This window comes from Panthera uncia, chromosome D2 (assembly GCF_023721935.1).
Source record: "Panthera uncia isolate 11264 chromosome D2, Puncia_PCG_1.0, whole genome shotgun sequence".
Lineage (NCBI taxonomy): Eukaryota > Metazoa > Chordata > Mammalia > Carnivora > Felidae > Panthera > Panthera uncia.
Genome location: NC_064818.1, coordinates 76,541,737 through 76,613,825, shown reverse-complemented (window position 1 = coordinate 76,613,825; position 72,089 = coordinate 76,541,737). Strand labels below are relative to the sequence as shown.

General features: G+C 45.5%; 2 long non-coding RNA genes across 3 annotated transcripts in view; one reads left to right on the top strand and one right to left on the bottom strand.

Annotated features, from left to right (window-relative positions):
* LOC125933482 (uncharacterized) overlaps nt 1-11,858 on the bottom strand; it is a 14,921-nt gene extending 3,063 nt beyond the window's left edge. The window contains exons 1-2 of one of the 2 annotated variants that reach the window (XR_007460969.1): nt 11,549-11,858; nt 4,550-4,704 (exon numbers count right to left, since the gene is read on the bottom strand). This is a non-coding gene — a long non-coding RNA (uncharacterized LOC125933482). The remainder of the gene's footprint in view (nt 1-4,549; nt 4,705-11,548) is intronic. The other variant, XR_007460970.1, reaches the window with a different exon arrangement.
* A 38,445-nt stretch (nt 11,859-50,303) lies between these two features.
* On the top strand, nt 50,304-54,245 carry LOC125933483 (uncharacterized). The gene is made up of 2 exons (XR_007460971.1): nt 50,304-50,390; nt 53,952-54,245. It is a non-coding gene; the product is annotated as an uncharacterized LOC125933483 (long non-coding RNA).
* Nucleotides 54,246-72,089: the final 17,844 nt, after the last annotated feature.

Sequence of the window (72,089 nt, the reverse complement as noted above, 5' to 3'; positions counted from 1 at the left end):
GGAGGCGGGCACCAGGGTCAGCCTCCCTCCACAGAGGAGGCTGTTGAAGGTGAAGGTGAGCGAGTCCCCCAGGTGCCATGGTCGGTAAGTGGCTGAGCTGAACGCAGGCGGGCGAGTGGGCCCAGACCCGACTCTCAATCTAGCTCCTCGGTGTCCACACGACAGCCTCTCCCCCCAGCCGTGTGGCTCTGGCTTTCAGCCGGTTGGTGTAGGAACCGGCTGACACCTTGATGGGAAATGTGAAAGGTCAAAGGGCCTTAAGGCGGGGGCCCCACACTGTCGGAAATGCCCGCGGCGTCGCCTGCCCTTTGCCCCTGTGCTCCCCTCTGTGTTGTTTCCTTTGTTTTTCCTAAGAGACCGTAGGCACGGATGCCCGGCTCTGGAAAGGCAGCAGAGCTCGGCGATTAAGCCCAGCCTTTGGATCCAGTCCACAGCCTGGATTCTAATCTCAATCCTACAGCTTCACAGGATGGCAGGCAAGTGACTTCACCCTGGTGTCCCAGGGGTTCCTCAGCGGTAAGGCGGAGACAGCAGTACTCAGTTTCCCTGGCCGTCTGTGGAATTCAGTGAGGGGGATGCGTGGGCAGGGCTCGCGATGGGGCCGCTGAGACTCAGACCCCTGTCTTTCTTAGCATGGGGTGCCCCGGGTTGCACCAACAGTGCCTGGCAGAGGGCTCCCACGGGCGACAAAAGAAACATCGCGCTCCCAATCAGGGGTGGCACGAGTGTCACAGCCCTGCCACTCCACGACCTGGGCTAGCCCCTTCCTCCCTGGGCCATCTGGACGTCAGCTTCCCATCTTTAAAACACGGAGGCAGAGCTGATCAATGCCACGGTCTCTCCCACATCGCGACTCACTCAGGGGATGGGAGAATCACAGGCCACACGAACCCACGGCGAGGAAGGGTCCCCTCCGTGTTGGGCTGCTTGTCGCCTTGTTCACACCCTGCCCCTAAAGCACTGATGGACCCACCTCGGAGGGCTGCCTGGTGGCCTTTCCAGCCAGAGGTGGAGGGTCTTTGAGAGGAGACTCATCTTGGCGTAAGCGAAATGCAGCCGCCACCATTAACTGGGACAAACACCCCCGTGCGTGGCTCGGCCGAGGCGCACATTCACAGGGCTGGTAATTAGAGGGGAAATATCCTTCAGGCAGCTTAGCTGCAGAAAACCATTTTCATTGAAAATATACATTTTGTAATTGTAAATGGAAAGATTACCTGTAATAGCGGTAACAGACCCATTTCCTAATAAGATGAACACCATAGCTGATGAGTGAAGCATCTGTATATAGCTACATACACCATTTCTGTGCTGCAGGCTGCCAATTTGTTTCAGCAGCGAAAAGCGTGATTTAGTGTTTGTAGCATTACCATCTGTTGTCGTTATTACAGAAATTATATATAAACCAGTTAGTAAACACTTTGCCGAGTTGTCTGTTGTTTTGATAATCACCCATAATAACATCTAGCATCAATATGGTCTTTAAACCCGATTTGGGAGTTAATGGAATAAGAGGAGGCAGTCTGTATATGCACCGGGGTAATGTCATTAGGAATGTTTGTGAAGAACAAATTAAATCAGTTGTAAATTGTGCTCTCAAGTCAGCCAGAAAACCAGTCTTGTTCAGGAGAAGGGATTTATATTTTAACCTCGTGCAGAAAATGCACTTACGCAGATTAAAATAAAATAGGGACTTTGCCGATGGATGGAAATAGTAATTGCCAGCGCCTTAATGGCTTCCTGTTGGCTGTGTCATGCAGTGGGCACAGCTATTTTAAAAGTTAACCGGCACTCGGGGTCATACTTTGACTGATTCAGTCATTAAACGAGGCTAGGCATGTCACTAAATGGCTGATTATTCAAATGATGAGCCTGCTCCATGGGTCCCCGGTGTCGTCTTTCGAACATGGGGATTTTCAGGGAAAGTTCTCATAAAATCAACACGAGATAGACTCAAGTACAAGTCAATGGTAGCTAGGCTGGGGCCTGGCCCGGGTGGGGCGGCAGAGGGCCGCCGCCTGCTTTCTCAGGCAGGTGGGGGCGGGCGGACAGCCACAGCGGCTCAACTTGGTTGCTTGGACGCTCCCGGGTTCCTGGGGAAGACTCTTAGTGATGGATGTGTCCAAAGGAGGGCCATATGTAGACAAAGAAATGCCGGGGGGTCTGTGACTCCACGGGCAGACCATTATCAGTGTTCTAGCTCGCCAGCTTACACACCAGGAGGCAGTGGGAGGGGTGGGAGTGGGGCGGGATCGCAAGTCAGCCCCCAGAGCCTCTGCTCTTTCTGGATCCACAGTACTTCTTACTGAGCACGTTCAAGACCTTTCTCTTGTACATCCTCATAATATCCCCGAAAAACATTTTACTAATACCCCCATCTTATAGGTAAGAAGATTGAGGCTTAGCGGGAGTCAGGCTTTCCAAGTGAGATCACATAGCTGGCAAGAGGCCCATTTGGGTCAGAACACAGGTGTCAGTGAGGCTGGAATTATTTCCATGGCACTGAGCTGTTGAGCTGGTGGGACCCAAAGTGGACATTTTCCTAGGCACTTAGAAGTCCAGAACATCCCCGTATGGGGTTGGGGGCAGTGGTGGCAGGAAAGATGGCAAGACCAGCCCTAGAGTCCAGTCTGGTGACTGGGGAGCTAGTCTGACTGGCAGCTGCAGAATATGGCTTCGTGGCCAGCTGGGGAAGTGACAGGAGGAAGTCCTCTGTCGAGTGCTAGCCCCAGCACGGAGACGGACAGGAGTTGGAGATGTTAGTCCAGGCCATAGGAAGGGCTGAGCCATCCAAAGGACTGGCCAGATGCCAAGGCTCTGGCCACATCTGGCTAGGAGCACAGAGCGTAATGCAATGTTTTTTGAAGAGCAGACACCCTTGGGGCGCCTGGTGGCTCAGTTGGTGAAGCGTCCGACTTTGGCTCAGGTCATGAACTTGAGGTTCCCGAGTTCAAGCCCCACGTCAGGCTCTGCACTGACACCTCGGAGCCTGCTTGGCATTCTCTCCCTCCCTCTCTCTCTGGCCCTCTCTCTCACTGCCTCTCTCTCTCTCTCTCCCTCAAAAATAGACATTTAAAAACAGAGCAGACACCCTTAAGATAACCAACCATCCTTAAGATGATTTTCAGCGGTCCACATTAGAAACTCATTTTTACTCTGTAAAAAATGTTTATTAGCTAAAATACAAACAGCACATCCGTACTACAGAATAAATTTGGTTCTAAAGAAAATTTCTTAAAAAGGAACCTAAGCACAAACACCGAGACTATTTTAAAAATATTACGTAGGCAGTCGTACAGATGATATATAGACATGGCAACAGCCATAAGGAGAATGATTCAGCTTTGGCCTCTGGAGTCAGGAAGACCTGGATTCAAAGTCCCGAGTGGTCTGGGGTCAGTGTTAGCCCCTCCCAGTTTATTTCATGGTGTATAACACAGGGCCGATGGGGACAGTAACAGCCATCAGAATAGCCATCACACAAACAAAAGGGCCCAGTCCTTTCTTCCAAGGAGTGCCCCAGAGACGTCAGCTCCCCACTCAGTGTCCTGTGTTAGGGGACATTTGCTCAACAGTTGCTGAATCCGAACACACCGAGAGGCAAAGTCCACGGGGCCACCCTCCTGTTGCCAATAAGAGAAGTGCTCACCCCAAGGGGATCAGACACAGCCCCTGGATGCTCTGGCCCAAGCCTGGGTGTTTTAGGTTTTTGTTTGTCGTAATAAATGCGATAAATAAATCACAACCAGACTCCGAGGGGAGACTCCGTCACTGCCATCTTCAAGTTCTAGACAAAGAAGCTGGGGCTACCCGCTGGCCCACAGTCGCACAGACAGCTAAGACCTTTCCAGAGCCGGAAACAGCCAAGCGGTCTGACCCCAGATGAAGCACCACTATGGAGAGGCAAACTATGACCTGAGGGCCAGATCCCGCCGGCTGGCTATTTTGTAATGGCTGATTGGGTACGAATAGTTTTGACATATGTAAATAAATAGTTGGGGAAGAATTCAAAGGAGGATATTTTGTGACATGTAAAAATGATACGAAATTCAAATTTCCATGTCCATAAGTAAAGTTTTATTGGCACCCAGCCACGCTCCCTCACTTAGGTATGGTCTCTGTCTGCTTTTGGGCTAAAACGGCAGAGCAGAGTGGCGACGGAGGCCACACGACTCGCAAAGCTTGAAATATCTCCCACCTGGCCCTTTACAGAGAAAGTGCGCCGACACCACCCTCCAGCCCCCGCCTCCCCACTGCACTCTACCCCCTTAGCAGTTCTGTAAACTAAGGTAAAAGGAAGAAGAAGTTCTCAGCCTCAGAAATAAATCTCACTCCCCCGCAGCTGGGCTCAGGGCGATAATGACCAGGGTGGAAATCCACACCCAAGGGACCCCAGGAAGGAGAATCGCTGAGACCAGGGCACCATAGAAATACGCTAGGTGCTTGAATATTTTTCATAAATTCGTGTAATTATTTTAATTAAAAATCTTTAAAATATTAATGGGGGAGGGGGATCCAAAGCAGAGTTAATTAGAGCAGCTCCACTCACCGCATGTACTTAAGACTCCGTCAGCTTTTCCATTAGGAACTGCTGCTTTTCAGGGGGGTTATAATTCAACCGAAGAAATTGGCCACAGGCTGAAGCTTGACGTGCAAGTTTGCAGGGTGGGAATTAATTGTTTAATTGATTTGAATATTCAAGGCCTGTACGTGGAGAGGGGAAAAAAAATCCTATGTTGTCATCCCGGCGAGGGTCAGCCTGCAGACAGCTGCCTTTTTTGTAGCTCGCCGGTTATCACTGCCCCTATTAAAACCCCACCAGCCATCGTTACAGTTCAAAAATCTATACCTAGGTGCGCTTTGCACCGAAAGGCTCTAAGTACCTTACTTAGCTCTTAAATTCATACCTAAGTTTCCCCTCGAATGAGCTTCATTAATCTGGAAAGGAGAGGCTTTTGCCTGTTCAGGTGAATGTGTTTTAAAATAAGCCTTTTCATTTTTGGTAGCTTCAATATACAACCAGCGGCAATCGCAGGCTTCCCTTCCCTTGGCTGAAATCCGATCATTAAACCAACTTCACTATTAGGGGGAATATCTGGCTGGAAAATGCATTTTATCCCTGAAGAATATGCCATATTAGTGAGAAAATTACTCTAAATGGGAACAAAGCTGACAACTGCTGCTTGCAGACTAATGGCCTAGTGTATATATTGTACCCAAAAAGTATGTCATCACCCAGCTGTTGAGCAAATCACCGGTGTGAGATTCTGGTTGGCAGAAATGGGACATTAGAGATGTCGGAAAGGTTTTAGGGATTTTGCTGGGTGTCTCCCTCCTCCTTCTACTTAAAACCAACAGACTTGGTACCACCAGCCTAACCCTAAATCCAGGGGAACCCGATGCCGAGAGGCCGTCGCCGTGACCGCCAGCAGGTAGCCACGGCATCCTATTCTTCCTTCTGCTGGGATTATTCAGCAGCCATTTAACGCAGAACCGCATCCTGTGAACAGCAGAGCGTTGTTCGCCTCAGCCTATTTAGGGACTTGGAGGAAGCCTTGGAGCCCCACAGACAACCCGGGACGGGGCCCCGGCCCTTGTTTAAGACAGAAAAACTGTATCACGGCAGTGCACCGTAAATGCAATGAATGGCGAGGAGGAAGGACGGAGGACCAGGACCCTAAGAAGTCTTCAAGATCAAAATATGAACGCTGTCGTCAGAAAAAAAAAAAAAAAAAAAAAGAATGTTTGTTTCATTTTCAATCCTGATACTATCTTCCCCAGGAGAACAGATTCGAATTTAGGGCCATTTTGCTGTTCCTATTAAAGAGGAAAGTGGTATCACTTTTAATAAAGTCCAGGAACACTCATTAGGGGAATGCATTTTCCATCCGCCTACAGACAAAGTGGAAGTCATGTTGGTGACTCAGAACATTCACACAGAGGCGCCCGGGGCTCCGCGTCTCTTGAGGGAGGGTCTGCAAAGGGTGAGGATTTCAGTCATCTGTGGCATTCAAGAAACAAAACAAATGGACAAAGGAAAAAGAGAGACAAACCAAAAAAACCCGACTCTTAACTACAGAGAACCGATGGTTACCATAGGGAAGGTGGCGGGGGGGGGGGGGTGTGTGAAATAGATAAAGGAGATTAAAAGCACACTTACCACCATGAGCACCGAGGAATGTATAGAATTGTTGGATCGCTACACTGTATACCTGAAACTAATATAACAATGTGTGCCAACTATACTGGAATTAAGATTATAAAAAAGCCAAAAAGAACATTCATGGCCCAGAATTGGGATTGCTCATGCCCATGAACCACAGGATAGTTTTTTTCTTAGTGTTTATTTATTTTTGAGACAGAGACAGAGTGCAAGTGGGGGAGGGGCCGAGAGAGAGGGAGACACAGAATCCGAAGCCGGCTCCAGGCTCCGAGCTGTCCGCACAGAGCCCGACGCGGGGCTCGAACCCACGAACTGCGAGATCATGACCTGAGCCGAAGTCGGACGCTTAACCTACTGAGCACCCAGGCGCCCCCTAGGATAGTTTCTTATAGCCTGAAATACCACGCTTTAACCAAAAATGCAGACAAGTGAACTGGGACCAAAGCCTGGGCGCCAAGAATTGCCACCCTGCATAGTACAGAGGAGTATCAGCTACGACCCAAAGTACTCATTGTGGCCCCTCAAACAGGAACAACTGGAACCTCCAAGAAAGTACCATTTCTGTTCTTCCTTCTACCCATATGCAGCCCTGGGTACCAGAAACAAGCATTCTGCCTAAATCTGCCCTGAAAATATAGTTATGTATCAGACTCTTCAAAGCCTCACACCCTTTTCAGTCACGTAAAGGACATATCCATCCTGTTGGAAGAGCTGAACTCTCACATGTCTTAAGAAACCCTTAGATCGGGGCGCCTGGGTGGTTCAGTCAGTTGAGCGTCCGACTTCAGCTCAGGTCACGATCTCGCGGTCCGTGAGTTCGAGCCCCGCGTCGGGCTCTGGGCTGATGGCTCAGAGCCTGGAGCCTGCTTCCGATTCTGTGTCTCCCTCTCTCTCTGCCCCTCCCCCGTTCATGCTGTGTCTCTCTCTGTCTCAAAAATAAATAAATGTTAAAAAAAAAAAAAATTAAAAAAAAAAAAAGAAACCCTTAGATAAGAACCATATTTGTGATCACGTGGTACTCAAGCAAACAGCAAATTTGTGGTAATTACTCAACTCCTACTTACTGAGCTACAACTATGAGCAAGACACTGTTCTAGGCATAGCAAAGGCTCAAAAAGCATTTAGAAGAAGAATATCCTACCGGAGAAGATAAATAGTAATGCAAAGTAATATTTCATATGATGTTCAAGCTGGAAGAAAGCATGGCAGTCATGTGGCCCAATGTGCCCATTTTACAGATGAGGAATTTGATATAAACTGAAACAGCTCGCCTGGCTTGTGGCTGAATCAGAGTCTCAACTGTTTCATCCCTCATATATTTATTATATAAAACGAATATAATTATTACTGTGGGTCATGCATTGCATTCGGTTTCCATATAGTCTTTGAAACAACCCTACAAGGTAGGGGGTATTCTTCTCCCAATATACAGGTGAAGAAACAGGCTCAGACGGTTGTCATTTGCCCAAGAGCACAGAGCCCCGCGGATTCCAACTCAGCCCCGTCTGTTTCCAGAGCTGCATTTCTCATCCATTAGGCTCTGCAGAATAAAAGCATGAAGTGTGTTCCATGCCCCCTATCTGCTTGGGAAATGCCAGTCCATCCTTCAAGACCACTGAACCCAGGTGCCTGGGTGACTCAGTCGGTTAAGCGTCCAACTTCGACTCGGGTCATGATCTCACAGTTCGTAGGTTCGTGGCCACGGTCGGTACACACATCTACCATACAACCAGACTTTAACACTGTCGGGATGGCTCTTCCCTAGCTCATCGCTTGAGCACCTGATGCGTCTGGCTCTGACCTTGAGTGGCATTTCCAAGTGCCCCTTTGTTATCCTGACTCCAGTGAGTTCCCAGGAGGTGTAGGGGAGGGAGGGGGGAGCGCTTCACAAGCAGGAAATAGGATCCTTCCACTTAATGAAACCCAACCTGTAACAAAAGCAATTTAACGCCATAACTTTGATCTGTTGAATGATTAAAAAGACAGAATTTTAGAAAAACAAATGATTCTTGATTTTTGAGAAAACTAAATGCTATTGTTCTCAGTAGCGATAAATCGTCTCCCAAAAATTCCAGCAGATTTTGAGTAAATACTGACATGCGTACTTTCATCAATGATGGGAACATCGAAAGCTCCTCAGAATATAAAATCCTAATACTGTCTCACCAGTTTGTTCAAATATTGAAATGCAATAAAGATTTGTATAAACTACCAGAAGTATAACTGATTCCTTTTTTTTTTTTTTTTTTTGATAATTCAGAGCACGGTTCCAAACTTATTCCTCCAGTTCACCACTGCTAACCCCGCAAAATCCTAGATCTGGAATTTTTGTTAAAGCTCTTGTTCACTGAGTGCCTACTCATGCCAGCCTTGGTTTTCTTCATTTAATGAACACTGACGTGATCACCCAAAGGCCCGAGAAGAAAGGATCCACAACGGATGCAGAGCCTGGGTTCAAGCCAAACAACCTGTCCAGGTATACACAGCCTGACGGTGGTGGTCTCAGGATCCTAATCCAGGTCTCTCTATACACCTTCAAATCCAGCTCTGTCTCCTTAGAATATGCTAGACTTTGGGGTGAACCCTTACGTATCCTGACATATCCTGGGATACTAATTTTTTTCTATGGGGGGGGTGTTGTTTTGTTTTCATAAATTTTCATCAGCTTGCTTGCCTGTCTCTTTTGCTCGTCACTTCTTGTTCTCGCTTCTCCCGTCTTTCTTCGGGTACCAAAGAATTTTCTGGCTTTTGAGACGCTGCGTGAACAGACTGAGGCCACAGCCGAGACGTGAAATGTGGTAAAACCAATGGCAGCTTCGTGTGCTCATGGTGAACTTCCTAAGATTTCACTTTTCTACCAAATAACTGAGACAAACCCACCCCTCCTGACCTGGCAAGCCCACCGAGGACCCACAGTGTTGGCGTGACAAGAAACGAACTGCACACACATGAGGGAAAAGGGTCCGCCACAGCAGGAATTTTTAAAAAAATGCAAATTGGAAAAACTGAAAATACAGCCTTTTGCCTGTCGGATGAGCTTTTAAAATCTCACACCAGAAAGTACTACATGCTGAGGAGGATGCGATAAACTTTGATACTTTGCTTGTGGAAAATAAAACCCCTCTTTTAGAAAACAATTTAGTGATACATATAGGAGCCTTAAAAACGCTCACCCCTTGAATTAATAATGCTTCTGGGGTCTCTAACCCAACCAAATAATTTAAAATTTAAAAAATATTTACACATTGTCTAGTGAGATAGTATTTATAGCAACATATGTACACAAAACATCAAATAACCTCAAGCCACAAGAATACAGAATGGTTAAGTAATGTGTGATATATAAACATTAAAACCAGAATAGGGTTAAATACTAGGCAACTATGAAAATAGTTACTGGGGGCACCTGGGTGGCTCAGTCAGTTGAGCCAATGGCTCTTGATTTGAGCTCAAGTCATGAACTCACAGTTACTTGAGTCCGAGCCTGTATCGGGCACCATCAGCTCAGAGCCTGCTTGAGATTCTCCCTCTCTCTCTGCCTCTCCCCTGCTCACACTCTGTCTCTCTCGAAAGAAAGAAATAAACTTTAAAAAAAAAAAGGTATTGTAAAATTGTGTGATGCAATTTTAAATTTTTTTTATATGCTTATTTATTTTTGACAGTGAGAGAGAGAGCACAAGCAGGGGAGGGGCAGAGACAGAGGGAGACACGGAATCAGAAGCAGGCTCCAGGCTCCGAGCTGTCAGCACAGAGCCCGACTCGGGGCTCGAACTCATGAACCGTGAGCTCATGACCCGAGCCGAAGTCGGACGCTCAACCGACTGAGCCACCCAGGTGCCCCTGTGTGATTCAATTTTTAAATTACAGGTATTTATTATAAATACACACCTATAAGAGAAAAAAGTAAAAAGAAATACATTAAAATCCTAATAGTGACATTCCGTAAGAAATTGTATTTTTACTTCTTATGCTGCTATTTCCTTCTTTTACCTTTTTATATTTTTTATAATAAAGAAATAAGTCTTTAATACTATGTTTACAAAGCGCTTATGACAACATAGCCATAGGTGGTACGTTATTATGTGGTGGGAAAGAAAACAGAAGGATAAAAAGAATATGAATTCGATTTTTGCGTTCAAAAAAAGAAAAACATCAAAATATTACAGTGGAGGGTATAATGAGTAATTCTACTTTGTCTGTTTTTCCATATTTTCAAATTTTTATACAAGTTTTCATAATTATTTTTAAAATCTTTACTGTTTGGAAAAGTGGCTTTATTGATCACTGTCGGCCATAAAACGGAAACTCAAACTGCCAGATGCCCATCCCTGAGGAGGGCTCTGATGTGGTGCCTTCTCCCTTTGTTTAAAAACAAGACAAATCAGGGGCGCCTGAGTGGCTCAGTCCATTAAGCGCCTGGCTCTTGATTTCGGCTCAGGTCCTGGTCTCGCAGTTGGTGAGTTCGAGCCCCACATCAGGCTCCACGCTGACAGTGCAGAGGCTGCTTGGGATTGTGTGTCTCCCTCTCTCTCTGCCCCTCCCCTACTCTCTCTCTCTCTCTCGCTCTCTCAAAATAAACATTAAAAAAATCTAAGAGAAACCAACCAAATGGTGTTTAGGAACATTATCGAAGTGTTAGAGATATGCCGTCACAAACTGAGCCTTTGTCCTGGACTTAATCAGAAAATTAGAGAGCTGAATGGAAAGGGAGTAGCTTTTAACCACATGCCCTGTGTCTGGGACCCTCTCAACTCCACTCTCATGCTGACACCCCTGCAGGAGACCCTGGCAGGGCCACCAGGCTGGGGTCACTGCGGTGTGTGCCCATCAGCCGACACGCTGACTGGCCCTGTGCATGAGAGCTGAGCCAACAGGGCATCAAATCCCCTTTCCTCTCTTCAGGAGACACAGGATTTCCATCCCAAAGGAGATCTTCCCAAAGGAAGATGCCATGAAGCTGCGGTCCGCGTGACCAAGGTCTCCTGCCTGGGACAGTGTGGGCATTTCGGTGCTGGGCACACTCTTTGTGGATGGGGATTCACACAGGGAGGGAAGAAAGGTGGTAACCTTAGCAGGAAAAGACAAATGAACATACAGGGGGACAAAATAAACAACATAAAGCAAAAACATTAAGGAAAGAAAAAAATTCCCTATTTCTCAGGGCGCCTGGGTGGCTCAGTCGGTTAAGTGTCCGACTTCAGCTCAGGTCATGATCTCACGGTTCGTGAGTTCGAGCCCCGCGTCGGGCTCTGTGCTGACAGTTCAGAGCCTGGAACCTGCTTCGGATTCTGTGTCTCCCTCTCTTTCTGCCCCTTCCCCACTCATGCTCAGTCTCTCTCTCTCTCTCAAAACTAAATTTTAAAAATTTAAATTAAAAAAAATTACCCATTTCTCACTTTAACAGGAGAATGAATCGTGTCTCCGCTCGGCCCCAAATCCATCCTTCTCCCCACCTGGGTCCCTCAGCCAGCAAACTGAGTCGTTGAACTCCCGACCTGAAGGCAACCTTATTGACTGGAGTTTATGCTGAGGAGCTATATCCAGAGGTCATTATGACATCACTGTGTCTAACGCTGCCCAGCTTTATCTTGCTTAAAAAAATTCTTCTGATTGCCGCAGATCAAAGTCCATCTCTGAATCAAGGCTGTGGCATATCTTGAGTGGCGGAGAGTGTGAACACTGAGGCTCCACTCGACACCCCCTATCACACACACACACACACACACACACACACACACACACAGTCTGATGACTGGGAGTTATCTGGGCTCTCTAAACTTCAAAATTGTCATTTACAAAGGGGGTCCCTCCCTCCAGGGACTAGCTTGAGAACTGGAGGCTATCAGGCCACATAGAGCACGCAGCATGAGGGCGCCTGGCACGTGGGCAGCCCTCGACAACCACTGGCTGGGATCAAGGAATCCCAGTTCCGGACAGCTGCATTAGGGCATCCAGGAGAAGGTGGTCAGTAGCCCACAGGCTCATCGTCACACTCTTGAAGGCCTGATTTCTCAGCACCTTAGGTAAGAGGCCAGGGCAAACCAGCAGCCAAATAACTTAGCATCCAAACCAGAAACAGTAGGAAGAGTGCAACAGCACTGTTAACGCAAGGCAGAGACAACCAGAGTAAAACGGGACCATCCCAGACAGACAGACAGTGCGTTCACCCTGACAACAGCAGTTCCTGCGTGCCGGAGAATGTTCTGGAAATGCTGCACTGAAAATGGCTTTTAAGTTTCGCACTGAGGGATTGAGAGTTAACCACTTACCCTCCCTCTCAGAGCAAGAGCCCAGGTGACATGGGATACAGAAGACACAGGGGTGTCTTCATGTGTTCATTGAGGTATAATTTACATATAATGAAATCGCCTACGTTAAGGGTACTGTTACAAGAGTTTTGAAACGTGTGCACATCCAAATAACCAGCATGAAGATCCAAATGTGGGACATTTTCACCACTCCAAAAAGTTTCCTCATGTCACTTCGTGGTCGGTCCCCACACCCAGTCCCAGCCCTAGGCAACAACCGCTGTGCTGTCACTATATTGTGAATAGGCTGTCTGCCTATTACAGAAGTTTATATAAATGGAATCATACATCACGTTCTCTTTTGTGTCTGGTTGGTTTTGCTCAGAATCATCCGTGTTGCTTGGATCCATAGGTCATTTCTTTTTACGGCTGGAAGTATTCCTTTGTGTGGCTACAGCACAATTGGTGTGTCTATTCATCTTTGATGGATATTTGAGGCTATTATGAATAAAGCTTCCATTAAGATTCTTGTACGTGTCTTCTTGCATACAGAAATGTTTCGTTTCTTGTGCGTAAGTACCTAAGAGTGGAATTGGGGACCATATGACAACATACGTTTAATTTGTGAAAGAACTTTCAACATGGTTTATAAGGGGACTCTTCCATTGTTTACTCCCACCAGGAATGTGTGAGAGTTCCAGCTGCTTCCACATGCTTACCACTACTGTCATTGTCAGTCTTCTTAATTTTAGCCACTCTAGTGAATGAGTAGGGTGTCTCATGATTTCAATTTGCATTTTCCTGGTGGCTATTGATGTTGAGCTTCTTACGTACTTATTGGCCATTCATAAATCTTCCTTTGTCAAATATCTTTTCAAATATTTAAAAAATTAAGTTGTTTGTCTTCTCATTATTGAGCTAGAAGAGTTCTTTGTATATTTTAAGTACAAGGTCTTTTTCAAATATATATATTGCAAATATTTTCTGTCTGGGACTTGTCTATTCATTTTCTTAATGGTGTCTTTCAAAGAACACAAGTTTTAAATGTTAATGAGGTTCAATGTATCATTTCTTTTGTTTATAGTTTGTCGGGTTTTTTTGTGGTCTACAAAGCTTTGCCTACTTCCAAATCACAAAGATCTTCTCACATTTTTTTTCCTAGAAGTTTTAGAGTTTTAGCCCTTACATTTAGGTCCATAATTCTTCTTGAGTTAATATTTGTTCTGGTATGAGTCAGGATCAAAGTTCATTTTTTTTCCCCACAAGGATATCAAGTTTTCCAACACCACTTGTTGAAAAAGCCTTTCTTTACCCCACTGAATTATTTTGGCATCCTTGTCAAATATGAGTTGTCCATAGATATGTGGGTATATTTCTGGACTCTTTATTCTGTTCCACTGAACTATATTTCTACACTTAGAAAAATAGCATAGTTACTTGTTAACTATAGGCTTATAGTAAGTTTTAAAATGAAATAACATAAGTTCTCCAAGTTTGGGGTTTTTCCCTGATTATTTTTAGCTTGTCAATTTCAACAACAACAACAAAAAAGCCTAAGATATTTGACCATGATTCCACTGAATCAACAGATTTATTTATTTGGGGAAAATTGACACTGTAATTCAATATTGAGTTTTCCTATCCATGAGTATGGTATACCTCTTCATTTATTTAGTTTTTTTTTTTTTAATTTTTTTTAATGTTTAATTTTGAGAAAGAGAGTGCGAGTGAGGGAGAGACAGGGAGAGAGGGAGACAAGAGAATCTGAAGCAGGCTCCGGGCTCTGTGCTGACAGTACAGAGCCCGATGTGGGGCTCGAACCCACGAACCACAAGATAAGATCATGACCTGGGCAGAAGTCAGATGCTTAACCAACTGAGCCACCCAGGCGCCCCCATTTATTTAGTTTCTTTAATTTCTCAGTAATGTTCTGAGGTTGTCAGTAAATAGGTCTTATATGTATTTCATATTTGTCCGTAAGTATTTAGTGTTTTTATGCCATGAAGAGTATTTTTATTTAATTTTTCAAATGTTCATTGCTAGTGTGTAAAAATTCTATTGATTTTTTTTAACAGTGACCTGTGTCTACACTTTACTATTAGTTTTAGTAGACTTTTTTATCCATTTGTTAGGATTTTCTGCATAATAATCACATTGATGAAGATGGTTTTACTTCTTCCTTTACACTCTGATGCTTTTTATTTCTTTTTCTTGTCTTCTTGTATTAAGATCTCCAATTACAATGTTGAATAGGAGTGGTGAGAGCAAACATCCCTGTTTTTCCTAATCTGACCAGAAAAGTATCCAGTCTTTTACCATTATGTATGATATTCAGTGTAGGTTTGTCATAAATACCTTTTAACAAATTGAAGACATGTTCTTCATGTTCGTAGTTAGCTTTGAGGGTTTTTTTTAATCATGCATGGGTGTTGACTTCTTTTTGAATATTTTTTCAACATATAGAGAAATAATCATATGGTTTTTCTACTTTATTCTGCCAAAATGGTGATTTGCATTGATTGATTTTTATTTTTTATTTTTGTCTCCGAGTTTTTATTTAAATTCCAGTTAGTTAACATACAGCATAATATTGGTCTCAGGTGTACAATTTAGCGATTCATCACTTCCATACAACAGCAGTACCCATCACAAGTGCTCTTCTTAATACCCTATCACCTATTTAATCCATCCCCCCCACCCACCTCTCTTCCAGTAACTATCAGTTTGTTCTCTACAGTTAAGAGTCTGTTTCTTGGTTTGTCTCTCTTCCCCCCTGCCATTCCATGTTTGTTTTGTTTCTTAAATTCTGCACATGAGTGAAATCATACGGTATGTGTCTTTCTCTGACTTATTTCTCTTAGTATAATACTCTCTAGCTCCATCCATGTCATTGCCAATGGCAAGATTTCACTTGGAGAGACCCACCCCTAGAAGACCAGCTCAAGCCCTTGGCCACACCATGTACACTGGTTGATTTTTAATTTTAAACTAGCCTTATATTCCTGGTATAAACCCCATTTGATCATGGTGTATTATCCTTTTTTTGTATTGCTGAATTCATTTTGCTGATATTTTGTAAGTATTTTTGCATCTATATTTATGAAATTTATTGAAGTATAGTTTTGGTTTGTTTCTTTGTACTGTCTTTTTCTGGTTTTGAATTAGGGTAACACCGACCTGATGAGGGATCAATTTGGATAGTTGAGAGTGGTAAGGGCAGAAATAAGTTCAGGAAAAGAAGATGAGATGAGCATATTTGTAAAATGAGACAACCAACTGAATGGCCACATATGAATAAAAATTTTACTGGTTTGGGGCACCTGGATGGCTCAGTCAGTTAAATGCCTGACTGGCTCAGGTGATGACCTCACAATTTGTGAATTCAAGCCCCCCATCAGGCTCTGTGCTAGTCTGCTTTGGATTCTGTGTCTCCCTCTCTGTGCGCCTCTCCTGCTCATGTACTGTCCCTTAGAATAAACATTAGGAAAAAAAACAAAAACTTTACTGGTTTTAGTTTCAAGTTTGAGTTCAAAAATCAGATTGTTTTTACTTAAAAACAAATAAACCAAACTACATCCAGAAAAAGAGAGGCAATAATTCCCCCCTCCTCTAAGACAGTGGAGTCTCTCCAAGGTCCGGAGTTCTGTACAACACATTTTAAGACAAATCGAATTGAATGCCAACATACCACAATCAGGATGATAAGCCGTCTTGAAATTATGGAAGGATTCAAAATGTTTCCCATGGTGAAGGGCAAGAGAGTGGGGAAGAAGGACACACTGGCTGTCTTCAGGAAAAGGACAGACTGGCTGTCTTCAGGTTTGTGAAGGGCTGTCACAAGGGAAAGGAATTAAACTTGTTTCCTATGGCCCTAGAGGGTAGACCAAGGGACAATGGGTGGGTATTGGGTTTCAGTTCACCATAATGATTTGTAACAACTACAGCAACCTCAAAATTCAGTTTTAGACATAGTAAGTTTCCCTCCACTGCCTGTGATCAGGGAGAGGTTGTACAGTCACCGAGAAAAAGGTGGGCAAAGATACAGTACAGGGCATTTGAATCTGCTTTTGCTAAATCCTTCACATGGTGCCCCTGTCCTGCTCCACTGTGCCTGCCGATTGCCCCTCGAACAAAACCTTTTCTGTGTAGCTTCTACACTGTTTTCCAGAGAAAGAAATGGCCAAAATCCTTATGGCTGTGGTTGCCAACACCAAGACCACTGCTTGATAAATCTGGGGTAAATTTTTTAAAAAGGAAAAATTTAATATTTTCTTAATAAAACCAAATTTCCTCAATTAAAGGATTCTCCTTTATTCCAAGAATATACCCTTACTACTTTTTTGTATTAAAATGTGTTTTTTTTCTTTTATGGAAAGGTGGCGATAGTGGATGATCTTGTTTTTATGTCTTCACCCAGCAAAATTAAAAATTGGCAACTCTATCTCAAAACTTCTCTCTCCTTCTTTTTACAGTGATTGCTTTGTGAATTGCAAAAGTCTATAGCAGCCCACCCAGCCCAGTCACCATAACGACCTTGTCCTTGGATCAACCATATTTATCCAGGCTAGATTTTCTTAAAGTGTGCTCTGTGGGGCGATAGAGGAGTTAGGGCAGTTTATGTCTAGGTTTTAGCATGTCTGTGAAATACTTAAAACTGGAAATAGTTTACATAGTTTTTATCAGGACCTCACAGATGACCACTCTCTGATTTAGTCCAAGGATACTAAAATTAGCTTCTGAAAATGGATGGTTGAGTGACTGGGCCATAAGGACCTCTACCCTAGCCCTACAATTTCATGCCTCTGTTTTCAAGACCCCATGCACGGAAGGTTCTCTGGGCACGGATAATCATCTAAGCTCACTTACAGGGCCCTTCACAGCCAGAAAACATTCATGAAGTCACCGAGAAGCCAAAGGTATAGAAAAAATTCATGCCAGATCCCCCTAACATCACCATTTTACCTTCTACTATCCCTGAACACTCTAAACTCCAATGAACTCTCTTAAGTTTCTAAAGCAAATGAGCTCATTTCAAAATAGAAGTTCTTGAAGGCTTCACTTATTAGGTCACAATTATTCTTACTCTACAAAAATATTAAAAGATGATGTCATCAGCATGCAAATATTTGAGTTGCCAACTCATGGTCTGCCTAAATTTTTCTTCTATGGAATACACTCAGACCCAGTTTGAAAATAGGCTTTCAGCCCCTGCAGTATAGATAAATACAGCCAGTCGTGGGGAAGAAGCTTTCACGATGAGAATGCGCTAGATATCCTGGCCGGTTGTACTCTGAGACTACAGAGCAGTCCAGAAGCCATACAATGTGGCTTTTGTTCAAGTGGCAATTAGCAGAAATTATAGAACAGGGCAGTGTCATTGTGCAAAGGATTCAGCCAAAGTAGACACAGACCGGTTTTCATTAGACTAGCCAAAAGCTGGAGAACCCTCTTTTAAAAAATTAAACAAGCTCTCAGCCTATTTGCTCCAGTTATAACGATGCTGAGAAGTGTGCTTCCTCTCGCTTACAGATAGTACCTGGAGGACACTCTGGGGGGGAGCTCTCTAAGTGTTGGGTCTTTGATTGACAAATGTATTCAAGGGGAAATTGCTGGTGTGATTTTATTCATTATTAGGGAAATGAAGGAGCTGAATTGTGCTGTCTTGTAGCTCCTGTGCCAGTTATAATGGTATCTCTGGTTATTTTTTTTTTTAAATCAGACATTAGAATATGAGGATCCATTTTGGTCCCTATGTGGTAGGAAGGAGAGAGTCTGCAGGAGGAGATCAGAGTAACTAAAGGATAAGGAAGGGATTTTGTGCATGGCAAGCCACAGGATCTCTGACTTGACAGGTAGCTCAAGGCTCATCCCGTCTACCAGTTGGCCTTACTTCAGCCTTTCTCATGGTCATTAAGAAAGAAGTCAGTTCCTTCTTCTGAGAAGCATCCCTTCGTGCCCTTGCAGAGAATGACTATGCCCAACCGCCCCCAGTCTGTTTTGACATGTTTCTGGACTCCCAGACCCTTCCCTGTCCCCTCCATTTTCTCCTGGATGCTCCTTTCTCTCATCCCAAGATAAGGAAACTTAACCTTGAAAAAGGAAAATCCAGAAGCCTCTGATAACCACTGTCAAGGTTTTCAAGATTCAACACTAGGAGAATGTTCTGGACTCTTCCAACTTCACAAAGGAGATTCAGCAAGACATTGTGGTAAGCAATTCTCGCTGTGTCTTATAATAAGCTCTCAGTTCCATAGGACTTCAGGAGAGGTAGCTTCTTCCTAGTTGTCTCACGTGCTAGGTAGTGTTTGTGAGGCATTGCCAAAAGCCCACAAACCCAGGGGTTGAGAGCCCGGGCATAAGAGCCAGCTGTGCCCACACTTTCCTGAGTGACTTTAGGGATGGCATCCTGTGCCCCCGAGCCAGTCCCATTTCTGCGGTCCCGGAGGAGCTAGACTCCTGGGGTTCCCAATGGATCAGGACAACAGCAGAATTATTGTTAACAGGGCTCAAGAACCCCTACACTATGGAGTCTTATCAAGAGATGAAACGAAAGAATAGCTATGTGCTCAGGAAAAACTTGGTGTTCAAAGGGCATTCTTGGACTGGAAGTGGACCCACAGGACAAGATGTCTCTCAAGGTCCTGAAGCTCCTTGCAGCTTAAATACTCCATACAAAGGGAAGTCCTAATGTGAGGAAATGATTTCTCCAGGTCTACTCTGCCTCTAGATGAGAATCTGGAGAACTCACTACATGGTTGAAACCTTCCCACTTTGGCATGATGCCTTCTTTTTTAAAAGTCAAATTTAAAAAATACATAAATAAAATTTAAAAATTAAAAGTCAAATGTAAAATCTTAACCCATAAAGGTATGTTATCATGGTGATTCTTACAAAGTCTGCCCAGGGGAAGTCCTACATATCTTATCAGATCAAGTTCCTTTTGTCTCAACTTTTAAATTTTTTTTAATTTTTTTAAAAATTAAAAAAAAAATTTAATTTATTTTTTGCAAGCTATTTATTTATTTTTTTAATATGAAATTTATTGTCAAATTGGTTTCCATACAACACCCAGGGCTCATCCCAACAGGTGCCCTCCTCAATACCCATCACCCACCCTCTCCTCCCTCCCACCCCCCATCAACCCTCAGTTTGTTCTCAGTTTTTAAGAGTCTCTTATGGTTTGGCCCCCTCTCTCTATAACCTCTTTTTTTTTTCCTTCCCCTCCCCCATGGTCTTCTATTAAGTTTCTCAGGATCCACATAAGAATGAAAACATATGGTATCTGTCTTTCTCTGTATGACTTATTTCACTTAGCATAACACTCTCCAGTTCCATCCACGTTGCCGCAAAAGAACCTCCACACTGTTTTCCAGAGCGGCTATACCAGTTTGCATTCCCACCAACAGTGCAAGAGGGTTCCCGTTTCTCCACATTTTCTCCAGCATCTATAGTCTCCTGATTTGTTCATTTTAGCCACTCTGACCGGCAGAAGGTCTTATCTCAGTGTGGTTTTGATTTGTATTTCCCTGATGAGGAGTGACATTGAGCATCTTTTCATGTGTCTGTTGGCCATCTGGATGTCTTCTTTAGAGAAGTGTCTATTCATGTCTTCTAACCATTTCTTCACTGGATTGTTTGTTTCTCGGGTGTGGAGTTTGGTGAGCTCTTTATAGATTTTGGATACTAACCCTTTATCTGATATGTCGTTTGCAAATATCTTCTCCCATTCCGTCGGTGGCCTTTAAGTTTCGTTGATTGTTTCCTTCACTGTGCAGAAGCTTTTTATTTTGATGAGGTCCCAATAGTTCATTTTTGCTTTTGTTTCCCTGGTCTCTGGAGACGTGTTGAGTAAGAAGTTGCTGCGGCCAAGATCAAAGAGGTTTTTGCCTGCTTTCTCCTGGAGGATTTTGATGGCTTCCTGTCTTACATTGAGGTCTTTCATCCATTTTGAGTTTATTTTTGCGTCTGGTGTAAGAAAGTGGTCCAGGTTCATTCTTCTGCATGTCGCTGTCCAGTTTTCCCAGCACCACTTGCTGAAGAGACTGTCTTTATTTCCATTGGATATTCTTTCCTGCTTTGTCAAAGATTAGTTGGCCGTACGTTTGTGGGTCCATTTCTGGGTTCTCTATTCCATTCCATTGATCTGAGTGTCTGTTTTTGTGCCATGTCTCAACTTTTTTAGATGGTTTATTACAATGGCAAAGTCTTCAAACCAAACCATACTAACTACTTACATAGCTGTGTGACCTCAAGCAAGTTACTTGAGCCTCTGAGCCTTAATTTTCCCCACCTGTAAGATGAGAGTAAGAGTCTGGGCCTCACAGAAGTGTGGTAAAAATTAAATGAGATGCCCCTCGTGAAGTGTTTAACAGGCCTTCCTCCCATATCAGGCATGATTGCTTTGGAATAAATTTGATCATTTTTACTGAACCAAATTTTACACTTTGGGTCTTCAGATTACATGGCAATGGAGTCTTCTGGAGGAGGTTCGAACCTGATAGAGGAATCCAGCCTCATTCTCATAGTTCAAAGTGAGGAATTACACTCTCACAATAGCACAACTATGCCCCCGGGAAAAATTTCCAACTCAGAACTCTCCTATCAAACTTTCAAGCACCGCTTTTTATCCTCTAGTGAGACACCTTTCTCCTCATCTCATCTCAGCTGGGAGCTCATTCTGGGTGAAGTCCTACCTCCTTCATCATCCGTTCCCTGGAGCCTGGCCCCTAGCAACTGTAGAAGTAAATCAGTCTTGCCTTCCCTGGTCACCCAAGGTCAACTCCCCTTAAGGAGAAAAAGGGAAACAGGGATTATGTGACATGGGTTGGAGATTGTACCCACTTTAGGCCAGGCTCTTCCCTTCGTCAGCCCCTGAATATCTTCATGTACCTGAGAGCATATCTAGTAAGAACATCCCAGGCAAGGGAATCAACTTGTGCAAAGGCCCTGCCTCGAAGAGGAAGGTGATGCCTTCCATCACTAGAGAGTCTAAGGGTCCAACGTGCGATCTGAACTCAAGGTTCTGGTCTCATGCTCTCTCTTCTTGGGTTTTACTGCCTCCTCAGAATGGAAAAGTTGGCTTGTTTTGCACCACCCAAGTCCTCAGGAATGAGGCAACCCATCCCTGACGTGATGCACTGTTTCAAAACATTAAGCATGCATGCAAATAAATGCAAATGCATTACACATTACAAAGAGCCAAGATACGCACAGCAGGGAAGACTTCCTAGCATGGCGTATCTCTGTTGTGATTCACAAGGATGGGTATATTTAATTACAGCTTTCTACCTTAAATCAGAGAGTCCAATGCCTGGAAGTGTTTGCCGGGACTACTTCAAGAAATTCAATCTATGTGTGAAACACAAATAGGCTTTCACCTCCTGGAGCCGGTAATCAAGGCTAATGCTCTTGACTTCACAGCTCTTCATTTCTATGGCCCTGGGAATAAAAGTGTCAACATTCGAAATACCATTTGAATTTTTTCCCTTTTCGGGTCCAGGCGAAAGATACATTTGGGAGGAGGTTTCCGAGCCAGAGTCTTGGGTTCTAACACCAGCTGTGCTGCCGGCAGGCAGGAGACCTAGAAAGCCACTTAACCTCTCTCTCTCTCTCTCTCTCTCTCTCTGAGCTTCTTCGTCTCTAAAATAAGGATAATAGACATTTTATTTCTCTTCTCCAGCCTTGGAAGATGAAGCCTTCTTCCTCCTGCCTGGTCCCCCAGTCCAACTCCCCTCTGCACAAGAAGAGAGAAAGAAATAAGGCTAATGCTGCGTGGACCACTGTGCGGTGGTGGCCATAGTGGGAACCAAAGACAAAGCGCGCAGAGTCGGTCTAGAACGGCGCCCGGAGACAAAGGAAGCATTGGGCACAAGAAAGTCTTTGCTGTCACCAGCTCTGTGGCTGTTAATCATGCGTGTGGCCCCTGGCCTCAGCCTTGCTTTGCCTCCGCAGGTTTGTACACCAGGATGCATTTGCATAGCTGCCCTCGAGCTGCAGCATCAGTCCCAGGCATTCTCCAGCTGGAGAAAATGCTTGCCTTCGGTGCAGAGTCGTGGTAATGATTCAGACACTACTCTACCCTAAACAGATTGCAAATGGTCCCTCAATGGAAAAGAGGATACACCATAAAATGTAATGTTTCCTTAAGGGTTTGGGGATTTTCTTTCTTATAGTCAATCATGTTTTTAAGCATTTAGGAAACAAATATAACGCATCTTTTTTTTTTTTTTTTAATCATGACCAAGTAAGTTCCCCTCCAGATGGAAAAATTCTAGGTTTTTAAATTAAGACCATCATATCTGCCTATTTTTCAATGTTTCATTGGGTTTTCGGGCTGCAAAGGGCCTTGTGAACCACCCCCACGCAATATCTTGACTCAGATCCAAAGAGCAAGACTCGGAAGGAGGACCTGACCTATTTAAGGTCACACAGCAGGTCAGGGACAAAGGTGAGATGATCCACAGGTTTCCAGATCCACAACCTACCCTGCCTCATTCCTTACTGTGCTGCCAGGAAAAGTGCCATGGAATTGAGAATGAAATTAGGTTTCTTTCTGAATGCTAGTTTACCACCTATAATTGGTGAGCTGGATTTTTAGTATATTTGCAATGGTCTGACTCGTAAGTGACCTATGTGTCAGGTTGAAATTCATTCAGGGAGAGGTGCTGGTGAATCCCAAAGCCCTCTATCCCCTGAAACAGGAGTCCCAAGACGCCAGCATGACCCCAATCCGAGCAGGGAGACCAAACATTTGAAGCAACGTAGAGAGTTGTCTGATGCAGAAAGTCGGGCGTAGACTATACTTACGCTAAAAAAATATTTGTTGCTTACTGGAAATTCAAATTTAACTGGGCATCCTATATTTTATCTGGTAAATCCAACCAAACAGACAGGGTTTAAAGACACAATATTCAAATATCAGTCTCAATGGAAAGCCACAAAGCTCCAGCCACAGGTATCATTTCCTAACCAAACTGTTCCTCATGTAGGCAACTCCATGTAATGTGTTTCGGGGTGGTTCTTGACAGAAACTAAATTAATTAATTAGTTAATTAAATTATTTAATTAAGGCTACAGAGTCTCCAAAGTGACAGAAAGAGTCCAGCTAATATAAAACATAAGAATCCATTAAGAAACTTAAATTTCAGAGTTCACTCTCAAGTCCGCGGGCAATCATTTCTAGATCATGTACCACATGTAAAACAATCTCTCCAGGCACCTAGGTGGCTCAGTCAGTTGAGTGTCCGAGTCTTAATTTTGGCTCGCGTCTTGATCTCGGGGGTCATGGGATCAAGCCCCACATCGGGCTCCGTGCTGATCATGAAGCCTGTTTAAGATTCTCTCTCCCTCTCTCTCTGCCCCTACCTCACTCACACATGCTCTCTCGCTCTCTAAAAAAATTAAAAAAAAAAAAAATCTCTGCTCTTCCTTCTTTCACTTCAGCCTCACGAAGGACGTGTCTACACTTGCTCTCCACATTTCTTCACTTCCCATTCAATCCTCAAAATGCTGCAGTCTGGTTTCTACCCTTATCATACAACTGAAACCCTTCTTTCTAAGGTATACAATGACCTGTATAACAGGTCACAGTAGATACTCATCAGCTGTAGTATTCATTGTCGATAAAGTCACCGTGAACACTGAATTAACAAATACTAAGCCACTGCCCCATGGGAAATAGAGTTGGGTCCCTAAGAGCCTCTGGGCACATTTTCTCTCTTTCTTTTTTTAATGTTTATTCATTTAGAGAGAAAGAGAGAGAGAACATGCTTGCGTGCATGTTAGTGGTGGAGGAGCAGAGAGGGAGAGAGAAAATCCCAAGCAATCTCCACACTCAGCATGGAGCCCAACACAGGGCTCGATCTCACAATCCTGGGATCATGACCTGATCATGAAATCGAGAGTCAGACACTTAACTGACTGAGCTACCCAGGCGCCCCTGGGCACAGTTTCAAAAATCAGTAAATAGACAACTTTATTTTATGTGTGTTTCTGTTTAAAGACATTTTATTTATTTATTTTTTAATGTTTATTTTTGAGAGAGAGCGTAAGCAGGGAGGGGCAGAGAGAGAGAGGGACAGAGGATCCGAAGCCGGCTCCACACTGACAGCAGAGGGCCCAACATGGGACTTGAACCCACAAACCACAAGACCACAACCCAGGCCAAAGTCAGACGCTCAACCGACTGAGCCCCTAAGGCGCCCCCAAAAGACATATTATTTAATATACATTGTTTATTCATTAACTCCGAACTCACGGCCAACAGCACTGTAACTGACGCCTGAATGAAACTTATCTAATGTAAGGCACATCACAGCCTTCTTACTCTTGGGGGTACTACACAGCACTTCCCTACATCTGGGCGCTGTTTTAAGATCACCAACAAAAAGCACCAAAATGTGAAAAACCTGGTGGCACTAAAGAGACTACAAAGGACACATGTTACAAATGACCATCCCCTCTGCCAAGCCCAGCGGCCGTCGTGGGAGTAGCACCAGCATTCCACATCCCCAACACCAGCTTCTCCAGCCACAGAGCTCCCAGTCCACCCCAGCAGATCCCAGAACCCAGGCCACTGGCCCTGTGACTTCCCCTACATCACTCCCGTTAGCCGAAACAAAGGAAAGACATGGATGAAGCTCAAGGAAAGAGACACAGGCAATCACGAGTAAGAATGTCAGTGACTGGGGCGCCTGGGTGGCTCAGTCGGTTGAGCGTCCGACTTCGGCTCAGGTCACGATCTCACAGCTCGTGAGATCGAGCCCTGTGTCGGGCTCTGTGCTGACCGCTCAGAGCCTGGAGCCTGCTTGGGAATCTGTGTGTGTGTCTCTCTCTCCGCCCCTAACCCTTGTGGTTGGTATGGACAAAGGAAAACTTACATACTCTGTCCAAGGTCACACGTGACAGTTGAGTATCAGACCGGATTCCACGTTATGGTCGTCTGATTCCTAAGCCTTTCTCCAGAGCAGAGCTTGGCCAGCTGTGACGGGTGGCCCAAACCCACGCCCGCTCATCTGTGTATTGTCTATGACTGCTTCTGAGCTACAACGGCAGAGCTGAGTAGATGCAACGGAGAATGTACGGCCTGCAAAACTTAAAACATTTACCGTCTGGCTCTTTGCAGAAAAAGCTTGCCAATCCCTGCTTTGGATCACTGTGGGACACTGCCTCTTGGCGATGAAAGCATATGGAAAGGACACTGGGGGGAATTCAACACGCCACAACTCATCCCCAGGCAGGTATCAGTCTCCGCGTTTACAAATGAGGAATCCGAACAACCGTCATGGTCATGTGAATACCTGCCAAGGTCCTTACCTTACCTGCCATTTCTGAGTGACAGAGCCAGGATTTGCAATCACCTGGAATTGCTCCAGGGCTAACCCTCAGGCCACCAAGACCTAGAGATGAGACCAGTGTGGGTTGGGGGCCTCAAGACTGCCACTTCTCCTCTATCTTAATGCATTCAAGACAGATCTACAACGCAGGGCAGGGAGACAAATCTCTGCCTTGTACATTAATTGTTCATAAAAGAACGCCACAATTCACAAATGCTGATTTTGATTAAAATAATCAAGATGATTTCCTACTTCCAAAATACTGACAAAATAGCTTTTTTATCTATGTAGACAAAAAACTAACCGAGGATTATTTAAATCAAGATTATGTACAACACGCATCCTAATTACTACACGATTACCTAGCTAAAAAGTGGATATTAGTGAATGCTGTTTTCTGCTGGCAGTCAAACCCAAATTAATAGCATTCTAGGCTGATCTGGATCACAGATAAAATTAAATTAATGTGACTCCAAGCCAGCCCTATTTATAAGCAAAGCCCAACTACAAAGGGAAAAGAAACATTTTAAGATGCAAAAATATGCCTCTGAACACAAGCCAAACATGGGTTTTTAATTAAAGCACCAAGATTTTTTTTTTTTTTTCCTACCGATTGTTCCTTTTGGATATTAGTTAGCTGTGGCAGGGCCAGCCTGGAAACTGGGGCCGGGATTCTGAGGAGAGCTGAAGGTCAAAAAGCAATAGGGATGGCTTTTCCTGGAGTTCAACCAGAAGAGCCACAGGTGATGGGAGTTCGAGCTCCCACCTTCAAAAGACCCCCCCTGTGAACCAAGATGAAAGAACTCCAAGGGGAAGAGAGAAAGAATGGGAGACTTTTATTTGGGGACAAGTGACCTGACTTCTAGGCTTGTCTTCTTTCTCCGGGACCCACCACATCCTGGAGTGAGCAGGAGACAGAAATGATCTCCTGGCCCTACAGTCCTCTGATGCAGAAAGACTCAAGGCTCACAGGCCCTCGGAGCACTCTGCACTCTACAGCTTGTAAGGACACTGGCATGGACTTCTTGTCACCAGGCTACTGGTTGACAGGAAGCGGGGATGTAGGTGGCAGCGGGACCACGCTCCGTGGTCGCCCTGGAGGTTCCAGTCCGCAGCTTGGCACAGTGGCATCCCTTGGTTGACAGGGTTACCACCTAGAGCGCCACCTAAGACGACAGAGCAGGACCCAGCACTGCATTTGTTGACAACCAGATTTGCGCCCTGGTCTCAGTTTCCACATCTGTAAAATGGAAACGCCTGTCTCACAACATGGTGGCCTGGGGGACAGGGTCCAGCGGGGCGCAGTCTCTAGGTCCACAGTAGTTCAAGGCCAAACACATTCTCAGAATGTCGGCATTGGAAGAGCCTTTTGAAGACCACCCCCCACCTCTGTTCTGACCAAGGAAACTGGCTCAGGAACTCACCCAAAGCCACCCTGAAACCTTAGGCAGAATGAGAACAGAACCCAGAATGGCTGACTCCCAGCCACTGCTCATTTCGGCCCGTCTTACCTCCTTCACCTCCCTCTCCTCGACGCCCATCGATTCCTGCCGTCACTCCGTGTCTAGACGGGCCTGTAGGGCTTCTTGATCCATTATAATTATGGCTGCCCTGCGGGCCACACGAACCCCTGCTCCGCCTTCAAGAGCTTAACAAATATTTACTGAGCACCCTTGGGCCCCCAGAGATTTGCACTGGAAAAGACTAAAAACAAAACCAGAACTAATTCAACCAAGAAAACAACTCCCAACCTGACTGTGACCACTGTGCATGAAGAGACACATCATGAGCCCCATTTTTTTTTAATTTTCTTAATGTTTTTGTTTTAGAGAGAGAGAGAGAGAGAGAGAGCGCGTGCAAGTGGGGGAGGGGCAGAAAGAGAGGGAGACAAAGAATCTGAAGCAGCTCCAGGTTCCGAGCTGTCAGCACAGAGCCCGACGTGGGGCTTGAACCTACAAACCGCGAGATCATGACCTGAGCCAGTGTCAAAGGCTTAACCGACTTACCCACCCAGGTGCCAGAGCCCCATTTTTAGATGAAGAAAGTGAGATTTAGAGACAGTCCATCTCTCTCTGGCTTCTCTCTGGCTGTGTCACTCGCCATTGCTGGGGTTTCCATTATCCCCAGCTCCCCTCCTCACGCCCGCCCAGATCAAGGCTGTGTATCCCCGTCTAAAGAAGCTTCCTTCTTCTCCAACTCAGAGCACCTGTTCCCTCTGCCCCATTGGTCCTCAAGCCTCCACACAGGGTGATTCCTGGGCTGGAGCCTCACGGGCTCCTCAAATGAGTGCATTCTGTGACCTGTCTCTGGACGGCAAAATGCCCACCACACCCTCCCACCCACACCCTCTCCCCAGGGGCAGGAAGCGTTCTTATCTCCGTTTCTTGGTATCCCAGACTGCCCGGCATGGTGGCAGGATACACAGGGGAAGCCCTACTTGGCTCCTAGCGCCCCAAGGCCCTGTGGCCCCGAGCAGCGAAGGCGCCTCATTACCCACCGATTCACACGCACTCCCAGGACAGGTCTGCAAACCTCTCTTGAGGACCACACTGAGCTATCAGTTCTTTAAGAATGTCTGGTAAGTTTCTTGACCCAGGTCTTGGGGAAGAATAATTCCAGGGCATTGCTGTCAGGATCCTTGGGAAGAGATCCTTCCTGAGGAGTCCTCAGCCCAGCCCTAGGCATCTCCCCAGCCTGCGTCAAGCCTGCTTCATTCTTCCTTGAGCATCTGTAATTCCTAAACTAAGCCCTGAAGGAGGCAAAGAGATCTCTGACTTCCCAGCTCTGCAGCCTGTGTTTACCCCCTTGGATGGGCCTTCTCCCTGACCCAGAGAGATTGAGGGCAGCTAGCATACGTGGGGCACGTCTGGCAGCTGGTACGTTCTTCTCTGCAAGGCACTGCTATACGGCAGTGCCCCCCGCCCGAAACGGAAACGTTCTTTTCAGCTCTCGTTCCTGACATCTCTTTGGCAGGCGGAGCTGGCTTCGTTGTGTGCAAGGGATCACGCCTTCCGCGTGATCTGGAAAAAAAGCCATAACCTCTGAGGCTCAGTTTCTGCATCTGTAAGATGGAGACAATAATCCCACCCCACACGCCCCCCAGGACTGTTAGGGGGATTGCAAGCAATTGTGTGCATAAAGCAGCTCTAGGATGCGGTCATGATGATGCTGATGTTGATGCTGACGGTGGTGATGGTGACGATGACAATGGTGATGGTTTTGATACCATGTGCAATTATGGTTATGTCCAGATAGATACAAGGCCTAGGAAGGGGAGAGTCACAGGACTGATCCCTTGGACTAGGCATAGATGCCTGTGTTCCTGGGAGGAGGTCCTTGGAAAGCAAAGAAGGGGATTCTTGAAGCAGGAGCCATGAGCATTGGAGTTACTTCATTTAAACTGGAAAAGTAACAAAACCTTGTTCTGAAGTCCCCGCCGGTGCGGCAAGGCCTTTAACATGGCCACATCCCTCTCCACACCACAGGATTAGGCAAGGACCCAATATGTGCAGAATAAACGGACATTGTTTGTATCAATGGCAGAGCAAACCCTCAGTCTGCTCTGGAAGACATGAGAGGGTCAAGGTTGGCCTCTAGGGTTGAGGGTGAACCTCGTGGGATTACGAGGTTACAAGGAACTGCCCCTCAAGGTTTGCAATGCTCCCTGGACAATATCTGGGCCAATCTCAGGTCTGCCTTTTTTTTTTTTAATTTTTAAAATATTTATTTATTTTGGAGAGAGAGAGAGAGAGAGAGAGTGTGTGTGAGCAGGGGATGGTCAGAGAGAGAGACACACACAGAATCCGAAACAGGCTCCAGGCTCCGAGCTGTCAGGACACAGCCTGGCGTGGGGCTTGAACTCATGGACCACAAGATCATGACCTGAGCCAAAGTTGCACAATTAACCGACGGAACCACCCAGGCACCCCTCAGGTCTGACTTTTCCGGTCTAAGCAGGGATTCATGCAAGGTTCTGACTCGGAGGCATGTGCTCTCATGGGTTTTCTGAATGGTCTCTAACCTGAAGCCTTGGGCCATGCGTGCTGGGCTATGGAGGGCCAAGCCCATTCTCTGGTTGGAACTCAGCAGTCCGTGTTTTTCAAGAGTTCTCCCTTATACCCTACGCCACCCCACCACACACTCACTAAAGATTGGGGAACACCATTCTGAACTATGAACTGATGCTTAATCTAAGTATACTCCATACTCGGGCCGTCCTGAATCTCGTCTGCTCTTTTATCATTCCCTAAAGTTGTCGACTTCCAAACATTTCCATGTGGTGTGGTTCCACTGCTTCCAGAAACACCGATTGCTTCTCCCACGAGGAAGCCTTCCTTGATAACCACCCCTATCCCTATCAATCCCTTTCCATGTGATTTCAAAGGGGCCTAAAAATTGATCCACTTAGATCGTAATTGCCTGTGGGCTTATAGATCCCCCTTCTAAAATGAGAGTCCCATGGGGAATGAAATCACTATTTTAGGTCCAAACACCTTGTATTGCATCTGGTTTGTAGTACGCAATCTATATGGACTGAGTACATGAGGAAATTTATCTTAATATTCCCCTAACAGCCAACACAGACCTTAAGGGCCCTCAGGCACTCCTCACTGCTTACAAAACATTGCCTGAACTCAACACTGGCTCCTAGCTTGACTGAGTGGTCCTGGCTGAGAATACACAGCCCTTTTCTCCACCCTGAGGACTTCTTCTGCTTCTTTTTTTTTAAGTTTACTTATTTATGTTGAGAGAGAGAGAGAGAGACCATATGTGCACACATGTGCTGGTGAACAGGGGAAGGGCAGAGACAGAGGGAGAGACAGAGAATCCCAAGCAGGCTCCTCGTTGTCAGTGCACAGCCCCCGTCGGGCTTGATTTCATGAACTGTGAGATCATGACCTGAGCCAAAATCAAGAGTCAGACACTTAACTGACTGAGCCATCCAGGCGTCCCCACCCTGAGGACTTCTAACCAAAGATAAACAGCATGTTCCTCTAAAAATAAACAGAAAGCCAGGAGACTTCTTGAAGTTACCTCCTGAACCTTGGTTGACTAAAGAATACAAGAGTTGAGATATTCTACAGGTAGGTGCTGACACTCATGAAAATTCTGGCCGATGTTCTTTGTCCCCCTAAACCACATGGCTGTGGCAGCTCTACCTTCTAGGGCTACAGGTCTCTCCCAGGGACAGAGGTTATGCATGGCTGCCCAAGGATGTGGGTGGGCATCTTTGGTGTTCTTCTTGGTGGATCTTTTGTCTAAAATGAGAGAACAGTGGGTGAGAAGGATCTCTTCCATTCGGGTCACCACAAGACAGCCCTCCAAGGCATGGCCTCACACCTCTGCTCTTTCTAGACTGTAGACAGACTAAAGGTCTGGTCTTCCAACGTCCAGAGCAAGAGATTTTAATTTGCTGATTGTAGCTTTCAAAGCACACAGTAAATTCTTTCTTTCAGTGCTTGGAAGAGTCAAAAGAGAAAAGCTCTTTGGTTTTGACAACCTCATTCCTTTAACGGGCAATCCTATTTTCAAACTTCCTAGCCAATCTATCTGGTATCAGATTCTCTCCACACCCATCAAAAAAAAAAAAAATGAACCTTAGTGTTATATGATTTTTTTTAAGGCACAAACAAAAGACAAACTGGATATAGAAATATATATTTATATACTAAACTAAAAAAGCCGTAAAACAAATAGAAATCCCTGAATGCCAAGTTAGCATGCAATCTTTTTCCAGTCTGACACCCAAAGACCAGGTTGGTCTTTGTGATTGATTAGGGGGGAGTTTGTAGTTGCTTTCGATTCGAGGGGTTTGCTTTTGCTCGCTTGCTTGCTTATTTGGGGGTTTCGTTTGTTTGCTCACTTGATTTTTGGTTTGCTTATTTGTTGTTTTGCTTTTCATTTTTGCAATCATCTTTCTGGAAAAAAGTCTTCTTCTGTCATCTCCTGTGGCAGGATCAGGGGCGGCTTCTACGTCTTTTAGGGGAAAACATAACCAAAATGTAGCAATGAATGATTTAGACAAAGAAGGACCGTTCCCGCTTTTCAAGAATCTGTGGCTGGCCTAAACTTTTCAACAAGACATTATTGATTGAGGACTGAAGTCAATATGCCCAAACTTCTCAGCCACTGGCCAAGCACATGAAAACGGGAGACATTTCACAGGTTTTCATGAGCCCTGCCTCTCACAACTGCCATCCGCCAACAACTTTAAGAACAAACTTAACTTTTCTAAACAAAAATAATTTCATCATTTTGTGTGGCATTAACACCCTGCTACTTCGATATGTTGTCTATATTTTTCTTGTTGACATCCAACCAATTCAGAGCTAAAAATCCATCCTCCAGTTTTTCTGTGGGTCGTAAATCATAAAAAGGTTATATTTTATGAAAGCTGAAGCTGAGAAGTAAACAGCATATTTATATCCAAAGAGTTTCATCCATTAAGCAGCTGTGACAGGGCCCTGTGGGCCAGAATCTAGTTTTCTTACTTAAAAAGCTTAGTTCTTTTGTAGACTCCTGCAGGGACCTATAACAGTTGGAATTGGGTTTTTTATGCCTTTGAGGCCTCCGAATGAATGTTACACTTTTCCATTATTTTCTTTTTTCTTTTGAGAAAACTAGGCTACCTGCTTATTGCCTAAAACCCACACCCCATGATTGTACTGTCGTAAAATCTGTCTTCTGCCCTCTCCTCCCACATCGCACTGACATCCCCAAACTTTTTGTTTAGGGTCTGTGTCCAGCGAGGTTATGCTGCATTTATTGAGATGGGGGAGGGCTCCCTGTGATGATCTGGGCTGATGGATGGCACTCCTGAATAAAACTTCGGCCCAGGGGCCACCTGACAGCCTTGACCTCCCCTACCTTACAAAAAATAAAAATAAAAAAGCTTCAATCTTAATCTCTCCCTTGTTCTAGCTTGAGAATGCCTCAAAGTCTCCTGACTATTTCACAAGATGGTACGTGGCTGAAATAAAAAGGCATAAGTTCGAATCTTGCATTTCACACTACTGCCCACTATTAAAAGGTGAGTGTGCCTGCCCCTTGGGCTATTAAAAAGATGACGCCCCCACCCTGTCTGCAAATGGTGTCGTTTGTGGCCATGAATCTGGATCCAGGTCTATGCAGAACGGATGTAGATTTCACAGCACTATTACATCAGGCAAGTAAGTATAGGTTCAGAGTCCGCAAAATGATCACCCTGAAACTGGCCCAATAATCACTAACAATTAAGAAAATGAAGTATCTGAGCCTCAGTCCTCTTTTTACCCACTTCGAACATATATTTGTTCTTTTGATGTCCTGTGTGAATAGGGGTGCTTTATCTGACTGCTGATGGGCTAAACAATGCTTCTGAGTCGTAATATAGAACTCAATTTGCTGGGCCTATCATCTGAAAGGGCCTGGACAATTTATCGAACACTGCAGATGAAAGAAAGAGAGGGGGGAAAAAATGTTAAAACTGACCACTTCTAAAATGAAGAAAATAGGGCAGCAAAGGGTATTGTAATATACTTTAATCTTCCTTAATGTAGAAAAATATGAAATGCCATTAAATCTTCCTTTGAAATGAATGTGGTCGCATGGCTTGAGCACCCAAATCTAGTTAATGAATCTATTGTTAAGGCAAATAAACAGGAAGGAAGCCGCGAAGGAGCGATCTGTGCATTATACGACTAATTCAGAAGATGAAAGGCAGAAAAATTAAAGTTAAATTCACGTAAATATTAGAGCAAAGGAAAATAGTTGCAGATGTAAAATAGGGGAGCCTGCACCTCCCTTTGGTTGGTGTTGGGAACACGCAGATACTTCCCGCTCAAGAGCGAAGTCGGGGAAGATGAAAGTGTTTCAAGGGCCCCGATAATTAACATTTTAAAAGGTTTTTCTTAATAAAAAATGGTCTGACGATAATAGAATTTAATCATCTTATTTGAAAAATTAAACTGATTGCAAGCGTCCGTTTGTGTGCAAGTGGCGTTTACAGAATTTGGATGACCTTATCCAATCAGATCTCCACTTTAATCACTTTTAATGGAGCCGATATACAAAAAGAAAGCTGGATGCAATAGAGATTCAAAGGCCAGTGATTTGGGGGAGATTAGCAGTCCTCCACAAAGGCCCACGGCGACCTGCGCAACCTTTTCCTTTGTTGCCGCCAGAATGTTACCAATGGAACTCAAGCCATGTGGCTGAGGCTGCTGGGGAGATGGGCGTTTTCAGGGAGTCTCACGGGTGTCCCCACCCATCCCCCATGTGGAAAAATGGCCCCGTGGGCATAGCATCATCTCTGTGAAATAAGAATACTCCCGTCAAACTAACATAGCGCAGGGAATTCATCTTGGCTAAACTTAATCTAAAAAGGATGCGAGGGCGTAATACCTATGAACTTTTAAAGCATCCTAAATGATCATTTATTCCAAGATCAGAGTATATGAAGTCCTGTCTACAGGCATTGTTTAATGTGATCTTCACATCAGAGCCCCTTTTTTGCAGGAATCAGATACCCACTCTCTCCTTTCTCTGCTTTGGACACTGAGGGGGGAAAACAGAGACACCCCCTACCACCTGGCACTATACGTTTACGTAAACAGTGGAGATCAACTTATATCCCAGAGTCCCAACTCCATATTCTCAGACAGAACACAAGGCCCAGCTTGGCTCTAAGGTCCCCTGTGATCGGATCCGTGGCCAAGGAACAGATCACAGCATAAATATGGCTGCAAGGACATATGGGAGATGGGGAGGGGCAATTCTCAGAGAAGCAGAGAACGGGCCTGGAAGATACCCCAAGACACCTTTTGCACAGATGCAGGACACAAAAATTAAGAGCATGAACGGGGAGGCCAGATTGCCTTAGTTGTGTGACCTTGGGCACAAGGTCCTGGGCGTCTCTGTTTCCTCACCTGTACACTGGGGTAAAATTGCCTATCTCATAGGGAGGGTCAGTGCAAGAATTACATGAATTGATACAGGAAACACTTTGAGAACCGCGTCTGACACACAGTCCCAGAGAGTATCTCCTAAACTGGTGACTATTATCACCACTGTGGTTGTTTGCCCCATGTTTTTCCAGGCGAGAAAATTGAACTTCAGAAAGGTTAAGTGCCTGGCTCACCACTGTAAGAAGTGGCCTCTGACCTCAACCTTCTTCAAGCTACTACTGGTCTGCTCATCCTCCAGCAGGCTTGGACTGACGTGGGCACGTCCCCTAGCAGTCTAATGTCTCACGCTATTCATTTGTTCCTCAACAAACGTTCTCTGGTGCCATCACAGCCATACCTTACCTTGCTTAGTGGAGCGGAGGCAGAAGGGAGGCCGTGGGATGGCGTCCCACCTGCAGGGGACTAGCCCGCTCATCAAAACCAAGGCTGTGTGGTGCACCAGACCCACCCGCCCAGAAAGCCCTTTGGCTCTGGTCACCCACCCATAAAGGGCTTTCCAGAGTCTCCTCCAGCCGCACTCACTCCTCTGCCTGGGAGTTACGTAAGCACACTTCATTTCTCCGCCATAGTACGCTTTCAGCGAGGTAAAGCCACTGCACGAGTCCTGGCACTTAGCAGTCACTCAATAAGGGGTAGCCATTACTATTCCAGAGGGAAAAGCGGACAGTGATCGAACACCTACAGGCTCCTACGGGCATACACAGGCCCTCCCTTGGAGCCAGCACTGAGGCTACCACAGCAAGCTTTGGCGTGCCCCAAGAAGAGCTTCTTGATGTCAAGATGACCAACAATTTTGCATTGGGCACTGGCCACCCCAACTGCACAACACAGCCTCGTTGTCCAGAAAGCCATGGACGAGGGCAGGCTACCCCAAGTTTTAAGTGTTGCTCTAGCCTGGGGCTCTTCTGAATACTCAGAGGGTCTTGAATACTTGAATCAAATTCATCTTTTACTCTACATATTCTTTTATCAGAGCCACATGCTTTTCAGAAATTGAGCACAGTGGAGATAGTCGAATGTATTAACAATTGTGGCAACTTGTTTCTGAGCACATCTCAGAATAAATATTCCCCTGTATTACTCTTTAATTGATGAGCATCCTCTAATTTCAAGGTAATCTATTTTTTTAATTACCATTTGCAAGAGGATTTACTCACTGCCATGAAAAAAAAAAAAAACAAACAAACCAGAATCTCACTTGAATTGGAGCTGAGGCTGCTATAAGCTGTGAAGGTAACTCACAGGCCCAAATGCAAAACAGTTTTATGGTTCTTATTGATCAATTTTAAAATATTGTTCATTTGAACTTCCAAAATAAATTTATACTGCTAAAATGCCCTTTTCAGCTGCTACATATGTTAGGGCTCCAAATTATATTCGTAGAAAGACTAAAAGTCTCCTAACAAATCGCTAACAACAATAATTTTTTAGGGTAAGTATGTGCCAAATAGAGCACAGAACATTTTTCAGGGTTTTTTTTTTGTTTTGTTTTTACTATTTTTAGTAATTTTAATATTGGTTATCTGATGCTAACACTTAACTGAGCATTCTATATTTTACCTGGCAAGCCGACCCACAATCCAAACCAACTGACTCACCACACTGGGGTATTTTTGTTCTGGTTGCTTTGATTTGTTGGTCTGTGTTGTTAATGCTATTTGGGATTTTGTTTGTTTTTAACTGGCTTGCCTGCCAAATCTCTAAGACCGGGAAGTCCTCAATTTCCTCACATGAAGGAGACGAACCATAGTCATCACTCCCCCAACCTTGCAAATGGTGACAATATCACTAGATGACAAGAGGGAAGAATCCAAAAAGTGGAACCACTAAGCAGGTGAATCTCTAAACAAAGTCGGATGGAAAGAGCAATGGCTTTCTAGGGGGAGTCCTTTCCTTGGGACATGACAGTTTCCGTTCAAAGGACTATGCTGTATATATATATGTATATATATATATATATATATATATATATGGACAGAAAATTAAATACTTACTATGGAAACAGCTCCATTAAATTAAAAAGAAAGCCATCAGCATTCCAGTAGAAAAATGACGCCTCATTCACTGCAACGTAGCGGGGTCCACTACCTACTGGCTGTGTCCCAGGGAGGACCCTCAACCTCTCCGAGCCTTGGTCCCCCTTATCCCACGTGGACCACAGTGTCTATGAATGGGGTTAATACGAGGACTAAATGAATAATGCATCCCATAAACACTCAGTGCTGGCCCTGTTCCCTAATTTAATAAGGCTGTACTTAATCATCTCAGAAGAAAAAATGCATGTAAGTAAGCAAAACACAAAGAGAAAAATTCGACTTTACTAGAAATAAAGTAAAAATACAATTACAATGACGCATCGTACTTTACTTATGAAATTAGCAAAGGGTTTTCAGGATTCTAATGACATTATTTAAAAGAGCAAAAAAATGTTCATAAATATTCAACAAATGAAGAATGGCTAAACCATAAGAGAACGGTTAAACATGCAAAGAATGATTAAGCTACGGAATTTTTAAACAAAAGAGAATGGTTATTACATAAATTATGGAATTCCTTATGTTGTACATTCTATGAGGTCATGTTGAATGACGTATTGTGAGGTCGAAGAATATCTAATGATATGAAAGATGTCCGTACTATATCACATAAAAACCAGTTTCAAAATGTTATTATGCACAGTACGATCGTATCTGGATCGGTGAATATGAATGCAAGTACAACAGAGACTGAAAGAAAGTACGTCAAATGTTAATGGGAATTATCTCCAGGTAAGGGAGTGGTTGTGGGTGACATTTATTTTTTTCTTTGTGCATGTTCTGTTTTCCACATTTTCTGCAATAATGACCATATTATATGTTTGTAACAAAAAATTTTTGGTTAAAAACATTCAGTACTGAAATACTGGGAAGTAAATATTGTTTAGGAGGAGATTTTAGGATGTTCAGTGTATGTGTGTATAACAATTTCCTTCCCCCTCCTCCTCCTCCCCCTGCCTTTCCTCCCCTTGTCCTCTTCTCTCTTTCTCTCCCTCCCTCTCAGGGGGAATGGGGGGCTCCGGTCTCTGCCAATACACCGTATTCAGTGAGGGCATACAAAAAAAGTCTTGTGTGATGGGAGAGTGGTTATGAACTCTTGACTTTCTATTTTGAAACATCCCACAATGAACATCGTAGGGGCACTCTAACCATTAGAATTGCACCTTCAGCCCTTGCAGACAGCCACCTTTCATCCCAAGAACTGGGGGCTGCCCTTAGAAAAGGGGAACGCGGGGCGCCTGGGTGGCTCAGTCAGTTAAGCGTCCGACTTCGGCTCAGGTCATGATCTCACAGTCTGTGAGTTCGGGCCCCGCGTCGGGCGCTGTGCTGACAGCTCAGAGCCTGGAGCCTGCTTCGGATTCTGTCCCTTCTCCTGTCTCTGCCCCTCCCACGCTCATGCTCTGTCTCTCTCTCTGTCTCTCAATAATAAATAAACTTTAAAAAAAAAAATTGTTTTTAAAAAAAGAAAAGGGGAACCCATCCTAGTTTTAGAAACACCAACAAAGTTTCAAGTTGGACCCTTCCAGGCCATTTTCGCTAAACCTATACCAATCTCCAGTAACTATATTCTGCACTCATTTTCCAAAACAAAACGTGTCAAGCACCAAAACCCAGGATGCAATCATGGAGCCCTCAGTCAGAGGGGAATGCTAATACCAGCTTACAGTACCCCGAGGTGCAGTTAAGATTGCTGTTTTAATGGAGATGCACACATTGTACGATGAGTACCAGGGAAGAAGGGAAAGATGCCCAAGAGTCTGGGAAGGCTTCACAAGGGGGAAGTCTGGGAACAACTGGAATTTGCCAAGCAGGGAAAAACATTTCAGACAAAAGGAACAGCATTCTCAAAGCACCAAACCCCAAGGGTGTGGCAGATCTGACACCCTGTGGGTGTTTAATGTGGGGATGGGAGAGATTCGGTTGGGTCAGCCCATGCAGAGGCCCGAATGTTCTACAAGGAGCTCCCGCTTTATCCCAGCCATGCTAGGGAGGACATCGTCCCAGAACCAGCTCTCCACATGAGCACTCGATCATCCCCTTCCCTGCCTCTTTGCCCTCAGGGGGAAATCTACCTCAAAGCCCCAGTTTCCAGATGGTCACTGCAAAGGGGTTTGTCCAAACACCAGGCCATGAAGGCTTCTGAGTAATAGCCATCCTCCCACCCACCAGGAGAGCCATCCTTCCCAAACTCTGGTCCATAGGATGCTCCCCATCTTTTTAGACCCACCCGCGCCCCCATCCCCGGCCCCAGAGGAGATGCTTGTCTGGACAGTGGCCGAAGGTCACCTGCAGCCCGAGGTCTCTGGTGGACTGGGAGTGGCTGGGAGTGGCCTCTCACCACAATCCTGACATCAGGGGGCGGCTGGGGAGGCCTGTCCTCCCACCGTCCTCACCCAGGACAAGGCGTGCCTTCGGCTGTGTACAGCAACCCTGAGACGGCAAAACAAAGCCCTACCATTAACTTCTCGCCTGCACTGGCCCTGCTTTCTTTAAATGCAATTGCAATCTTCGAAGCCCGACACCGCCTGAAACAAAAGCCTCACCGATGCCTGGAAGATGGCTTTGGTGAAAGTAGAGCTCATTTCAGAAAATCAAAGCAAAGAAAAATATTGAATACGATTCAGAGGCATAATGCATTATTATGGGCTTTTATGGATTTTACGTATAATTTCATGTAAAGTTAAGAGGCTGAAGCGATCTCTTACATTCAGCTGTATTATCAGCCCAGCACCAAACAATGTTCCACATCTTATTATGTTCACAGTTGACACACTATTAGAGAAATGTGCAGCTGTCTTACTCTGCTATTCATTTCCTCATTACTATTTTATAAATATATGATTAACAGTTATTGCAGCTGCCTAATTCCCATTTATTGCAAATGCAACCCCACAAATGAATGCTCAAAGCAAAGAGATGTGGTTTTAGAGTAATTTAAATTTTACAGTTCCATTTACCCTGCCTTTTAATTTACTGCATAATGACCCCATTAGAATAAAGCACATCTGGAAGTTCTTTGGGGAACATTTAATTTTCTGTGGCTTCAGTACTAACAGAACCTTCTACCATAAAGCCCACAGATGCCTTAAAGACTGTACAAATTTCCACATTTTATGCCAAGATGCCGGTTAATTGTACAGACGAGACAACTACAGCAGAGCGCGAGGAAACGCTTCCCAGCGCGGAAAAGTGAAGATGCTGACCCAAGACTTACTCCGTGTAAAGTTTGCGTATCCAAAACCTGAAAGCAGCTCACCTACTTTTTTGATGTCCATTTAGCCCTGTCCCTTTTCGGGAAAGAGGCCACCTCGGGCTGTGCGTTCTCCGGGGGTCTCTCTTGCCTTTTACGTACAACCTTCTCCTGAACCCTGTATGGCCCTTACTGTGTACAAGGGAAAACAAGGCAGTTTGCAGAGCTCCGGAAACCACGAGAGGCAAGTGTGGTAGCTGGGCCTGGCTTCGCCCTCTCCGGCAAGGCTACAGATGCCTCCAGATTCCAGCGGGCCACGTCAAGGGAATCATCTGGAGTATTCGAAATTGATTTGAATATTCAATACAGATCACCGCAGCAGAACTCATGGATGAGAAATAATGTGAATCCATTGCCATTGATTAGCTAATTTATGTTCTACAACTAATCGAAGCACAAATCTCATTAGCCACAGGTCAGTAAGGCTTGGAGAGAAAAAGACAATCATTTTGGTAGCCTAGTTGGCTGTAAAGACACAATTAGAAGCCCACCGGCTTTCCAGGCTTTCCTGCCCCTCCTCCCAGATCTCAAGCCGATCGTGAAGGGAAAGAAAGGTAGGGCTTCCCCGTGGTTCGGCCAGTCACTGCGAAAGAGATCTCCATATGCCACGATCTGAGCTGCTTCCTTTATCTAATGCAGTAATAGCAAACATGACTTTATTGCTTCCAACATACATACAGAAGGCCCATGAGCTATTTGGAGTCACCACACACACTAGGAGCACGATGTTCACTGTTACCTTTTCCATCTTTTAAGCACTGGGAAAATGTCAAGTATTCGGCGGCAGGGGTCAGGGGTGGCCAAGGCTTTCTGTATCCTGATGTTCCACACATTTAAAAATCGATCTTTGGAAAGCACGGAGAAGCCATGCGTTATCAAGTTAGGTTTTGCACTTAAAGTGTACCTGCTGTAAGCCAGAGATTGGCTTTGTTCCTTGAGCCCTGCTCAGATCAATTTGGGGCGGACATTTTTAACCAAACTTAAGTACGGAAGACAGCAGGAAAAGGACGGAGGGAGGGGGCCGGATCCTGTGTTAACTTCACAGGAAGAAGCACAATCCCTGACGAGCGATCAGATTCAGATTTCTAGCAGTAAGCTCCCCCTGCTACTCTGTGCTGGTGATTTCATTAGGACGGCATTTCAGAAAGTCACACGGCTTCAGCAGTGTTGGCGTGAGCAGAAAACCAAGGCTCCCAGAAGACTAGCCTTCTGCCGGTCATGTGGGCCCTCTACCTCTTTTGTCACAAAAGACAATAGATCATACTGGGACTTTGCTAAATGACCAGGAACAGAACCCACACCGAGCACCCCAAATTCCAAGTGTTCTCCCGGTCATTGCCATGGCACAACCGGGTCCGTAAGAGGCCTGGGTATCAGCCGGTCAAGGCATCGTTCAGGAGTGTGAACCCCTGTTCAGTTGAAACAATGGAGTAGTCACACTTCTTCACGTCCATTATACCGAAGAGCAGGGGATTTTTAACACACCCAGAAGGAAAGATCACAGAGGGCTGGGAGCCCCAGAAACAGTCATATCATCACCCCCGACGGGGGCCTGATCCTCATTTCACAGGGCGAACAGCCTTCACTCTAAAATTGCCCTAAAATTGAAAGAATGCTCTACATTTTCATTGTTTTATTTGAGTTCATTGAAAAGTCTCTAGAACTATGGGTATTTCAAAAGGCTAACTAGCCCCCTCCCACTGTCTTTGTCCTCAAAACCACTGGGTCCCCAGACCTATAGAACATAGAATGTTCCTGTCGTCCCTTCCTACGGCTCCACATCCCTATAGACAGGTCAACTCACAGACACTCTCCCGTCACAGCAGCTTTACTTTTTGCGCCGAGAAGTTCAGTAACAGGAAACACTGTACAACACTAATACCACACACTAAGTGGGCAGAGAGATCCCAAGAGCCCCTGGTTGGCACAACAGGTCCCCTCACCAGAAACTCCAGGCTCTGTTCTTTTCATATGTCAACATGCTGGAGGCGCACCTGCTTCCACATTTAGTTCCCCTGCCCCCCCCCCTTTCCCAGGACATCACCAAAGCTGTTAGACCTTGGAAGGAAGCTGCAGTTCCTTTCAAGCTTGGCTCCCACGAGAGCTCCCCTCCTTTCATCCACCCGCACCAGTAGGGCCTCCTTGGTGACACCGCACAGGCACCCCTTCACTCCTCAGCTTCTAGGGAGCCAACCTGGGACTGTGGCTGCAGCCAGTCAAGTCCTAGCCACCCCCTCCCCCAGTAAAGATACTCCATTTGTATCTCTACCCCCTATTAGACACACGGAAGAACACACAAAACACGTATGTACGTATGAAGCATAATTATAACACGCATGTCATGAATCCAGCACTGGCCCGGAAAAACAGAACATTACCTACAATAGTAACGTCACCTATTTGCTCGATCCTAACTCACCCCTTGCCTCTTCCAAAGAGATCTGAACTGGGGGGCCTGGGGGCCTCAGTGAAATGGTTGACTCTTGGTTTCAGCTCAGGTCATGATCTCACAGTTCATGAGACCAAGCCCCACATCGGGCTCCACACGGACAGCACTGAGAGCCTACCTGGGATTCTCTCCCTCTCTTGACTCCCCTCCTGCTTGCACACATGTGCACACACGCATGCACAGGCACAGTTTTCTGCCCTCTCCCTCTCTCTCTCCCTCAAAATCAATTAACTAAACGTTTAAAAGAGAGAGCTCTGAATTGTGCGTTCACCATTTCACCCTCTAGACAATAAATCGTCTTTAGTGTTGATTGGCTTTTTAGTTTCATAAAAAGTGGCATTTTACTCGATGTGGCCTTCCACAGGTTGCTTTTGAAACTCAGTGTTATGTTCGTAATATTCACACAGGTGTCTGTGCGTAGCTATGCCCCATCCATTTTCACTTGTGTGTGACACACCCTAGTGTCTTTCACCATTCTCTTATCAATGGGCATGAGGGTGGTTTCCAGTGTTTTGCTTTTACCCATGGTGCTGCTGTGAAAGTCCTCACGGCACGTCCCCCTGAACGAACGAACAAGGGTTTCTCTGAGGTATCCACCAAGGAGTGGGATTTAGGGGATGCACGTGTATAGCTTTACAAGACCTTGCCAACATATTTTCCAAGTGGTTTTCCAACTTACTCTCTCACCAGCAAGATATATATGAGTCTCCAGTCTCCACATCGTCACCCGTGAGTGGCTCGGTCAGGCTTGACTTTGATCAACCTGGCAAGTATAAAATGCTAGACCTTTGTGGGTCTTGTGGGTTTTGGTATATTGTGTGTTGGTGCCTAAATACAGTTGTATCTTTGTTATTTAAAGCCGATGAGTAATACTTAGGAAAAAATCAGAAAAGAAAGAAAACTTCAGGGACTGGTCGTGTGAAACGAGTGGGATTAGTTGTAGAAGGTCACTGGTGGTTTGGTAATGCTTTTTCCCCCCCAAATTTTTGAGATTGTGTAAGTTTAAGGGGTACGATGCTGTGATTTATGTATACGTCGTGAAATGATTAGCACAATAAGGTTAGTTAACACATCCAGCAGCTCACATAATTCCCTTATAGCTTTCATTTGCATTTTCCTAATTACAATGGAGATTGAGCATCTTTTCATGTCAACTGGCCAATCCTATTTACTCTTCCATAAAAGGTCCACTACATGTCTTTCGCCCATGTTTCTTTGGGGTTGTTTTTTTTTTCTTATAGATTATTTTCCATTTGTCTATATTCCAAATGCCAATCTTTTCTTATATGTTACCTAAGTTTTTGTTGAAAGAAGTTCTGAAGTTTAATGTGGTCTAACTTAGCAATACGTTGTGCTTTGCTTAAGAGACCCTGTCCTACCATGAAGTTATAAAGTGGTCTCCTCTATTTTCTCTTCTAAATATTCAAGTTTTGCCTTTCATATTTTTTTAATGTTTATTTATTTATTTATTTTGAGAGAGAGAGAGAGAGAGAGAGAGTGAGCAGAGGACAGATGGAGAGAGAGAGGGAGAGAGAGAGAGAGAGAGAGAACCCCAAACAGGCTTCACGTTCAGCACAGAGCCTGACACAGGGCTCAGTCCCATGACCGTGAGATCACGACCTGAGCCAACCTCAAGAATTGGATGCTCAACCGACTGAGCCACCCAGGTGCCCCTGCCTTTCATATTTAATCTACCTGGGATCAATTTTTGCATACGGTGTGAGGTAGGGATCCCATTCAATTTCTCCTACCCTGTTAACTGGCATTCCCAGCACTTTTTACTGAGTAGTCCATGATATCCACCAATGGTCCACAGTGCTATTTATGCATGGTCTGCTTCTAGGCTCTTTTTCAGTTTCCTTGGAGTGTTGTCTTTTGTTGGACCAGGACTGCACTATCACAATGACTGCAGCTTTCTAATAACTCATGTTGTTGGAAAGGGAAGGCATCCTCCCCACCTCATGACCTCATGCACGTATAACTTTTATTTGGCAATTTTCAGTTTGACAGACCCATCTTCCAGAAGCAAAAGAAGGAGGAGGAGGAGGAAGAAGAAAAGTAAAAGAAGAACAATAGCTGATTTCCACATGCCAACTGTTGTGCTAAGAATTTAAGTCACAATAACCCTGCAAAGTAGAGACTTATTTATTTACCTTTATTTTATAAATTAAAAAATTAAAGCTCAAAATGGTTAAATGACTTGCCAAATGCACACATTAAATGCAGCAAAGTTATAAATCTTAATTCAAGTCTTTTGGACTCTCAAGCCAATGCTCTTTCGGTATCACTGGGGAAGCCTGGATTCCTGGAACCATGTTTAGAATCTCCTTTGCAGATGCCATTGGACTTCCACAGACCTCTTCTCTGCCCTGCTTGGAAACTGCAGCTGGGTGTCTGAGGCTGGGCCTTAGCTTAAGGGCTTTATGATGGGACTTGGGGCCTACGAATCCCTGCCCCTGACACATATTCTCCCCGGAACGTGCTATCAGCCTGGCTAACTATCCTTTGCTGGACATTTCTCTCTAATTGTGAAGCATTTTCTGCTCAACCTGGATTGTGGAGGGAACAGGAGGAGGCAAAGTGGGAGCTAGTCCAGATAAGATTCAACTTCCTGCCTATAGCTTTTGCCAAGCAACTCAAGAAAATGCTCGTGAGGGAACGGGTGCTGTCCTTTGCAAATGAGAACGGCTGAGCTCTCTGCTCACATAATAAACCCAACTGGCCTGGCGGACTCACTGGCGTTAATTACGTGGTTGAGGTTAAATATATTTTATGGACCAAAGCAATGATAGACGGGTTCTTCATACAAAAGATTTCAGCTCATTTGAGATTTAACCATTTTTAAATTTAATAATTAAAAAAAAGCCACAATTGTAAAGGTCAGATCTAATTCCACCGCCTATTATGAGCTGCCAAACCCAAGGCTGCAACTCAGAGCCAGCTGAGGATGACTCAGGACTGGGGGAAGAGACAGCTGTACCAGAAAGGGCAGGCCTCCGTGTGCGACCGAGGGTTCGCGCAAAGATGGCTGGGTCAATTAGGGCTGGTCTCATTTCCTGCCTGTAAAAGTCTAATTTACTTTTCCAGTTTTATCACCGTGTTTTCCCTTTCAGTGCTCAGCTACTGTTCCGATTTCCTTTGCCAACGGCCGTGTCTGTATCTGTGAATTTATTTTTAAGCAGCGTGATGAGGCCTAACATTACATTTCAAAACCAATCAAAAATACAGTGGAAAACTGCCTGTAGCAGGTTAATATGGGAACACATGTGGACACTGAGCCATTGGGGAGAACCAGTCCAAGAGTCAGAAAGAGATACCAGGAGATGGGACTGTGAAACCCACCCCTCCAGAAGCGCTTCCCACGGGCTCTTCTGTTTCTGTTGTCTTAGAGAGATGAGAAGCAGTGGCCCAGAGAAATCAAGCCACTGTTCGGATCACACAGCTAGTAGGAACAGGTCCAGAAGCCTCACCCCCAACCCAGCACTTCACTGCACTCACCTACAGATCCTGGTTACTGGGCAGGGTGAGTGTTCTGCAGAGGAGGAAGGAGGGACTTCCATGCCCCAGGTCTTAGCCCCCAAAGCCCAAGCTCAATGGTACCACGCTCCACTCCCTGCCTCAAGTGGACACTTGCATTAAAAATGCAACCCGGCTCTGTCCACTAGACTGGGCAGAAGGCTCCAATAAGAGATATTCTGAAATCATCCGGTCAAGAAAGAATCCAAATTCTCCTAAAGCTCACTTAAGCAAAACCGTGTAAATATCGCGCATGATGAAACGAAATCCACTGAAACATATCACCACCAAGATTTTCTTTGGAATTGTTGCCACAACCTCCCAGCCTCTAGTCTTGCCCCTAGTTTGGGGGATTCATTCTCCATTCTGCAGCCAGAATAATGTTTCTAAAATGCAAATCTGATCATCTCTCCCAGCCCCCTGCTACATGGCTTTGGGACGAAAATCTAACTTCCTTAGCCCGGCACACAGGACACCCCAGAATGTGGCCTCCATTGCCACTCCCCTCTGCAGGGCCCACCCATGCTCGAGCGTCCTCTCAAAGTGCCGGGTCTTAGCACAGGCTGAGCCCTCACCCTGGAATGTTCTTCCTGTGGCTGTCCCTAGCAAAGCCCTGCCGACTACTTAGCGAGTGCTTAGTAGTCTCTATTACTTAGCCTCTACTTACTTAGCATCTACTAAGTACTTCAACCATATCATCTACTTTCGTTCTGCACAGCCCCAAGTAGATATCTACAAAGATGAAAAAAGCTGAGGTCCAGAGAGGCCAGGTGATTTATCCACTGTCCTATAACCAGTTGAGGCCAAGCAGGGCTGTTGCCCGGCCCTCCCTATCCACCCTCTACGCCAGGAGCTGGATAGGGGCCGGGCTCTCCTCTGCACCCCATACATAGCTTTCTGTGCCGTGTTGTACTCTCTGATTGACCACCACAAAGTAGCCGCCCCGAAAGCAGGGTCTCGGTTTCATTTGTCTTTGTGTCCCCAGCTCCTGGCCAACACCTAGCACATCACAGGCGCTCGATTAATATGTGCAAAAAGAATGAATGAACCATTGGGCAAGATGCTTACTTGTAAATGGATCTGTTCTATAACAGCCACAAAGGAACGCTGCAAAGCTGCGTACTGTGTAGTTATTCCAGAAAATACCACTGGTGCAAAAGGCGTGTAGGGCCAGACCCACTCAACACTTCAGCAATGGCCTAAGAGTTGGGGGCATCTTCCTTTGGCCCCCAGCTCCTCCCCTACCGCCACCCCGCGTGTTCCTGGGTTAGTTGCCAGTGTCCTCAGCTGTATCATCAGAGCCCAGGTTTGAATATCCTATTAAACATATTATTAGAAAGATAAATCGGTTGCCCAATTTAATGTTTTTGAGGCACATGCATGTAAATTGCATTTATCCAGATGTTTAGCAGGTCCGTGCCAAACCATTTAAAACATAAAGCAGTAAGTTCCTTAAGCTTAATTTTCAGCTTCCCCAAGATCAGTCCTCAGCAGATGGCTGGGCAGATGAATGCTGGAGAAAAATTAAGGGCTGTCTGTATCTTTCAAATTGACATGAAGCGCACTTGGGCTCTGCTAGAAACTAAGAATGACCACAAAATGTAATTATGATTGTAATGAGAATGGGTTAAGCTTAAACTATTTCTCATTTTCATTGCAGTCACTGCCACAAGGTGGAGTGGAGATTAATGCCAGGCCATTTCCTGTGCTTGTTATACTCTTTGTCATTAGAATAAAACATCATAATTTGAGCATCTCATGGATACTGAGAAGGACGGCCGCGGAGGGGTGGCCACGCCGAGCACTGGCCAAACCCCAATAGTGCGGCCCTCTTTGACTGGGCCGCTGCAGCCATCGGCAGACGTACAGCTTATGAAGGGCTTTGCAACCTGCGAAGCGCTATCCAAGAGCAAGAAAGGAAGACAACGAGATCTGAGTTCACCTCCCAGATCAACGCTCCTGACTGTGCGAACTGGGTCAAGACAGCTAGGCGAGCCTGCCTCCCCATCTGTAAAAATGAGGCTAAAACCACTCACCACATTAGGGCTCTTGTGAAAAGTAAAGGAAATGGTGAAGATGAGGTGCCTGGAATGGGGCCTGACGTAGATTCATTGCCCCATAAATGGTGGCTGTAATTGTGGGTGATGGTCATTGCCTATGTCATCATCTTCCTCATCATTAAACGTAGATTCGTTAATATTCCGACGAGGCAAGTAACAACACTAAGGACTGCTCACTCCAGGCCGTTTTCCGTCACGGGATTCTTTGTGTGAACAGAGTCTTACCTAGAGGTCCTGCCCGTTTCACAGTCAACTGCAGAACTGCTTTGGTTCAAGAGGGAACGGGACGCCTGAGCGGCTCAGTCAGTTAAGTGTCCAACTTCGGCTCAGGTCATGGTCTCACGGTTCGTGGTTTCGAGCCCCGAGTCGGGCTCTGTGCTGACAGCTCAGAGCCCGGAGCCTGCTTCAGATTCTGTGTCTCCCTCTCTCTCTGCTCCTCCCCCTGCTTGCACTCTGTCTCTCTCTCTCTAAAATAAATAAACATTTCAAAAAATCCTTTTTTTAAAAAGAGGGAACGGGGGCCTTAGGGCTGATCACGCGACCCCTGTCCCCGGCAGCTCCTGAGGGAGCAACTCTGCAGAGTCCAAGTGCTAAGTGAAAACATCTATGGATCGGTGCTCTTGCAGCCCCGATCTGCTGCCTGCCTCCTGGAACGCCTCCTCATCTTTTGTGGGTCTCCTCCAGGGTTGCCTCCGTTTGACACCTTCCCAGACCCCCAGGCAGAGTTGCTCTCTGTCCCAGGTGGGTTGAATTGCCATTGAGCAGCTGGGAGGAAGGAACTTGGCAGCCACCTATTTTCGCAAAGTTGTATGACAATCATTACCAATTCCCGAAGATCCTCCTCACCCTGAAAAGAAACCCCGGGCCTGTTAGGGGTCACTCCCCCCTCGTCTTCTTCCACCAGCACCTGGCAACCACTGATCTCCTTCCTACCTCTAGGGACTTGCCTATTCCAGACAGTTCGTATCAATGGAATCATACGATATGTGGCCTTTGGTAACTAACTTCTTCGATTTAGCATAATGTTTGCAAGGTTGATCCGAGTGGTAGCAGGTATCAGCAGGTTCATTGCTTTTTATTACCAAATAACAGTCTGTTGTACGGATATACCATATTTTGTTTGTCCCTTCGTCAGCTGGTGGATATGTGAGTGGTTTCCACTATTTGGCCATAATGCGTAACGTTGCTATGGCCATTCACGAACGCACATTTACGCGGATGTACGCTTTCAATTCTCTTGGGTACGCACCTGAGGGGGAGTTGCTGGATCTCTATGGTCAACATCTGAGAAACCGTCAAATTGTTTTCCAGAGAGGCTGCATCATTTTATACTCTCATCAACGGTGTACACGAGTCCTAATTGGTCCAAACCCTTGTCAGCACTTCTTATTTTCTGCTTTTTTTTTTTTTTTTAGAGCGGCCATCCTAGCAGGCGCGAGGTGGTATCTCATTGTGGTTCGGGTTTGAATTTCTCTAATGATTAGTGAAGTTGAGCGTCTTTCCATGTGTTTGTTGGCCATTTGTATATCTTCTTTTGGGGCAATACCTGTTTTTCTGCAAAAGAAGCCAGCTGGGATTTTTATTTCGATTATGTTTAATCTACAGATCAATTTGGAGGGTATTGTCATCTTAACAACATTAAGTCTTGTGACCCAGGAACACAGTTGTCCTTCCATTGACTTAAGTCCTTAATGTCTTCCAATGATATTTGTAGTGTTTAGTATACACAACTTACAATTCTTTTGTTGAATTTATTCCTAAGAATTTTATAATTTTTGACGCTGTAAGTAGGTGGACTTATTTTCTTAATTTCACTTTTGGATTGCTCATTGCTGGTGGACATAAAGACAATTTTGTGGATTCCTTATCATTCTCTATATACGAGATTATGTCATCTTCAAATAGAGATATTTTTACTCCTTCTCTTCCTATTTGGATACCCTTTGTTTCTTTTTCTTGCATAATTGTTCTCATTGCACTTGAAATCTGTCCCTTCCAGCTGAACCATGAGATCCTTGAGACAGAGACTTTGTCTTATTTATCTTGTCATATCCCCAGGCTTGGTACAGGACCTAATCAATAATAAATGTCTGATAAATGGATGTAAGGACATAAGAGTAAGAATCTCACTTTAAAATATGAAGTTTTTAAAAGATTTTCTCACCAAACATCACATGCTTTTTAATATAGTATGAAGAACCAAACACCACATATGAAGTATTCTTGCCCAAAATAAGTGAATTAGAGTTAATTCTAGCTTATAGGAAATACAGGCCATAAAGGCACAAGTGAAATGACATCACAAGGAAGCAGGCAAAATCAGAATGTAGAACATTCTATAGAACAACTGATCAACTTCTCTAACCAGTCAATGGTTTGTGGAAAAATGGTATGTGGAAGAGGGTATTCTAGAATAATAGTGATTCTATTATTTGCTTGAAAATGTCCACCAAGCCAAGTAGTATGTATGTATATGTGCACATATACGTGTACATACATGTGTACATCTTCTCTATCCATTTCTCAGTTGATGAAAATTTGGGCTTTTTCCATAATTTGGCTATTGTTGATAGCACTTATAAACATTGGGGTGCGTGTGCCCCTTTGAATCCGCATTTTTGTAACCTTTGGATAAAAACCTAGTAGCGCAATCAAAGAGAGTGAAGTCTTGCCATTTGCACCAACGTGTGTGGAACTAGAATGTATTATGCTACATGAAATGAATCGGTCAGAGAAAGACAAGTATCGCATGGTTTCACTCATAGGTGTAATTTAAGAAACACTACAGATGAACACAGGGTAAGGGAGGGAAAAATAAGATAAAAACAGAGAGGGAGACAAACCGTAAGAGACTCTTAAATGCAGAGAGCAAACTGAGGGTGGCTGGAGGGGAGGTAGGTGGGGAGATGGGCTAAAGGGCATTAAGGAGGGCGCTTGCTGGGATGAGAGCTGGGCGTCATATGTAAGTGATGAATCCCTGGGTTCTACTCCTAAAACTAAACTACTACACCACAGTTACTACCTACATTACTAACGACACCGTATGTTAACTAACTTGAATTTAAATAAATAAATTAAAGTGTGTGTGTGTGTGTGTGTGACCCTTTAGCTATCCTGGGTCACCCTTAAAGGCTGACCCTTTCCTGTCAGGACCCTCCCTGTGGAAAGACTGTGCTTCCCAGACCATTGAGAGCAGGATGAACAAACAAGAAATAAGAGGAAGCAACCTGGTACCTCCCCAGCTGAAGCTTGAAAAGCCTTTGCGTGTTCCCCCACCTCTTTCCCAAGAAATGGGCTAGTTCTTCAAACTGGGTCTGAGGGCACAGAGCCAAAGTCAATCGATGTGGGGTGTGGAACATGAACCAAAAGAGAAACCTTTGTGGGTAAAAGCCACTGAGATTTGGAGGTCACTTGTTGTGACCCATCCTAAGCTGTCCTAAGCTCACATAACAATCTCCATAAGATATTAACATGAAACATTAGTGATACATGAGCAATGCCCATAATTTGTTGAAGTGCATATTTAAGATGGAAGGAATAAAATGGCCATGGTAGGCAAAATTCTAAGATGGCCCCAAGATTCATACTCCCTGGTGTACCCACTCTGAATAATCCTCTCCCTCTGACTGAGGGTAAGACCTGTGAATATGACGGGATATCATTGCCCATGACAGGTTACTGAGCAGATGACTTCAAGTTAATCAAAAGGGAATCATCCTTGGTGGGCCTGACCTAATCAGATGAGCCTTTAGAAGAGGGTAACGTGTCAGACATATTTCCCTGCTGGCCTCAAAGGAGAAGCAAATCGCTGCCTAGGGAGAGGATGGCCTGTAGGAGCTGAGGGCCTCAGTCCTACAACCACAAGGAAGTGAATTCTGCCAACAACCACACGAGCTTGGCTGCGGCCTCTGAGCCTCAGATGAGCCTTCCCGCCCTGCTCAACATCGGGATTGCAGCTCCGTGAAAGTTGAGCAGAAGAACCAGCTAAACTGTGCCCAAGGTCCTGAACCACAGAAACCGTGAGATAACAAATGCGGGTTGCTTAAGCAGCTAAATCCATGGTAATTAGGAATACAGCAACCCAAAACAAACATAATGTCTGTGACTTGTTTTAAAATAAGCCAGAAAAAAATGTGGGGGAAAGGCAAAGCAAGCGTGACAAAATCTGGTTAATACTTGAATCTGAGTGATGAGTAGTTCACTATTATATTCTGCCTACTTCTCTGAAAATGAAAAATTTTAAAGGATCCTCATCAGGCTGTAATCTCCTTAGGTCAGGGGCAATGACGATTCCATTCATCACTGTGTCTCTGGCAACTATCGTCAGCCCGCGGCACACCGTGGACCAATGACTGTCAGATCAGCTCACTGACAGGATGCTGTGTTACAGCTTAGGAACTCACAACATCCTCTTGCACTTGGCATGACTAACACCATTTTACAGATGTAAGAACTGAGGCCTGGGGGGTTGACGACTCAACTCATGGGGCGCGTAAGTGATGAAAGGAGTATTCGGGTCTTTCGATTCCTGATGCAACATCCACCGGCCTCGCTTTGAATCGCAGTGTCTGCCATCCGGGTCTTCTCTGGGATTGAAATAGCTGCTGTTTCGTTCTGGTTTATCGGGAGAATTTACGCACACCACCACAGTCATATTGAGACATCCGTTAGAAAACCCAGGCAGGCAGGTTAAATGTTAATTTCCTTTCTACTGTACCATTGTCTAACCTCCTTCCATGAATCAACGTGAGTAGAGGGTTCTTCACTTACTGACATAAAACAAATTGAACAAATTATGTTACTTAGCCGAGGAAGAACTGGTCACGCCATTGATTCTGGTCCAGCCTGAGCCCAGCTCTTCCTCCTTATTAACATTCACTTGCAAATGAGGTATGGACCCTTTAACAGAAGGTTGCATTGATCTCATTAGCATATCTGGCTGCGCGGCGGCTCATCGGTGGTCTTATTTGTAGGCGCAGCTTCTAGGTAGCACACCTGCCTGGTGCCCGCTTCTTAGCAGGCTATGAATCACAATCATAACCAGGCCATGAATCAGAGCTGTAGGTGAAAGCCATTTCTAACGATGATATCAGTACCTTCAGAGCACACAGAGGACTCAGAGTGAGCACGAGCCTTCCCAGATGTTAAATAACTAACGCAGCCTGCTACATATTTCTTTTTCTTGAAAAAGGCTGATGGCAGAGAGAGGGAATTTTAAGCTCTCATCCTCCAGGGCCGTTTTGGCTTCTATTGGAAAGACCTTTGGGGACAATGCGGGAGCCCCGTCTCTGAGCCCAAGTCCCACACAGCCGCCCTTCGGTTGGATATTGCTGAAGGGACGATAGCTAACCGCATGGAGTGTATGTGAAAAGCCCAAGGCCCTCCTGGGGAGGCTGGAGGGCCGGACAAGGTCTCCCCGGCTCAGAGCAGGAGCTGGGGAATCAAAGGCCCCCCAGGGAGGGCTGCGCTTTTCCCTGCATTCGCTCTGTAACTTGGACCCCTTGTTGGCCTCCCTAAAACTGATTTGCTGATTTCTGCAAAATGAGGCTGATAACAATCAGTATTATGAACCCCATTTTACAGATGGGGAAACTGAGGCTCACGGAGTGAGCGGTAAGTGATAGAGCCAAGCCTGGGGCTCAGATCTGCCTGTGTCTCCAAAGCCCACAGATTTTTCTCCAAGTGACACCGGGTCTCTGGAGCATCCTGTCACTGGAGGACTGGGTTTCCGCAGAGGAGTCAGGGAGCTTACAAATGACATTTGCAGTTCCCATCGCTAACTTGCTCCCTCGGCCTTTTACAACTCTGCATGACCTGAGGAGCAATCAAAGGAGAGGAACTTAAAAGCCACTTTAAATTTCAGACCAATTCAATTTTGGAATATCACTCGTGAGGTGTAGCTTCTAGACGAAATTTCTAAATGACTAATACTCTTCTTTGTCCATTTCAGGGGAAAATGAATGTTGCTGCTAACATTTGACATCAATCGCCAAATCACATGTTGTCACATCATTACTCAGCTCCGTGACAAAGGCAGAGGAAAGAGACTGCGGCTGTAATGGTGCTGTTGGGCGAGGAACCCATTCGGGGGCCCTGGCAAGGATGGAATAGGGAACAGAATGAAATCTGGCTAGAGACGCTCTGCATTATGGGTCATGTTGAGGAGGAAACAGAATAAGAACCTGATGCCTTATCAGGATGACTATACATTTCATGTTTAATTGCATAAATTTCTGTGTTTTAATTTGGCCCTAGTGTGCCTTTGATGGACCTGTCACTGAAGGTAGCTGGCCACCAAGACAGAGAGGTGAGGTGTCCGTCACTTACGTTACAGGGCAGGCTAAGTCCATCAGCTGCAACCTCAAAATCAGGCCGCCCCTCTTTCTGTTCACATGCCCATGAGGAATGGTTTTTCTTCTGCCACGAGAAAGGCGACGAATCCTCCGAACCCAACCCAAGGCCAGTGCTCCAGGGCCAGGTGTTGTGGAGGTCGGCAAGTAGGACAGAATTGGTGCTGTCCTGCCTCAGAGACACCTCTGGCATCTTCTTACGCCGAGAGGATGGGTAAGAGGCTGCAAAGAGCCTTCGAGGCCCATGTGAGAGTGCAGGGCCAGTGGTTTCTGTTGGCTTCCATACACCCCATTTTGCCTGTAAGTAGCGTATTTACGTTGGACCCGTTTCTCCATCGTGACCCAATGTTGAGATGATCTTGTTGGTAGGTCGTAGGCAACTTTGGCCAGGGGAGAGTAGGCATACCGAGGATGACAAGAGTCACAAAAGCAAGCAGCCGACACTTCATTCCTTCTTTGCGGTCTAAAGAAAAACACACGAAGAGGTGCCGGGGTGACTCGGTCGGTGAAGCGTCCGACTCTTAGTTTTGGCTCAGGTCAGGATCTCACGGTGCGTGGGTTCGAGCCCTGCTTTGCGCTCTGCACTGGCTGCACGGAGCCTGCTTAGGATTTTTCTCTCTCCCTCTCTCTCTGCCCTTCCCCTGCTCGCACACACACACTCTTTCTCTCAAGATAGATAAACATTAAAAAAATTAAAAGTAAAGAAGAACACTAAGGACCCAGAACTTTGGGGCCCTCAATGAACTTAGTTCTTGCCGTCTGCCTGGACCTGGGCTTCCAGACGCAAGTGTCAAAACGACAAAGACAGGTGGGGATAATCCCACCCTCTCCCTGTCACTCCACCCCGGGTATACTTTTATGATCACATCCTTGGTGAAGCAGTTTAGTTTGTCCCCATGGCTCCCCTTTTGCTATCGATTTAAGACCTGTTCTATGTTATTGGCAGGCAGGGGTAGTATTAACAGAGATCAGGGAATGATTTTTTTTTTTTTACATGAATTCTCATAGACATATTGTCCTTTTATAAGCCCTCTTCCCACAGGCTGCATTTTCCTGGGACGCAGCCTTGACAGAGAACATGGAGCCCCAGTAATGAGAAGCTGCAGTGAGAAGGAAGGGGGGGGGCCACAAAGGCAGCAAAACCTGTGAAGGGAGAAGTTGACAGGCCCCGGGGCGCATGAGGGAGGTTTGGGGCAAGGGGTGGGAAGGTCAAAAGAAATTGCTGAAGCCTCAGGTCTGGCAAAATGATGGTCGCATTCACGCAACAGGCACCCGTGGTAGGGGTGAAGATGGCAGCATGGACGTGATGCTGATGGACACCCTGGGAGGGACCCGGGCTTGACAGAAAGGTGCCGGCGGGAGCTGTGGCTGCACCAGTTCCACAGGCAGAGGCGGTACCCGAAGCGCTGTGATCGTGCCAACTCACCGAGGCAGACACGCACATGTAAATATTTGGAACCGTTCCTAAATCTGCATAAAGGCCGGGAATGTAAATTACCCACAGAAGCGAATGGAAACGTGACCAGGACCCTTAGCCAAGGGGGGACCTCTTTGGGGTTGACGGCTTCTTGTCAAAATAGACACGGCCCCTTCTTCATCATGTTAATTGGGCGGACTCATCTCCTCTCGGCTCTAGAATCCCGGCATGAGTTGCTTATTTTCCTAAAAGCCCCAAATGCAAATATGTAGGTTTGTGTTTGCCTGTAATTAGCATGATGTATCTATTCAGAGTAACTACAACATCCCTTCCTGGTAATGAAAAGTGATTAATTACCAATTACGGCAAGTATCCAATTTCGTGCAGTTTACCACTGGTCTGTACCACTGAATTGCTAGCGTTCTAATTGCAGACATTACAAGTTCTAGGTAATTATTGCTGAAAGATCAGTAATATTAAAAATATTGGTTGCAGCTATTATTACATTTGCTCTAAATGCAACCAAGATTTCGAATTTATGTCGGAGCTCCCAGCCATGTCATCAGGCTATTTCTGCGACTGGTTTGGAACAACTGGTTTTTATCTGCCTTTCTCAGAGCCTATTACAACAAGTCTATTAGCAGCTCTGGGCTCCCCATTTTGTAAAGCTTCCATTAAGTGAAACAAGCTAAAAAATCGCTAGTAGGTGCCTTTAGCAAAGTAGGGAGGTAATTATCTCATTTACAGATAACTACGTGCATTTCATTTTTCAAAGCACAAAGAGAAAACTAGGTCTAAATGACACTTTTTCGTACTCATTAAATTCACTAGAGAAATATCAAATTAGGAGTTCTCAGTACAAATGCCATCATGAACTCTGACAGCAGCTATCAACAACAGGGACATTTTGGGGAAATGTCTTCACGCCCGAAGTGGAAATCAAGGAAGAGTCTTGAGAGCTTGCAAAAGGTTTGTTGTTGGTGGTGTTGTTTGCTCTGTCTTGTTTTTTAATGTGTGTTTTTTTTTTTTTTTTAGTTTACTGTTTCATTCCCGTCATCCAAACCCCTGAGCTATACTTCTAAATGACTGGCTTATCCGTGAGCATGCCAGGCACACACAGTTCAGAAAACTGGAGAGTCCACACAAGCCAGGTGGCCCTGGGCAGCCAAGGGAGGCCAGCGTCACCAGGACAGATGACTTAGCTGTGCACTAAGCATACAGACAGAGGGAGATCAGAGAGACAGCTAAATACCATTCAGCTAACATGGTGGTCAACACAAAGAAGGATGTGGCCAACTCCCTGGAGAGGGAGAATCCAGAATTCACAGAGGAGGGGGGGGTGCATTAGCCGGGTCTTGAAGGATGAATAGGAGTTCATCATCTGCATGGAGAAGGTTAGGGAAGGGCACCCTAGGGAGGGTTCATACCCAGAGGGCACTGAGGCTTCATTGTGCTCTTGGAATGAGAGAAGATATCTGGAGGGAAGTGTCCAGTTGAGGAGATCATTGTAAGTACAATGATTGTAAGTAGAACAGTTTCAGAAAGCCTCGTAGCCTGGCCCCTATTGTTGATAACAACAAAAAGCAGTAAACTATAAAAACGCTCGTCACGAAAGAGGTGACTGAATAAACAAGGGTACATACCAATAGTGGGATCAAACATAGAACAATAAAAATGCTTGGAGAAGTATTTTAAAAGCAAGAACCAAAATGGTAGAGACAGATTGTCTCAAATATGTAACATCACATGCACAGGAGGCAGAAAGTATTCCACACGCTAGCAGAGGCTGGCCCTGGATGGAAGGGAAGGGTCTTTCTCTTCTCCCTTCTCCATATATTTCGTTTTTCAATAACTAACTTGTTGCTGTGATTTTTAAAAAGGTGAAAAAATCTGCACAATAAGTAAGCCCTAGGTAGAGCATAGAATTCAGAAGGAACACAAGAAATTCATACATTTTTCTCCACATTTCAATGGCCCACCCCTGACAAATTTACTTTAGGAAAGTAGGCCAGTATCTGAACACACTTCAAATCTAGAAACAAGGTTTTATAACTTACTGAGTATCTACTGAGATTCCATAATCACAAAGATTGGGGGAAAAGTTTTTTTTCTGACTCATTGGAGCTGAATTTTGGCCCCCATCTTCCATACCTCATCACCACCCTTGTCCAAAGGGCTTGGAAGGACACCATTTTGGGACAACCTAGTTACAGCAATGGGAGACAGTACCCTTGAAATAATGCGGCACTCCACCATGAGGACATCCCTCCCAAAGGGTCCAAGAGCTTCTGGCCATCATCCTGACGACCACGGGGGTGGGGCATTATTGACACTTTAAGCATCCTAGAGCCCTACACAAAGAGGCACATTGTTTTGTATTATGTATTCATTGGGGTCCCGTCCACTATGTATGGGGTTTCCTTTTAGCACGCTGTATACAGCAGGCAGGACTGCTGTGCGGAAAAGCAGGCCTGTAAAACCCAACTGACTGATAATGATTCATCACCATTTTTAGGGTCCGTTGCACAAACTATTTTGACAGTTGAAGCTCATAAATTAACGAGCAAGCCCAAAGTGACAGAATGAAGAAGATGTTGTGGCCACTTCAATTTAACCACCGGGTGATCACTCAGAAACTCGGGGCACAGAAGGTGCAGAAGGCTGCCTCCCTCTTTTGTTCCTGCTTAGCTAGAAGATAAATGTCTGAAACTAAGGACCCCGGGCACTCAATAATAAAAACCTTTTAGAGAGGAGAGCCTTGCACTAGTTAAAAGAAACCTGTTCCATTTTTCTGGGGGGAAGAATGGAAGTAAGTTTTCCTGATGGCAGACATCAAGCCCTTTTATTGAGACTAACAAGTTCAAATCCGTGAAAGAAGGGGACGAGAGGAAGAAAAAAGGAGAAAGGGAGAAGAGAGAAGGAAGAAAGGAAACAAAACTCGCAGAACCGCAACTTAGAGCAGTGGGAGAAACTTGAGAAATTAAAGCAAATGAGCCCTCGGAACATGCATTCAGAGACACCACGCACCTTCTAAGGTGTTAACAAGATGAATAAGAAAATCTCTAGCTCCAAGTCCCCAAGCAAGCTATTACAGGCCTTCACAGCACTGTGTTTGCTCAAAACAAATAGTGGCTGCCGTGTTTTAATCCCTAGAGAGAAGGAAACTCGTAGGTGAGTGTGATGCTTAGATCCTAAAAGGATTTTAGATGTGTACATATATGTCATGGAACACAGCGCCCCCAAAATGGACTTTGGTTCACATCCAAGTCATTCTGGCCAAAGACAAGCGATGGTTTAAGAGACTTCTCTTCCCAGAGGGGCGATGAACGGTAGAATCAATTAGAAATAGTCACAAGTTGGGGCGCCTGGGTGACTCGGTCGGTTAAGCGTCCGACTTCGGCTCAGGTCATGATCTCACGGTCCGTGGGTTCGAGCCCCGCGTCGGGCTCTGTGCTGACAGCTCGGAGCCTGGAGCCTGCTTCCGATTCTGTGTCTCCCTCTCTCTCTGCCCCTCCCCTGTTCATGCTCTGTCTCTCTCTGTCTCAAAAATAAATAAACGTCAAAAAAAAATTAAAAAAAAAAAAGAAATAGTCACAAGTTAGATAGGAACACCCATTTCATAATTGAGGAAAATGTACTCCTTCTCCTTCTCCTTAGGAAAGTAATCCCCTGGGGGGGGGGGGGAGTAGTGAATTGGATTGCTCAGGTACAAATGGCACCCTTCCAGCTGAGTAGACATCACCCCGTATTTCAGTCCGAGCAACTTTTAAATTACTTGGGAGAATTCATGGAATGTTTTTCAGTTTGACAGCTGTCAGGCCAAAAAGCATGCTGCTATGTAGGAAGCAAACCCTCCAAAGATTTATTTTTTTAATGGATTGGAAATTAAAAGAACTTTAACATGCCCTTTTGAGAGCCAGCCTGGGGATCGGACTATGCTACAAGGAGACCTTTCCTTACAAGTGCTGAAAATTGGGGCTGACAGGGCAGGTCAGAGGCACTCAGATCGTGTCTCCATGAAGCCAAAACAAGTGTCTGAAAGGGAAAGATACAATCAAGCCACTGGGCTATTTTGTCTACACAATACTGAAATGCCAGTTTGGCCCGATATCTTCCACCAACCCTGACGTCAAAGAAAGAGAACCAGAAAGGACCACCAAGAGATAACCCAGTACAAAGGAGGAAGCCAAGGCATAGAATGGGGTAGGGGAGGACTTGCCCAGAGTCCATGACCAAGGAAGGGACAGTTGAACAGGGTCAGATCCTGGGTACCAATAATCTCAGAAGGATTCCTCAAACCTACAGGCAGTGACCCCAAGTCTGGCATTTTCACGGAGAAGGGGGGTGCTATTGAGTTGTCAGATTTAGCAAATAAAAATTCATCTGGTTAAATTTTAAGTCAGATAAACAATAAATACTTTTTTTTTCTTAGTATGGGTATATCCCATATGGTATTTGAGACATACTAAAAAATAATGTATTTGTTGAGTATCTGAAATTCAAATTTAACAGGGCATCCTGGGGACATACCTTGGGGACAGGGACATCTCACCTCCCCATCCTACCGCAGGCGAAACCATGGCAGTCACGGAGCAGGCCCTAGGTGGATGAAGGTCCGTGACCTGAGCTGGTAGATAAAGTCACTGGGCTCAGACGGCAGCCTAACAGATCTAGTTTGGAGCCAAAGAGGAACAACCTGCTAAAAACGCAAAATTCCTTAAGTAGTAGAAGGCTTTGATGGAAGGAAGGGAGCAATAGTATGTGAAGAAGTCACGTGAGCCGGGCGCTTTCTACAAAGCTTCCCACTTAATCTTCCTCTCCATCCCTCAAGTCGCCTTCCACGGTTTACAGATAAGCACCTTGCTGAGTAGTGGGAACAGGGCTGCTCCCAGACCACGTTAACGACAGCAGCCGGCCCCTCGGGAACGTCACTGCCTGTGCCAGGCACTGTTCCAGGCACTGTGTCCATTTATCCTGGTTACTCTTCTCAACAGCCCTGTCATTTGAATAGATTGGTCTCATTGTCCAACGTAGAAACTGCAGCACAGAACAGCGAAGACACTCGCGCAGAGCCACACAGCCAGGACTTACCCAGCCGTCGGATCCGTGATGTCCCTGCTACAAGCCTCCATCACGCAGCCCTGTGGCCTCCACCACCGCTCAGCATCCCGCTTGGTCTTTGCAGTTCACGCAAACGCAGCCACCCCCAGCCACGGCTCTGAGCAGAATGCAAAACCAAAATCCGCTGCCCTAGCTGAAGGCTCCTGCCTCCAGGCCAGCCCCGCCTGCTCCTCTCTTCCCTGCCCTTGTAAGACAGTGACAACTGTCCTCGATTAGAAGCCAGCTGTGAGGCAAACGCCCTGGGGGAGAGCCGGGGTGTGGTGGTGTTAAGGCTGCAAAATACTACCTCCCAACAGCAGAACATAATCTCTCTTTTTCCTGTCTTCCGCCCTGAAAATGAAGACTCATGTTCGTGGAGATTTTGACCTAACTGCAATAAATCATAATGTCCACTTGATGGGCATTACCCTTTAATTATTGTGTTCCTAGAACAAATAAACCATTCTCCTATAGGAGCAAAAAGAAAGTGCTTCGTGCCTCTGATGTCTGCAAATCATTTCTGCCAAACTTGACTTCTGCTTGTATTTAGAAATGCCTGGCTAAGAAATCACAGTTAGCAAGAATGCCCGCAGGCCTCATTAATTCCCAGTGATAATTCAGCCGAAAACAGCAGACACTCCCTGAGGACCCACGTGCCAAGCACCCTGCCTGAACCTGGCAGCGAACAGGGGCTCAGCCCAGGGCCCTGGACGAGTACCATTTGCAGAGGGCACGACAGGGCTCCCGGAAATGATTCTTGGCCTCGGCTTCCAAAAGCGCGGGAGTTCATCGCTAAACTCTGCGGTCAGACGGCTGCGTTCACAGTCTGGTGCTCCCATCACCAGGTCGCGTAGGTGAGTTTCTCGCCTCCCCTAAAGCAGTATCTCTCATTCCACCCTTATAACACGGATCGAGTGGCCAATAAATGTTAACCAAGAAATCAATCAAGAAATAATCCTTTTTCTGGCCTCTACCTTCCATTGTGCTATGAATTAGAATCCCTATCCAAAGCTCTGAAAAATCAGAGCTTACAAGTGACCCAACGGAAACCATCCAACCTTAACCAAAAACTTTATTCCGCGGAATTAAAGCTATTGTGTAAAGGAGCAAGACCTATAAAAATACCACTAGACAGACCTATGAGAACATTTCTCATACGACATCAGAAAATATACCCATTTCTGCATAAGAAATTATCACTAAGAGATTATAATGTATTTCTGTTGCTTTGTAATACGTTCTTTTCATTAAATGCAGTAAGGGGATGCCACCCTGTCCATCCCAGGTCTGGATCAAAGACCTAAGATCTGAGGCAGATCTAAGACCGGCCACTCACAGCGGTGTTCCTGCCCTGGGGTGGAGCCAATGAGGGGGTGGAGCCAATGAGGGGGTGGAGCCAATGAGAGCGCGGCCCCAGAACTTAGAGTCGCCTTAATGCCCCCTTCCCCAGGATCACCCACGCCCACCTGATACCCCTTCCCTGAGGGCTGGGTGTGGAGCCCACTCCCTAGTCCATCCCCGGAGTGACACCACAGATGAACGCCACAGGTATCAGAACACCTGTCACACAGCTGGAGCCCCCGCTAACCTGCCCTTCCTGGCCAGGAGATCCCAGGCACAGAATCTTCCTCCCCCCTCCTCAAGTGCTCACCCGCCTCATTTGTAGACTTGGACCGTCCACCAGATGTCTGTGTTAGTTTCACTTATACCAAAGAAATCTAGTCCAGAAGGCTGAAATCAGAGCGTCAGCAGGACGGTGCTCCCTCTGGAGGCTCTAAGAAGTCCATTTCTTGCCTCTTCCTGCCTCTGTGGCCCCTGGCCTTCCTTGGCTTATGGCCACATCACTCCAATCTCTGCCTGTTTTCACATTGCCTTCTGCTCTCCTCTGTCCCCTCCCATAAAGACACTTGTGATTGCATGGAGGGCCCGCCCGGGTAACCCAGGATAATCTCTTCCCATCTCAAGGTCCTTATCTGTATCTGGAAAGCCCCCTTTTCAGCCCCCACTTGTTTGGATGGCTACCATCAAGAAGACAAGAGAATAAATGTTGGCGAGGGTGTGGAGCAAATGGAATCCTTCCTTGTGCACTATTGGTGGGAATACAGAAACTATAGAAAATAGTATGGAGGTTCCTCAAAAAAATGAAAATAAAACTACCACATGATCCAGCTATCCCATTTCTGGGTATCCATCTAGAGAAAATGAAATCACTGTCCCAAAGAGACATCTGTATCTCCATGTTCATTCCAGCACTATTTACAATAGCCAAGAAGTGGAAGGCAACCTAAGTGTCCATCTATGGATAAATGGATAAAGAAAACGTGGTCTATTTATACAATGGAATACGACTCAGCCAGAAAAAAAGTGAAGGAACTCCTATCGTTCGCGCCAACATGGATGGACCCTGAGGGCATTATGCTAAGTCAGAGAAAGACAAATACTGTACAATCTCGCTTATGTGAGGACTCTTAAAAAAACAAAGAGAAACAGAGAACGGATTGGTGGTCGCCAGAGGATAGTGGTGGGAGAAATGAGTGAAGGTGGTCAAAAGGTACAAACTTCCCATTTCTAAGTTCTGGGGATGTAACGTACGACATGGTGACTATAGCTGACAAATATTGTGTATTTGAAAGTTGCTAAGAGTAGGTCTTAAAAGTTCTTACCACAGGGGAAAAATTTTTGTACTGTTGGAGGTGATGGATGTTAACTACATTTATAGCAATCATATCACAATATATACATCTATCAAATCATTATGTTGTACACTTAAACTTATACAATGCCATATCTCAATGAAAATGGGGGGTGGGGGGGAGAAAGAGAGAGACCCTTTTGCCTTGACAAGTAAATTCACAGGTTCCAGCGATGAGGACACGGTATCTTTAGGGGGCGCTATTCAGCCTACTACGGTGTCTGTCCTCTCAGGGTCCCAAGGAGAGGAGATGTCTCCTCTGCCTCTGCGTTCATGGTTCCCCTGTGATGCCGTGTAAAGCAAAACTTCCCCAAGTGATCGTTAACCACGTGGATGCTGGCACAGTCACAACCCACAGCTCGGACACCCACAACACGGCTGTCCAGAACGCCAGAACCAGGCTGCAACCCCCACCCCACCTGCCAGAGAGTTGAGAGGAATCCAGTGGACCTTCAGACCCCAGAGGAAAGCAGATGCCTCCTTTTGCCTTAAGTGGTGAGCTGTCTCATCGACACCACCTTATGGACCCTCAGAGGTCCTCCTGAGAAGGCAGGAGCTGTTCTTACCTACATTTTACAGACAAGGAGACTGGCCTAACAAGCTGAACTAGATTGCTCCAGAGTCTGGACTAGAACCCTACTGCTAGAGAAGGGGACCAAAGGGGTGCTGTCTTTGGAGAAGGGATATTCTGAAGCTCTGAAGAAAACCCTCCCCTCTCCTTTCCCCCCCAGTGTTTCTCTCTGGGAAGGATTTCGCCTCTGGAATGTTTCCCAAACTTTGGCTTGACAAATCATTCCAGAAAGAAGAAACCCTGTTCAGAAGCCAAAAAGGGGCCAGATGAGGAAACAGGTACTTCTGTGGTCCTCCCTGCACCAATTCCACCCCTCCTGGCCTGGGGGGCCAGGGGCTCGAGAGTCTCCTTAACGGAGCCAGGGAGACTTCCCAGCGGCCCTGCAGCTCCTGGCCTTGCCCCTGCCACCCTCTTTGAAGGACCCAAAACCTGTGTGAGGCTGGTCCCCAGGGGGAAGGATGGACCCCTTCTTCTCCTTCTCTGTTTAAGAATCTGCATTTGGAGCCAGCCCACCCTGAACCCCTCCCCCGCCCAGACGGGGCATGAGAAACCCTTCAAGCTCATCTCACAGAAGGACCTCACCCCTTAGCCCAGCTGGGGTTGGCCTCTAAATGGGAAGGAAGTGAACTGTGTGTTGGATGGGGGGGGGGGGGGTGTCCTGGAATACTGGAAAGCTAATCTCAATTTTTTTTTAATTACTCAAAGCCGGTGTGTTGTTCCTAGTAGTCTAACAGATTTCCGTCTTCCACCTTTCAGGTTTGGCTCTTTAAACTTAACCTCCAGTCCTCCCCCAACCAGAGGCTCCTTGCATCCTTGCAGTGTCCCCAGGCTCTGGGCCTGACTGCAGATTCTACAATCCACATCCTCGAAGCTCTCCTGCTCCCTCCCACCCACCAGCCCCTTCCCTGCCGGCAGCCAGCCAGCCACGTAATTGCCAAAGGAAAGGCAGCTTGTTTGCCGCCTCATCCAGGAATGATTAAAGGTAGAAGTTTTTCAGGCATTAGCGACAGAAAGAGTATAGTTAAAGCTGCTTTAAAAAGGGAGAGGCGTATAAAGAGATGGTACTCAAAGCACTATTAAAAGCATCATGCTTGTTAAAACCAGTAAAAAGGCTGGGAATAGGCGAGGGAAAGGCAGCTTCCTCTCCAATTACGGCGAGGGGCACACACCTTGAAGGTCTCTTTGAATTGTGGCCGCCAGCCCCTGCCCCCCCCCTTCCCCTGCCGCCCCCTCGCCCCCCTCCGCAGGGCCATTCATCGGTACATTAGGGAGGAGGCAGAGGGTGACAATGCTCCCCCAAGTTCACTTCTCGCTTGTTACAGGCGACCCATTTAGAGCTGAATGACTATGTTCAGAGACAGCTCTAAATGACACCCTCCACCTCTTCACGAAGCCACTTGGTTTTGTCTTTTTTTTTTTTTTTTTTTGTATCCTGGAGATATAATTGATAAACCGAACGCCCGTCCACCTTAAAGCGGGGCGCCTCCCTCGCCACCTGGTTAAAATTCCTCCTCCTTTTCCCACCTCCCTACATCCATTTTGCTCTGTGCTGTTTAAACAATACTTCATCAAATGCAGCCTGGAGCAAATAAGAAAGCTCAGTAGAGTAAATAAAAAGTCAAAAAAAAAATCACCGGCTGGAGGGTAAGTACTTTTATTCCTGTACTTTCATTGCCTGGGGAATTATTATTCCATTGCCCTATCTGGGAGGGAGGGAGGGCCGAGGAGGGCTGTGTTATTCACAAAATGGATTGCTTCTCTCCCTTTTCACTCCTCTGGCTCTCGAGAGCCCACTGATTACAACCAAGTGTGGCCATCCATTCCGTCTTATTGACAAAGGTCCTTAATTACCGCGGCAGCAGTAATACCTGCTATTAAATTCTGCTAAACAGAGGCCACAAATTAGCTGTGGATCTCAGGCACCTTTTGTGTGTAATTACGGGCAGTGGGATTGACGGGGAGGCCAGATAACTGACCCCAGCCAGAGCAGTGGGGAAACCTTTGTTTATCACCTGCGGTGGGGGCCAAAATGTGAAATTAAAAGCTCTCCATCAGCTGAAGGCCTTCGGAAGGCCCAGGGGAAGAAGAAGAAGAAGGAAAAAAAAAAAAGGCAACAGGCCGAGCAAACTGTGCTTCCCGGTATTTATAAGCATTTTGCTTGACTGCAATTTCCACTGACAGCTGATTAACCAAAAGCTCTGCTAATTCTGTAGGTTTCAGTGATGCAAAGTCCAAACTGGCAAGAATTTAGGCCACATTTTAAGGTATATTCTATATTTCACAAAGGCCTTTAACCTGCATTTAAGAGCCTGTTTAATGCAATTGCGAACCATAAACACCTGTCACTTACATTCTGAACTTTTCACATTGCTCCTTCTGGAGACCCTGGATTAATGAAAACCATTCCAAACACGGTAGCTCTCATCTGCAGCCCGCCCGATTTATAAATTCAATCCTGCTGCCTACTTGGTGTTTCATTGAAGGCAATTACTTTGGGGGAAATTTCATTTAAATATATTCAACTTTCCTTTCCATTAAGGCAGAGGTAGGGTTAGCTGCCCTGAGCTTGCAGCTCACAGTGAGTGGTCAGGCTGCAATAACTTAACACAAAACACTTAACATCAAGATAATTAAATCTCATTAAGGTTTTAATCACTCTGAATGGAGGCTATTAAAATTCATGGAGTTCGTGGCTCACTACAGACAATGGGCCCTGGGCCCTGAATGAGTCTGGAAAGTCCATGTCTAGGTAGACATGTCTCAGGAAACAAGTAACTGAGGGCAGTGAAGATTTTCCTCCAACAACCCAGAGGCAATAACCAGTTCTTGGACAGAGGGGCCGGGGGCCCCTCAAAGATGGGGTGCCCCAATCCCAGCCAAGTATTTAACTGGCTCTGTCCCCCCACTAGCCCTCCATACCTCTTGTTGGTGCCCAATGTCCCTGCCACTCATGCAATCCCGGAGATCTTTAGATGGATGTCACTTGGTCCCATGCCTGCCTTGCACAGGTGAGGTAGAATTTGAAGCCAAAGGTAATAAACACCTCCTTGCTCTGGTCTGAACTCAAACACTGCCTCCTCTGGGAAGCCTTTGCTGACTCTAGGCCAACTTAGATGTTCTCACTCTCAGCACAGAGGAGAGAAGGCTCCTCTAAAGTCATTATCTTATTACCCAGTAATTATTTGTTTCCCATAACATTTTTCCCATAACACACTGAATCCCATGGAGGAAGAGACAATGTCTTTCTCATATTTGGGCTTCTAGTCTATGTAACTATGGGTGTTTTTAATAATGACAGATGGATAGATGGACAGACAGATGGACAGCAGATGGATGAATGGATGGATGGACAGATGATGAATGGACAGGTGGATAGATGTTTGGATGGATGGATGGGTAGACAGATGAACAGATGTTTGGACGGGATGGATGGATGTTTGGATGGGCTAGATGGCCAAATGGATGACTGGAAGGACAGATGGATGGCTGGATGGACAAACAGATGCATAGTTGGATGAATGCACAGGTATGAATGCATGTTTGGATGGATGTATGGATGGATGGATGGACGGACAGATGGGTGATTGGGAAGATATATTAATGGTTGAATAGACAAATGGATGGATGGATAGATAGATAAATGAATGGGAAGCTAAACAGTTGAATACAAATGGCCTGGGGTCACAATGAAGCAAAGTCCAGGCCTCTTGACTCCATTCCTTCTTTCCCTCTGCCTATTATTCTTTCTTTCACACATATAGCTCAGTTCAATCTCTTTCCTTGGACTGAAGTAACCTTGGATTGCTCTTCCTATTCATACCCAGTCCTCAGATCCATTCCAGAGGCACTCCCATAGATTCTTCTTTCCATTATGATAATGGATTTTCACTCATTCCTTCACACACTCTCATTGCTTCATTCATCGACTCAGCAACTCTTCTGATAGGAAGGGTGCCCTTTGTGGAAGATCCAGCGGTCCCAGTCTCTGCCCTGATATTTCAGTCTAGGGAACTAACCTAAACATCTGACAGAAGAGGCCAGAGTGAAGGTAATAACTTGGCTAGTAACAGGATGAAATCTACCCCCTTTCCTTCCACAGCATGATGGGGCCCCACCAGATCCTCTGGTCCAATTTCTTCCATGCAAAATGGTGACTAACTGAAAATGCCCCCTTCTGAATCTATTCTTTCATTCATTCATCTCACCAACGAATCTCCTCTTACCAGGCAAGATGCCTCCTCCAACATGTATACCAAGCAACAATTGGAGAAAGTTTACCATTCAACACGGAAAATGCTGAAAAAGAGGTAAAAATATGGAGGGCATGCACTGGGACCCAGGAGAGCAACGTTTGAGGATAGATAGGAATTTGCTAGACAGAGATGGAAAGACAAGCAGAGGGCCACATCAAGCTGGAAATCTAAGTGAGTTTGCACAAAGCCATACAGCCATCACAGGATAAAGCTCAAAACCAGTGGACTAGGAGCCCTGGCAGAGCTGTCCTTGGCCCCCTGTGTGGTCCCACAAGTCAAGGGTTAATTGCATGGTCTCTGATGGGAAGGGTGTCACAGGCCCAAGGAAGAACTATAGGCAAAAGCTGGAAGAAATGGAAGAGCTTGGGGCATCTTGGCTGCCAGATGGGGAGGGTGGAAGAGAAGAAGGCCGTCAGGTCCTCTTCAGGGGGCCCTGAATGCCAGGCCTGGGGATTGGACTTGATTCTCACCAAAGAGTTCTTCAGCAGGGGAGTGATATGATCAGGTCTCTGTTCAGAAACCTTGGGAGTTTTCATTTCAGCCTGTTCATTTAGCATGATGGAGAGAAATCAAAGGAAAGAAACCAGGTAGGAGTTAACAAGGCTAGAGAAGATTTCCAAAAACTCTTCTTCAAAGGAAGGGTTAAACCACTCCATACCTAATAAGACACACACTGACAGGTTCAAGGGGACAAGGCAGCAACAGGAAACACCAAAACTTTTTCTCTTTATGAAATGAGTCACCTGTGAACTGTCACTCTTGTTAGCACACAAGCTGAGATAATCTCGTACCAGAGCAGATATCAACAAACTTTATTCCATTCTCCACTATCTGGGCTACTTCCAACCTAAAGTGATTTCTGGAACAAAACCACAGCCAACAGAGACCAGCAGGAAGATATATCTGGAGTCGAAGAAGAGAGACCAAAGCCCCACCCCTTTGAAAGGGGAAAGATCAGCTCTAGATCCTTTTGGATGTTATCAGAAGGCACTGATTACATTGCGGATAGGCAACTAGGAATCTGAAAGGAAATTCAACAGTATTGACTAAATGATTTTTCCCAATTATCCCATTACAGATAATCCTGGTCTCTCTTCCCTTCAGGATCTATTCCTCCCAGAGGCCTATCTGGTACAGTATGTTTTGGTGGTGTTTGGAGTTTGAAGTCTGGAATGAAGCCCAAAAGATAATGTAGTGGTTGTCTTTTCTCTGCTCAGGCCTACATGGCACAAACGTGCGGCCCATGACCCAGACGCCTCACATCTGGGACTGAGACAGCTCCTTCAAATTATCACTTCACGCCCAGTTTCCATTTTTCCCTCCCCAGTTTGGTATAACTTCCGGAAATCTGCATGGAGTTTCTTCCAGCAACATAGACACGTGAGATTCTAAAGAACCCCCTCCCATCTGTTATGCATAGAAGTGTATACGGAAAATGTAATGCATAGATAAGCTCTAAAGAAATAAATGGAATCTTCCCAGGTGCCAGAATTAAAGAGGGCCTTCAAAACCAGATTGGCAAAACAGAGACGCTGAAAACTTGGTGCCCAAGAGGGTGTCAGATCTCGAGGCAGGCTCCACAGCTCAGAGCTGAGGGCAGAACACCCAGATGAAGCCAGGAGTCCCAGACTGAGACCCAGCATAATAGAGGAGCCCCCAAGGGCTGCCCCCTCCATCGAAATGGGACTAGAAAATTCCTGTGTTAGGAAACCTCAAAAGTTAATGGCATCTGGATAGGGTGAAAAGTCCCCCCTTCCTCCAAGAAATAAAAACCCCAACATGCCATGGGTGGGGATTCCAAATGTGTTCTGTCCACATGTATAGGAACCTCAAGATAAAAATAAATGTTGGGACCATTCCCAGTAGCTAAAGCAACACCACCATCTACTCTGTTGATGTTGCTAATGCTGTAGGGAAGCAGGCTCATATATTACAGGTGGTTACAGGGATGCACACCAGGATAAGCTCAGTATTAGGAAATGTAGCACTGTCTAACCAATCTACCCTGCATCTACCCTGCAGCCCAGCAATCCCATTTCTAAAACTCGATCCCAAAGACATAACAGCAAAAATGCAAAGCAATCTAACCACAAGGCTGTTAATTTCAGCAACGATTATCATAGCTAAATGGTGCAAAGAACCCAAAGCCCAACACTTAGAGTAGCGTGGCAGTGCAGGAGCACGCACACTAAAAAAGCACGCATCTTGGGGCGCAGGGTGGCTCGGTCAGTTAAGCATCCAACTCTTGGGTTTCAGCTCAGGTCATGATTTCACGGTTCGTGGGTTTGAGGCCCGTGCCAGGCTCTGTGCTGCGTATGGAGCCTGTTTGGGATTCTCTCTCTCCTTCTCTCTCTGCCCCTCCCCCACTCACATACACACTCTGCCTCTCTCAAAATAAATACGTTTAAGAAAATAAAAACAAAATAAAGTATGCATCTTTTGTCTAAGAAAAGAGAAAGTGTGTGTCTGCTCATATTCTTAAAAGGAAACAATTGAAGGATAGGCTCAAAAAACTAAGGAAAATGGTTCCCTTTCATTAGGAAAGAAGAAACAAAATGGTGTGGGGAAAGATTGAAGACTCATGAGGGTATATCTAGTATTTATAGTGCTGGCATTACTATTTTGAAACCACTATAGATATATTCTAGAATAAAACAATTCAGGTAACCTATCAGAACTAAGATTTTCATCATGAAAGATATACACGTGTAATATCAAAGAAGTGAAAACACTGTGACACAAATTTTGAATTTAAAATATCAGTATGGGGGCACCTGGGGGGCTCAGTCGGTTGAGTGTCCGACTCTTGATTTCAGCTCAGGTCATGATCTCACAGTTCATGGGATGGAGCCCCAAGTCGGGCCCTGCACTGACAGCACGGAGCCTGCTTGGGATTCTCTCTCTCTCCCTCTCTCCCTCTGCCTCTCTCTCTCTCTCTCAAAAATACATACATACATAAATACATATATACATGCATAAACTTAAAAATAAAATACCAGTATGAATTTATATTTTTTCTCTTTTAAAAACATCAACGTTTTAGCTCTGTTTACTGAAAAGCCTAGAAACCATGACAATCCACTAGCAATGAGCACACCAACTACCCAGATTGTGGTCTCTAAGCGCCAAATCCCAAATGAACCAATTCTCTCTGAAAAAAATGGTTGATTTCAGGAATGAACAGTGGGATATTGTGATTTATAATAAGAAATATATATTGTCTTCATCCCCATTCCTGACACTGAGCTCCTAAAACTCTTAGGATTGCCTAAGTGATGAGAACAATAAAGGTGAAATGAGTGTGTTTTGTTATTCTTAACAAACCGCTTTCAGCCACGCTGGAGCATATGTTCATGAGGTGAGTTTTGGAAAGCACCTGGAAGACCACAGGATAATGGCTACTTGCCAGGGGACCGACTACGTGATTAGAGTGTCGGAACTTTCAGCCTCACCTCTGGGGAAGGGAGAGGGGCTGGAGGTTGAATTAATACCCAACAGCCAATGATTTAACAGATAATAATGCCCGTGTAATGAAGCCTCTACAGAAATCCTTAAAGTACAGTGTTCGGTGAGCTTCTGGGTTGACAAACACAAGGAGGTGCAGGGAGGGTGGTGTGCCCAGACAGGACATGGAAGCTCTGCACCCCTTTCCCTGGACCTTACCCAGGGTATCTCTCCCATCTGGCTGTTCCTGAATTGTATGTA